Source organism: Lissotriton vulgaris, chromosome 3_1, assembly GCF_964263255.1.
Source record: "Lissotriton vulgaris chromosome 3_1, aLisVul1.2, whole genome shotgun sequence".
In the NCBI taxonomy this organism is placed as follows: domain Eukaryota; kingdom Metazoa; phylum Chordata; class Amphibia; order Caudata; family Salamandridae; genus Lissotriton; species Lissotriton vulgaris.
In genome coordinates, this window is record NC_141689.1 from 167,992,091 (window position 1) to 168,064,179 (window position 72,089).

General features: G+C 44.5%; 1 protein-coding gene across 1 annotated transcript; it reads right to left on the bottom strand.

Moving 5' to 3' along the window:
• Positions 1–25,755: 25,755 nt before the first annotated feature.
• Positions 25,756–27,017, bottom strand: LOC147726161 (3-galactosyl-N-acetylglucosaminide 4-alpha-L-fucosyltransferase FUT3-like). The gene has a single exon (XM_086962892.1). It carries the CDS (start codon positions 27,015–27,017, stop codon positions 25,929–25,931), a length of 1,089 nt encoding a protein of 362 aa, XP_086819018.1. The 3' UTR covers positions 25,756–25,928.
• Between the last annotated feature and the right edge of the window lie 45,072 nt (positions 27,018–72,089).

Consider the following 72,089-nt stretch of genomic DNA (forward strand, 5'->3'; position numbering starts at 1 on the left):
TGATCTCTTGACTGGGTGAGAGTATTCTGCTTAATTCAGAAACTCTGTCCATCACCACCCATTGTTGTTAAATATTTTGTCCACCCTAAGCATGGAAGGGTATACTCAGATGTGAGTCCCTTGCTCATTGCACCATCAGGATTCAAGCAAGCCGGGCCGACGACGGCTGAAATGCCAGAAACCGGTCCCCGGTAGCTTGTTTCCTTCCCAGTGTAAGAATTGGCTTGGTAGTTTGGTTTGCCCTGTTCCCATCATGCACTGGGACAGGAACAGACTAATTTGCATATAGCCAGGTTCTGAGCTGGGATGGTGCAGTGAGCTAAAAAACGGTGTTGGATTTAGCCCTGATCTCTTGACTGGGTGAGAGTATTCTGCTTAATTCAGAAACTCTGTCCATCACCACCCCTTGTTGTTGAATATTTTGTCCACCCTAAGCATGGAAGGGTATACTCAGATGTGAGTCCCTTGCTCATTGCACCATCAGGATTCAAGCAAGCCGGGCCGACGACGGCTGAAATGCCAGAAACCGGTCCCCGGTAGCTTGTTTCCTTCCCAGTGTAAGAATTGGCTTGGTAGTTTGGTTTGCCCTGTTCCCATCATGCACTGGGACAGGAACAGACTAATTTGCATATAGCCAGGTTCTGAGCTGGGATGTTGCAGTGAGCTAAAAAACGGTGTTAGATTTAGCCCTGATCTCTTGACTGGGTGAGAGTATTCTGCTTAATTCAGAAACTCTGTCCATCACCACCCCTTGTTGTTAAATACAATAGCTGTATGCCAGGATAAACGGTCATTGGAATTATGCAATAGGGGACGACAAATTATTCAGCATGGGTGAATAAATGTGGCAAGAAAAGGCAAAATATGGGGCATAGTACAGCACATTTTGTAATAGTATAACTTCATTTTATCTACATGTGTTAGCACTGTCTGAGGAACGATTTCACCTTATTAGCACCAGTTTAGCGCCCAGAAGCAGCAAGAAGAAAAGTTTTGTAACTTTTAACCCATTTGAGCCATAAATTGATTTTTTATGTTAAAATCTGCAAAGTATACAGCACATGATAGATTATGTGGCAAATCATTAATTACGTAGAAAATGCAGCGGCTGCGGAATCGCATGATTCTAGTGGTCATAGATATAAAGGCATGCATCATCTTTTACTGGATTTGAAATATATGCTTCCTTCGAGGACAACTGTCTGTGTCTGGACCTTAACATGTACTGTCAGTACAGAGGCTAATTTTACCACATAACTGATACATCCACCAGTCTGACGTCACCTATGAAATCTTAAACCTCAATCAATACGAGCATTGCACAATTTCATAATTTAAAACAAATTTTCATTATTTTCAGATGCAATATAAGTGCTTTTTTTTATAGGTGTCGGAAACTTGAATTATTGTGTTAGGTACAAAGCTTAAAACATTTATTCATCATCATTTATTGTGTCATTTATTTACAGCGGTTCTTAGCCTTTTTACTTCAGTTGACCCCCTACTCAATCAATCAAGCACAATACTGAATTGTTTCTGGAATCCGGGGACACCCAGTGAGTCATTACTGGAAGGCACCGACCTCCGCCCTAAGCAATTTCTATGATTTGAACGTCAAGACAATACACAAAAATATAAAAGCAAGTATACACCAAACAAATGCTGAAATATTGAAATATTTTGTTTCAATTGCACCTCAGATTATATATTATCATTTTTAGGTCGAGCCTAGGCAGCGCATACTCTCTCTGCAAGACCTATGTCTTCAATTCAGGACTTCCATCTTCTGCCTTCCCATTGGTTGAGTGCGGTGTCGCTCTTTTTCGCTGCCTCCTAAGTGGTTCAGCAGTGATACCTCACTTCCATTTTTCCGTAGAGGGGCACGACCTAACTACAGTGTCTTTCTGCTTCCATTGCTGATGTGTTTTTGGTGAGAACTTTTTTTTTTAATTGTTGCACCATGGCACACCAGCTTTATTCCTTAAATATTCCGCGCAACTCGGCAGAGTCCCTTGAAGTCTGCCTCCTCTGTCGAGGGGGTCGGAGGTCTATTTCTTGAAAGTTGCCTGTTGACTATACTTTAGAGCTGGGGCGCTAAACCCACACGTCTGCTGTGTCCTACACTCTCACTCAACACTGGTCTGGCGGCGTCCACACCCTCCTGGACTCTGGAATAGTCACTATTTCCACAACACAATACAGATGTGCTGTGCAACGTTGGGCTGCAGGCCGCACCGTTCACTGTTTGTTGAACTAATGAAGCGCACCTACACCACTTTAGGTAAAATCGCTTCTCCTCTTAACAACCGCTGAAGGATGAAAGGCAGAGTCTAGCGCAACTTTGGGATTTGGACACAGGCAGGTACATGCATCAAAGCATTTAGCGATCGCAAACTGTGCGGATCGCAAAAATCGGCCGTTTGCGATCGCAAAAATTGCTTTTGGAATGCATGAAACAAGTAGCCCCTCACAATTTAAGAAATCGAAAAATTTGCGATTTCTTAAATTGCGATTGCATTTAAGGAATCGCAATTTGTGATTCCTTAAATGCAATGCAAGAAAGTAAAAATATTTGCGATTTTGCAATTAAGAATCACAATTTACCATCACATGTAAGGTGATGGTAAATTGCGATTTTTTTAAAAAAAGCATCAAAGTGCATTTTTCAAAGTCCCATGTTACGCACACACACATGCCCCTGACACCCCTGCACCCTTGAAATCGCATTCTCCATTTGCGAATCGCTAATTGCGAATCGCAAAATGAGAATGTCTTCCCATTCATTCCTATGGGCCTCTAGGCAATTTGCAAGTCACAATTAAGGAATGTTTAGAAATCGCACATTTTTAATCGATTTCTACATGCATAGGCATTTGCGATTTCTTAATTGCGATTCCTTAAAAATCGCAATTAAGAAATCGCAAATGACTACAATTATACATGTGCCTGAGGGTTTCAAAAATCAGTTGCTACATAAACCCACTTAGTGGCTCTATGTGTAGCAAAGAGACGGCAGCAGCCGTCAACGGGTATCACAATGTGCTTGCTTAATACTTCATTTGGGAAGATCTTTATGAGTCCACCTTTCATCCTTGCAGGCTTGATAAACCAAATCAGAGCTGGTTAATTATTAATCGCTTGGACAGAGTCAGTTCTGTTTTAGAGTGTGCAGGGATAACTGTTCAGATAATCATTATCATTAGGAAAAATTGAGGATCAAGAAATTGTAATGCCCTCTCTGTCGCCTTAAAATGGCTCACTAAACAGAAAACCCCATTTGAGCGCTTTGATGCAAACTGAAGTGACATCAAAGCGTAATTCTTTATGCAGGGAACAATTTTAACAGGGCAAACAAACTCAAGTAGTGTCAATAAAAAGTACTTCTTGTTCCCAATCCAAGCCACTGTTCACCTCCCGCACAGCCCAACCCTCGCCCATATCGGTTCCGCCCGGTTTAAGTAAACATTCTTTTTTACACTCTGCCCCTCATACTTCTTTTGCTCTCTTCTAAGAACCCCTACCACCTCCCCATCACTTCAACCACAATTTTCGATTCCCTCCATCTCCGGCCACCCCAATGCCCTTGTCTTTCGCTTGGATAGCTCGTTCAGTGCACCCTTTTTCAGCCCCACTCTCCGTGTCTCCCTCTCTTTCCCTTTAGTTCCAGTAACCTAAGATCACCTGTTTCAGAATAGAAATAGCAGAAACTAATTTGCACTGCACGCTCTTTATTTAGGCTGCAAATATTATGCAGCATTTACCCGAAATGTCTCACCCCTGATTGGTTTAAAAATTGGGACTGTGTGCTCAAGGAGCGACTCGAGCTGAGGCAACAAAGCAGGAATTTCAGGTACAGAGTGTGACTGCAGTGAGTCATCATCATCAGCACACAACCAGTGGCGTCACTAGGGTTGGTGTCACCTGGTGCGGGTAACCCCGGTGTCACCCCCTCACGACTTACCGCATGGGCTCGAGTCTCGGTAAGGACGCTGAACATCCTGTGATTCTACGCAAATAACTTAGGCCTAGATGTATCAAGCCATTTGTGATTCGCAAAGGCCGGAATTCGCAGAATTCCGGCGTTTGCGAATTGCAAACGGTCATTTTGCATGTTTTGGCATGCATCAAAAAATCGCAAAATAAGGAATCGCAAAAATTAGTCACTACTTCCGGGTTGGGGACGCGAGTATCCTCGAGGGTGATTCTACCCAGAACTAGGACACCACACGTACCCATGTGGTGTACTATGAGGAATTTCTGTTATTCCACGATTTGGACATTGGAATTGATTTGGCATGCATCGAAAAATCGCATAATAAGGAATCGCAGAAATTAGTCACTACTTCCGGGTCGGGGACGCGAGTATCCTCGAGGGTGATTCTACCCAGAACTAGGACACCACACGTACCCATGTGGTGTACTATGAGGAATTTCTGTTATTCCACGATTTGGACATTGGAATTGTTGTTGCTACAGACTAATTGAAAGTTGGCAACCCTGCTGTACAGTGTGATTAGAACTGCTGTAACGGAATTATGACGCCGTTATTTTTCTACTAATTGGGTACCCTGCCGGGTTGGAATTATCACCGGACTAGGGCCCTTACAGATAAGGATTCAGCCATTGAGCCCTGAAGAGTTATGGTGTCTAGATTTGTATAGACCCATAACGAAACACGTGTCGGCTGGCTGTGAATTCCCATTGGTGTGACGATCAAATAAAAGGAGATATACATCACAAGCACCTACGTTGGACTTTTGTTACTGTGAATTATACAGAGTAGCACTCTACTTGCTTGTACCTAATCTGTGTGCGCGGGATTTTGTTTCACGAATCTGATGTAAATTCGGGGCTAGATGCAGTTAACTGTTGTGATTCACACATAACACTATCCAGAAAAATAGCAATCGAGGGGACATTTGAAAGCCAGCATGCTCTCTATGTTTGGCACAGCAGTTATTCTGATCTCAGATGGTCAACAAAGGGATCTGCCAGAGAAGGAGAGGCAGATTGGCAGGGTGGGCGATGCATGCCAGACAGAGCCTTGTGTGGTGGACACATTGTGTGGTGGGCAAGAGTTCAAATAAAGCTGGCATCTGCTGTAATTGCTCCGAAATGCGCCCAGCGCTGATGATCTGATGTCCTTGTATTTTGGCACACAATGATGCTGTCTAATACAAATAATTAAGAAAACTGTTTTCTACATCAATCTTTTTGGAAAAGGCATTATTTAATCCAGACCAACCCCTGTATCGTCGGTCCTTTTGTTATTAAATTAAAAACGGCACCTTAGGATATGTTTTTAATGTTGTGTAATTGTAGAACTCTTAATCAGGTCATGCATTGTTACCTTTTCAATTTACATGTGCTTTTATTTTTGTATTGTTGACGAAGATTTGAAAACTTTTATGCCATGTTTGCCGAAATAAATGTATTTACTACTAAAAAAAAACCACAAATGTGCACTGTTGACCAGCTATGTCCTGCACCAGGAGAGAGCAAGGATTATTAACTCGGTGCAGGGTCTGTGCTGTGTGCGAAAATCCAGTTTTAGCAGAGATGTTCAATCGAAACGGAAACTGATGGATTTTGCGAAATCACAAAAGTGGGTGGTCAGATTTGTAGGCCCTCTTTATGAGAATTACGGTACTCCTGCTTCAGTACCTCCCCTGGTGTTACCAATGCTGAGGAATGGTCGCACACCATTTCTGATAAACTGCACATTTTGGCAACTGGATTATGGAATAACATTTCCGAATTTGTGTTACCACATCTATTTACATAGGAATCCCGAATTCTCAAAAAGTATTAACTGTTGAACATGGCCTCATAAAAGCATTGAGCATTTCTGCATGTCCAATCCACTGTATCACCGCAGTCACAGGCCGAATCTGGATTTATGGGGCTTTTTTTTAAAGGGGCTACCAAGAATGGGTGTTATTGCTTTTTTTTTGCAATTTTTAAATAGAGCGAACTCGACCAAAGGGAAGCAGCAGTTACATTACAGAAGGATAAATTCGTTTTTGTAGGCACAGGGGGATTAAGTGATTTGCCCAGAATCACAGGATGTCGAGACTCGTACCTGGATTCCTAGTTGAGTGGCAGGGTGGTAAACTACTTAAACAGAGGTAAGAATGCCTACTTTTGCATCTGCTGTGAGCTGCTTAGGAAGCAGGAAGGGGGTTTACACATCAGTTGACACGTCTTTAAAGCTTCCTTTTTTATAGCACTGTGACTGTCTTGGGCCGGCCTTGGGGACTGGGAGTCTAATTAAGCATGAGCGAATTTTGCGGATCTCGCGTTCGCGAATTTTGCGGATTTGCGGATTCGCAATCCGCAAAATCTGCGAATTCCCGCGAATTTGCGGATTTTTTTTTTTTTGTGTTCGCCCGTGTTTCTGCCAGTTCGCGAGGGTTTTGTACACTTTCGCAAATTGCGAACTTACCTGTCGGGTCGCAAGTTTCGCGAACTTGTTGTTTCTACGTGTCCAGCCTGTTTGGGACACTCTTCTTCATCACTGCCACTCTCTGTCACCACTGCCACTCTCTGACTACTCATGCCACCCTCTGGCCCACCCATGCCACCCTCTGTTTCATCACCACACCCTCTGGTTGTCCAGTGTACATTATTTTCGGCAAAGCAAAGCACACCTTCCCTGCCTCAAGTGACCTGAATTAATTTGGGGCTGATTAATGTGTCACAGAATATTTTTTTAGCTGGCACCTGCTTCCTTAGTGCGCCCTGATTAGTGATCTTTTGCACTTGCTAAGTGCTTTCATTGTTGCAAAATTAGTTACAACACATGCCCTGCCCCAACTGACAATAATGAATTAGGGGCTGATTAATGGATTTTAACTTCCAGCCTGGCTCCTGCTTGTCTCCCTTAGCTGTAATTCAGGACCTTTGTGGCATATGTGTAACTATTCTGAGGTTCAGAGCAGGGTCACATAATAGTTTCAACTGGCAACTGAACTCTGGAGGGGCCCCTCAGGAAGCACTACAGGAAATGGCTACTAATGATGAGCCTGAACTTTTGAACCTGGTAAGTAGTTACTTTCAGTTTTGCTAAGATCGTATTTCTGCAATTTTGCACTTATTCGCGGGGCGCGAACTCACGCGAACTCACGCGAACAGTGCGAGCAGTGCGAGCAAAATCCGCTGCTCGCGGATTTGCGGATTTTGCGGGAGATTCGCAAATCTCGCGGATTGCGGATTTCCCGAAAATCCGCAAAATCCGCGAGCGGAACGGATTTTCCGCCCATGCCTAAGTCTAATGCGATTGCGAATGTGTGCCACATTTGTAAAGTAAACTTCATAATATAAATATTTCTCACCTCGGCCTCCAGACCCATTACCGGATGAAGGAGAGACGATGGCCGACGCGCGATATCAAACACCGACAAAGACGCCAATTTATTCTAGCTGCGCTGCGCACGCACTCCCTGCCGAGAATGTCTCTCCACAGACGTGTTGCTGGCGCGCAGGCCCGGACTGGCCATAGCGGGCACCGGGCAATCCCCCGATGCGCCACAAAGGTGGGGGCCGGTTTTGAGCCGCTGAAGGCCTATTTTGTTACAGGGCCGTTTTCGGCCCTGCAACAAAATCAGCCGAAAACCGGCCCTAGCAAAGCGCTCGGCGGCACATTCAACCCCCCCCAGTGGGGAGGGGGACCGGCTGAGCACTTTGCCAGGGCCGGTTTTGGTTCCCAGTCCGGCCCTGCTGGCACGTGACCTCTGTGACGCGTCAGAGGAGCACAGCACGCGGGGGCTGTCCCAGGGCTGTCATTGGTAGCGCTAAAGATTGACGGCCCTGGGACCCACAAACTGGGTACGCCGCCGCGTATCGCACTATCATCACATCACCACTTCTATAGTAGGAGGTGCGTGCGTGCGTGGCGACGTGCACTGCACTGGTTGCAATAATTTAATTTGTAAGCAGGTGCGTGCGCTGCGCAACGTGCGCTTGCACTATAATAAAGCAGCAGAGCAGACTTGAGGCTGCACTGCAGTGCAGAGCTGTGTTTGTGTTACACAGAGAGCCAGCAGCGTAACCAGATTGGTGTCACCCCATGATGGGGTGACACCCGGTGCGGTCCGCACCCCCCTAGTGACGCCGCTGCACACAACCACAGTGTCATCATGCTGTGTGCTGTCTCCAAAGGCACCATGTCTATGTCCATCTGCAAGCACAAGGAGATGATGGACAGACCATTGAATCTTTTCAGACACTCACACCCAGCACAGATCTGGGTTAAATCCATCATCATTCTTTAGCTCACTTCGTCACCCCAGTTCAGATCCAGCTATATGCAAATCAGTCTTGACCCTGTGCCTCATGGGAACAATCTAGCCCGAACTGCTAAGCAATGTCTTCCTCGGACCAGAAATAAGCATCCTAGGACCGGTTTCAGGCTAACAGCCCTCATCAGCCAGGCTAGCTTGAATCCAGTGGCAAAGTGAGCAAGGGACCCAAGTCTGGGCATACCCTGCCAACTTAGCGCTAACAAATCAAACACAAGGAGATGATGGACGGAGGGCTGAAACTTTTCAGATACTCACCCCCAGTCACAAATCTGGGTTAAATCCATCATCATTCTTTAGCTCACTTCACCACCCCAGTTCAGATCCAGCTCTATGCAAATCAGTCTTGAACCTGTGCCTCATGGGAACAGTCGAGACTGCCAAGCTAGGTCTTCCCTAGACCGGAAACAAGAATCCTGCGACCGGTTTTGAGGTAACACCCGTTAACAGTCAGTCAATCTTGAGTGCAGTACCAAAATGAGCAAGGGACCCACGTCTGGGCATACCCTGTCAACTTAGGAAAGGGAAATACAAGGAGATGATGGACTTAGCACTGAAACGTTTTCTTACACTAACCCTCAGTCTCAGATCTGGGTTGAATCCATCATCGTTCTTTAGCTCACTTCGCCACCCCAGTTCAGAGCCAGCCATATGCAAATCAGTCTTTACCCTGTGCCTCATGGGAACAGTGCAGCCTGAAACCGCCCCACCCTCAGCGTGCTCTTGTACTTGTCAGTGTTACACATGCCCTGCACAAGCCCTAGTGTGGACTGAGGTTCTTGTGTTTAGGCACATTCAGTTTGTCCTCACTCCTTCTGTGTTGTAAAGCTGGAAATACGATGTTTGCTATTACCCAATTTAATTATTTTGAGTTTATCAACCTCAGAAGGATGACAAGCAAGTTTGGCCTTGGTAGGGAATCAAACACATAAGTGCACTTTATATTTCAATATCATTAGCAAACAGTTGGGTTATTAAGCTGCTTAGACGAGGCCATTCTTTTAAGGTGTTAATGTTAGTTATGTTAGCTAGTTACAGTGCAAATAACTAGAAGGTCAGCTATCGCACTGTGCAAGTCAACGAGCACACATATATTGCTTGGTGCGTGTTGTCTACTTTGTGTAGAGCATTGTTGACCTCGTATCTGAAAACACGACTGAGCCTGACCTAAAACACTTATCATACATTTTATCCACTACTAGCAGCCCGTCCCAACGTTGCCCGGGAGCAATTAGGCTTCAGGGCCCCCGCCCACCCCGACGTTGTCCGTGGGTCCCCCGGAGCCTTCCTCCGTATATTGCAGTATTATACCTCTATGTTTACTTTGTACGCTTTTGTAACCTGCACACGTCACTTTTTCCTCCTGTAATGCAGTATTATACCTCTATGTTTACTTTGTACGCTTTTGTAACATGCACACGTAACTTTTTCCTCCTGTAATGCACCGTTTGGCTCACTTTTGTAATGCTCTGTTTGCTTCCTCTTGCTCATGATGTACGCTTTTGTAACCTGCACACGTAACTTTTTCCTCCTGTAATGGACTGTTTGGCTCACTTTTGTAATGCTCCGTTTGCTTCCTCTTGCTCACGATAGTCATTTTTGCTTCATTTTTCCGCCGCTCACTGCTCCTAAATAAATAAATAAATAACCTACCTCATCCGCCGTTCACCGCTCCTCCCCGCCTGTCTGCTGCTCCTCACCGCCTGTCCGCCGCTCCTCACCACCTATCCGCCGCTCCTCACCGCTCACCCGTCCCGACGTTGTCCGGCAGCAATTAGGCTTCAGGGCCCCCACTCGCCCGACGTTGTCCGTGGGTCCCCCGGAGCTTTCCTCCATATATTGAGTATTATACCTCTATGTTTACTTTGTACGCTTTTGTAACCTGCACACATCACTTTTTCCTCCTGTAATGCAGTATTATACCTCTATGTTTACTTTGTACGCTTTTGTAACATGCACACGTAACTTTTTCCTCCTGTAATGCACCGTTTGGCTCACTTTAGTAATGCTCCATTTGCTTCCTCTTGCTCACGATGTACGCTTTTGTAACCTGCACACGTAACTTTTTCCTCCTGTAATGCACCGTTTGGCTCACTTTTGTAATGCTCCGTTTGCTTCCTTTTGCTCACGAGTGTCATTTTTGCTTCATTTTTACGCCGCTCACGGCTCCTAAATAAATAAATAAATAACCTACCTCATCCGCCGCTCACCGCTCCTCCCCGCCTGTCCGCCGCTCCTCACCGCCTGTCCGCCGCTCCTCACTGCTCCTCCCCGCGCCATGTCCGCCGGTCCTCCTAGCGCTCCAGGACGCCATTCCTCCCGCGCTCCTCACGTCAGCACGCACGTCGCGGCCGGCGCTTCTTCCAAGGGACTACGTTTTTTTTCTGTACATTTTTTAAATAACGTATATTTATTACATTTATATAGCCTATGTCCATCTGCACACCCTCATGATTACAAGGATGTATCTGGTGTGTGGATTGGCGCTGTGGTTCCCGAGTTTACCCACCTCAAAGGTTCAAAGTTCTTCCTTTATAATAGTAGTAAAGATTAATAATAACTAGCGTCCCTAATGAGCAACATTATTACTCTGCTTATTTAATGAGACGGTTCTTGAATTGAGGTAATATGAGTGCAGCAGACAGATGACATCCCCATTCTTTTAATATTGAAAACATTATAAAGACCAGATATTGCTGATTATTTGAGGAATGGTCGACTGAGCATCTTTAAAAAAATTAAATTGCATTTTAACTCGAACAAATAGCAGTAGAATATACAAAGAATTTGTCTGAAGCATGTAATATTCAATTAGAGGACACTACAATATGATCAACAGGTAGCCACAAATACATAATTACACTCTACTCAATACCACATAAATACACCACACATAAAACCACTCTATGCCACATAGCAAAACTCCATATAAATACACTCCACACATGCCACACAATTCCCATCAGCATAAATACACTCAATGCCACACAATTCAGCTCCACACATTTCCATTCCACACACCATAATTTGACAACAAAACACATAATTCAACTCAACAACACAATTACAGAACACACCACATGTATCCAATCCACATCGCTAAATTCCACATCATACAACAAAATTTAACAGCACACCTCATATTTAAACTTCACTACATACCAATCCACAAAATACCAATCCAAATAATTACACCCCAAGACACAGAGTCCCACACTACATAATTCCAATACACTCAATACCACATAATTACTATCCACATAATTCCACTGCACACCACACCGGAAAATTCCACTCCACACCACACTATTCCACGCCACACAATTCCACAACTACAATTTCAATCCAAACAACAGAATTCCACTCCACACGACATACATCCACTCCATAAACAAAAGTAAAAGACATTGGGGCACATGCATCAACCTAATTAGGAAGTGCAAACGGTGCGAATCGGTAAATTCGGCCGTTTGCACTTCCTAAATACGTTTTTGGGATGCATGAAACAATTTTTCAAAATTCGCTTTTTTTTGCATTTCCTAAAAATGCGAATGCATTTAAGGAATCGCATTTGTGCGATTCCTTAAATGCAATGCATCATTTTTTTTAAAAATGCGAATTTTGAAATAGGAAGTGCAAATTAACACGAGGTTGACCCTCGTGTTAATTTGCGAAATTGTTTCAAAAAGCACAAAAATGCATTTTAAAAAGTGTCATGTTACAGACACACATGTCCTTAGGACGTGTGTGTGTGAAACATTCACTTTAAAATACATTTCAGGGGTGCAGGGGGGGGGTCCTTTGGACCCCTCTCTGCACCCTTGCAATGCATCAACAAATTGCGATTTCCTAAAAAAAGAAATGCAAAACGGCATTGATTCCTATCGGTGACATGCATCAAGCGTTTGCGAATTCGCAAATGATGCGAATCGCAATTTTAGCGCAATTGCGACCGCAATAGGCAGTGTAGAAATGCATTAACCAAAGAATTGCGAAAATCGCTAAATTTTCGCAAATAAAGAGAAATCGCAAAAAATAAACAGAGAATCCAATTGCGAATCCTTATTTGCGATTCACAGTTACCGATTCGCAAATAAGGAATCGCAATTGATATGCATAAAAAATCGCTATTTGCGATTTTCTCAAAAATCGCTATTTTGCACTTGCAAATTAAGAAGGGACACTACCAGGTGGTAAAAATGAAAATGTAACCTGAAACACCTGCTAACCAACTGAAAAAGTATAAAACACACCCACACAAGGCCCGAGATCACAAAATGGCTGGTCTTTACCTGATGGCGAGGAGGATGCGGCTGGTAGGTGCTCGACAGAGAAGGAGGCAAATCAATGAACGCATATTCAGAGTGCGCATAACTTTGCTTGGCCAGCAGGACGACGAAATATACGATAAGTATAGGCTGAATGGACAAATGATTATTGATCTAATTAATGAATTGGACCCCATTCTGCAACGCCAGACACATAGGACCCAAGCTATCCCAATGCACGTCCAAATATTATGTTGCCTACACCTACTGGCATCAGGCAGTTTTCAGGGAGTAATTGCAGTTGCCGGAGGGGTCTCACAAAGTGCATTATCAAGAATGTTGAAAGATTCCTTGATGCCATGATCTCCCGGATACATGCACATATCAGTTTTCCAACATCAGCCCATGACCTAGCTAAGACTAAGCAGGAATTTTACCAAATGGCTGGCTTCCCACAAGTAATAGGTTGCATAGATTGTACACATGTAGCAATATGTCCCCCAGCTACACAGGAATATTTGTATCGGAATAGGAAATGCTACCATTCCCTCAACATTCAGGTTGTGTGTAATGCCAAAACCATCATTACAGACATTGTAGCACAATTTCCTGGCAGTGCACATGATTCTTTCATCTTCCGGCAAAGTGGCATGCACACCCGACTTGCAAGGGGAGATTTTGGAGAGGGACATTTGCTAGGTAAATATGTGCTACACAGCATTACAAACTAGTCACAAATGGATATCTGAAACATATAGTTGACATATCTTCTTTTTTCACATGTAGGCGACAGCGCATACGCCTTGCGCAATTACCTCATGACACCTTATCTCAATCCTGCAACAGCCGCCCAAAGAAGATACAATGCTGCGCACATATCAACAAGGAATGTGATCGAGAGAACATTTGGGCTACTAAAGAGCAGATTCAGACGCCTACATAAGACTGGAGGAGCTATGAAGTACATTCCAGAGCAATGCTGCAAAATTGTGGCAGCATGTGGCATGCTGCACAACATAGCGACGAAGGGAGGCCTGGAAATCGACCTTTCTGACAGTGACTCTGAGGATGAAAACCAGCCACTCCTTCACCAACGTGCCCAACAAGGATCTGACGCAGCAGAAGGACGCAGACGCAGAATTGAGATCACACAAAATTACTTTTAAGGTGAGTAATGATGATACGAAGACAGTATGGTGTGCAAAGTAATTATTTATGATAACAATATGTGACCTGGAAACAGAGAAGCACTTAAACAGTGACTTTGGGCACAGTTTTGTTGCCAACAACATTTACTATCACTTAAAAAAAATAATACTTGTCAGTCAGTCATGAGGTCACAATGTGAGAATGGTTCATTCACCATCACAACAGGATTTGTGCATGTAAGCTCAGCGTTTCTTGCCCCGAACTCCGAGACGCCTCTCGGCAGCAGCATCTTCTTGCCCTAGGCTGTGTGTGGATGTAATGGCAACGCGTTTTGACCGTCTAGCCTCATTCACAATTGGCATTGGCGTATTGGTCATGCCTGAGGCACCCTCAGTGACTACATTTGGTGCTGGGATGTTTTCATCACTTGTAGATGCAGTCAGCATCTCGACTGCGTTTGTCACTTGCTGTGATCCTGTAGCAACATCACTGTTACCATTGGTCATCTTGGTCTGCATCGTAGACATTCTACGTGACAACATAGCTGTTGCTGTAGCCAGTGTGTTGTTGGACTCCACTTGCATTTGCAGTTGCTCCATGAGTTGTTGATGCTGTGCATTGTGTGCTTTTTGTCCCTCCAACATTACTCTTGTCATTTCCTGGAGACTAGTGGCAAGCAGAGCTATGTTACCAGACATTTTTGCTATTTCGCCCTTGATTTATCTAGTGTTTTTTGCCTGCAGGCGATGTGACCGAAGCATCTGTCCCTCCAAGCCACCCCATACATCATTCAACTGTTCCACCTGCTGTGGCCTCCGTGCTCTGCATCGTCTCCGTGTCAACCTTGCATTGACTCTACGGTGGAAGGATGTTCTACTTGTTGCAGAAGTACTTTGTGGGTTGGTGACATGAGGTGGTGCTTCAGCCTCATCATCCGTCTGATAGGGGACCAAACTTTGGACGGGTGTCCTACGTGATTGTGGGACTCGTGATTGGATGCTTTGCGCAGGTGGTGTGTTTTCTGCTTCAGAGGCGCTGCTCAGCTGCATGTCCTGGACATCTTTGTCCCCGGCCTCACCATGTTCTGCATCTGTGAGTTTAAACAGTGCACAACTGCATTAATGTATGCTTATTTGGTTATGTGAGTGTTGTAAGATGAATAAACATTTATACTTTGGCACACTTACTACACTTTTGGAATTGGTGTTAATTATATGTGTGTCTGTGACTGTAACTGCTTGAACAAACTACATCTCCCATGATGCACTTGCCATACAATTGAAATTGATGTTAATGTTTCACTGCTTGCGTGTGCGCTATGCAGAGCTAACATTCACACTGCTGTGATAGGGGCAATGTACACATGCATTCCTCTTACCTTTGGACGTGTGTGCTGCTCCGGAGGTATCCAGATTTGTCACACCAACAACTGCTTCTTTCTGGATTGTGCTCTCAATTAAATCCTCCATGGGAGTGTTGCTGGTGTGTGGTGGTGTCCCTCCTCCAGTTAGTAGTGCAGCCTTCAAGCGGTCGGCGATGCACGCCTTGGCCCTACTGCACAAATCGTACCACCTTTTTTTCAGTTTGTCGGTGGTACGATGAGTGACCCCAATTGCATTCACTCTGCTTTGGATCATGAGCCATATTCTTCTTTTCTCCTGCTCAGGCACCTTGAGAGAAGCCTTCCCAAACAGCTTCTCATTGTTGTGCACAACTCCCTTCAATCAGGGCTTCAATTTCTGTTTCAGAAAACTTAAGTTTTCTTTTTCTGCCACTTTGAGAGTCCTCAACAGTTTCTCCAGGCTCCATTTTGTTTGAATAATCACACACACTCCTCTCCTCCTCCCAGTACCAGCTCCCTCCTCTCTCTGTGATCCTGGAGTGAAAATGAGGCTCTCAGAGCACACTTCCTGTATCAAAATGAGGCTTGGAGGGCACATTTCCTGGTTCTGACATCATCAATATGCATCAACGTGCGACCTCGCAATTTGCGATATCGCAAATTGCGATTTCGCAATTTGCGATATTGCAAATTGCGATATCGGAATTAATTTCTGCGATTTTTAGCGATTCCTTAGAAAATCACTATTTTATTGTTGCATCCCGTTTTGCGATTCCTTATTAGCGATTCCTTAAAAATCGCTAATAAGGAATCGCAAAACGTTTTGTTGATGCATGTCACCGTTAGAGCATCTAGGCCCATAGGAATCAATGTAATGCCATTCCTTAATTGCGATTCGCAATTAAGGAATCGCAAATTCCGAAATTTAAGAAATCCTAAAAAATTTTAGGATTTCTTGATGCATAGGATTTTGCAATTCCTAAATAGCGATTCCTTAATTTTCGCTATTTAGGAAATGCAAAATCCTAGATTGATGCATGTGCCCCATTGTCATTTACAACGCCATTAGCTCTAACTTTCACAAATGGAGGACTGATTGCATTGCAAATGCTTGTTCTCTGTCCCCCGGAGGATGGGAGCTCACAGATACAGCTTTTCAAGAACTGTTAACCAATGGTACTTTCCCCTCCTTCACATATGCTACAATGAGTATTGCACTTATTCTTGTTCCGTTCAAAGAGTGTACTTAACCTACGGCTCTGTCACTATGGCCACCTATAGTTTCAGCTATTGGTGAACATACACTTTATTGCAACCTTTAAATTACATGTGCAGCACCATGCAGAAGATAAATAAAACATCAAAAAATGAATGTGTCCTCCTGTAACAAAACTGCTGCCCATGTAAAGAGCTCTGATACCCTATGTCTCAGGGTCTAGTTTGCGCTATATAAAACTCTAAAAAAATAAAATAAAATAAAAAGATGCAAAAGTAGTTTTCTTCTTAGGACTAGAGACTCCAGGAGTAAACAAATGATGTCTTGAAAGCCTTTTATTGTTTAAATTGCCATGAGAACAATCTGCTCATTCACAAATGGAAGCTGACAAACATATTAGAGATATTGCTAAATAGACCACACAATATTCGTCCTAATTGATAACCTGTGATGTATTTAAAAAATAAATATATACAGTGTACAAAATACCCTCATCAATCAATAATATTGAAAGGAAGACTTGGGTTCACTTTTTTTTAAAGTAAAGATCTTACTAGGATCAAATAAAAACTCTCATATATATAAAGACAATAATCACATCCATGAACGCGTGTCATCCCGGCATCGTAAAAGCTATGTGACTCGCGAGCCAATTTTTTCGATGAGAAATTAAACGAAATCTGTGCGAAATTCCCTGTATCCCAGAGGCAGCTTGATAACTCCCCTGACCTTAGTCTGCCCCCTCTTAAGGCAATTTTTGATCTGGAGAGGTTTGTACACTGCACCTTAGAGCAGACCCCGGGGCTGTTACAAGCAGCCAAACCAGGACCGCCACTGGACCTGGCGAGTCTTTCCGGCTCGATCGCTCCCTCAATCATGTCCCTCTCCAACCTTTCCACGGACTCAGCCTCAAACCCAATTTGTCAGGCAAACTACCCAAGTCTCCCCCATTTTAAAGAAGCCTAATGCAGGCCCAGATAATCCCTCAATTGACCGCCCCGTCTTGCTGCTTCCACTCCTTAGCAAATATTTAGAGAACATCATAAACCTGGGAAGGCGTTGCATTTTGATGCATTCCCAGATCTACCACTAATGGTAAATATTGGGAAGTGGCAAAATGCATGGGTGGATGTGTGGGAACACCCACTCTCCACCCACAGAACGCCTCCCTGGGAGAGTAACACAATGCAGCAATTTGTGCCGCGTTGCATTACTCTGGAATTATCAAGCCATGCAGAGTAATGCAATGTGGCCTTGCTTGGCTTGATAAATCCAACTTAGGTTTTGGTCACCATTGTGCTCCCTTGCGTGTTGCAAGGGTGAAGCAAACCTTTTACATATTGAATATTCAAGGGTTGCCAGTTTATGCATTCTTTCCAGCCAGTTATCATAGGTGGGAAGAACCGGAGACTTCCAGAGATGTAGGATGCCCATTTTAGTCACTGAGAAGGCCAAGGCTATCTATCTGCGCTTATAGTTTGGTGTGGGTCGGAAATCTGACATGTCATGCAAACTGCGGTCTGGAGAGCCAATGTTAACCGAATGTCACCTACAAATTGTGCCTCTAGTCCAATTCTGTCCCAGTACCGAATATTCCCATAGAATGTACTCAATCTCGCCTCTCTTCTCCTCACATCAACACAATGCACTGGTTGCTATTCTACCTTAAGAGAGTTGTAAGGCACCCAGTGCCACCTGTGTAGACTTTTGTAGTAAAATATTTTCAGCCGAGCCTCCCTCAGCAGTTTATCATGGACATTCATTAATTCTGAGCAGCTGTCCTTGTCAAATTGGGACTCAAGTCTTCCCTCCCACCTCTGTTTTAGTCTATATGATATGTTTTAGTCTGGGGTTCTTCTGTTCTAGTCTTATGAGATTTTTTAGTCTTGGGTTCTTCTGTATTAGTCTATATGAGATGTTTTAGTCTTCAGTTCTTCTTTTCTAGTCTTATGAGATGTTTTAGTCTTGGGTTCTTCTGTTCTAGTCTTATGAGATGTTTTAGTCTTGGATTCTTCTGTTTTAGTATATATGATATGTTTTAGTCTTGGGTTCTTCTGTTTTAGTCCATGAAAGATGTTTTAGTCTTGGGTTCTTCTGTTCTAGTCTTATGAGATGTTTTAGTGTTGGGTTTTTCTGTTTTAGTATATATGATATGTTTTAGTCTTGGGTTATTCTGTTTTAGTCCATATTAGATGTTTTAGTCTTGGGTTCTTCTGTTCTAGTCTTATGAGATGTTTTAGTCTTGGGTTCTTCTGTTCTAGTCTTATGAGATATTTTAGTCTTGGGTTCTTCTGTTTTAGTCTAAATGAGATGTTTTAGTCTTGGGTTCTTTTGTTCTAGTCTTAGGAGATGTTTTAGTCTTGGGTTCTTCTGTTCTAGTCTTATGAGATGTTTTAGTCTTGGGTTCTTCTGTTTTAGTCTATATGAGATGTTTTAGTTGTGGATTCTGTTCTGTTATGTTAATATAACTTATTAAGGACAACGAATACCCGGAAGTGTATTGGCGCTATGGAAACTACAGTAAGCCCTAGACGTTTTTGCATTAGTTCAAGAAAAGCCATGCCGTCAGACTCTTTCTGACAAGATTCTCTCAAACAAGAAGAGTTGCATAGCTAAGTTGTCACAGAGTCAAGCAGGAATTACAAACGCTCAAATCAGGTACAGCTCACTGGCCCGCATCTCAATGATTCTGCCTTTTTAACTCATATGCTCACCTCACCAGTATGTTTTATGTAGTACGGATGCCTCCTACATACTTCTAGCAGAATTGTGGCTAGCATACACCTATCAACAGAAATTGTCACTTGGTTGATTCATGGTATTATTTGACTTCTAGTACTCACATTTCAACTCGTGAATTTTTTTGAATAAATATAAAACTTGTTTTTTATTCATTTTACCTCATGTGTCGGATTTATAAAACCAACATTCTTGTTCATTAGATGAAATACCTCTTTTATTCAGTGCCCATTCCTCCACTACTTCATTTGGCTACTAATTGCTTTTGAGGAGATCACTGTACATTCTCTAGGTTCGTTTTGTGAGCCTGACCTTCTCTACTACCACAGGGCAAGCCCACACTGCATTATTTCAGGATACCATGCATTAATGACTGATGGCTTATTCCTAGATTGTATTAAACAGAAAGGTGGCGTCTGAGAAGCAGTGCTGTTTTACTGAACCAACTGCTATAAAGGTACAGTAGAATATGAAGTTTCTATCCACCACACTAAGTCCATGGTTTTCTTAATTGACCAGCTGTACTTGAAGAACATCTACTCTGCTCAATCACGTCTGATCTCACTTGGGAAATTCAGACATCCCATAAAATGATTCTAGACTTTCCTGCCGCACAGTGTGGAGATTCAGCAAATTTTTTCAGAATCAACAAGAATACATTTTAGATCTTTCTTCTTGGTAGTCATCCCTAGACGCTCCCTCTTGAATCTAATCTAGACCTGATGAAGACCATCAGGGTTGAAACGTTGACAAGAACCAAGTAGATTAATGAGATTCCAAACCATAAATTGGTTCCATGTCAAACTACAGTTATATTTGATTCTTGTAACATATATGTGGACAATTCTTCCTATGGTTTCTGGCATACCTATTCCAATGCATGCCCTGTCCACAAGTCACACCTTATACCCCTTACAAAATTGCCAATGATGCTATATTATCCTGCTAATGAGTAGAGAGAAACAGCATCACCAAGGAGGTGTTCTGAAAGATATTTGGCTGAAATCAGCAAGCTATTGTGAAAATGGGGTGACCCAATAGTGGTTGTGGACCTGGGTTACTTGTGGTACAAAAAACAATGGTCCTAGACCTTTTTTCTGTGCATGATGCAAATCACAACCTTCATTAAATAATTCACAATTTGTTCCTGAGCCTATATCCTGTTGGCTCACAGTAATTAATACAAATAGTATATTAAAGAGCAACAACCAAAATCTCTTTACAAAACAAGGGTTTTATTCCATCATATTTCACACAACAGTAGATTCTTTACTGCAAATGATAGAGTGAGGGGGGTTGGGGGAGAAGTTGCTCCAAAGGAACGTGCGGGAGGAGAGAAAGTGCTCTAGTGTAGGAAGGGTGAAGAAGCAAATCAGAAAATGCGATAAGAGGGATTGATTGCAATTATTCAAGAGTTTCTCAGTCTTTTTACACCGGGCCACATTTTTATCATTTTAAATCCAAATCCATTCGATTTTGAAAATACACAGATCAATGCTTGTGTGGCACGTTACAGTGGGGGCTCGTGGACCAGGTGGGTGTATATGGGCGTCGACATTTCGACCAGTCTTGGGCCTCAAGGGGTACTTGTGGGCCTCGGCCTGCGGGACTTCCTCAGGTCAGGTAAGGGGCAACCTAGGTACACGATAATTCAAACTGACTTACTTTTAAAAAAAAAAAGAAAGAATGTTAGTCTTTAGATTGTACTGTTGTCTAGGAGTGCTATAATTCACCAGCCCAAAATGGAACAGTCCACATAGATTCCAAGATGCGTGGTCCGCGTCCCTGCTCCTCCGTGATCGTACCTAGTTCGAAGATGTAGGCCACAAATCAGGGTTAACTGATCGACCGATGCACACGTGTGACGAAATAGGCTAGTGCGACAGTGGGTAGGCATCCTCGATTGAATCGGCGGCATATTGGACTACAATTGATATAGTACTTAGTATAGTCTAAGGGTAATTAGACTGGTAAGGCGATCAGAGTGCCTAATGAGCTGAAATCGACGACCATGCTGCGTAATAAGCTGAAATAGTGACCATGTTGAGAGAAAGGGGAAATTAATTTAACGACGCCCGGGGGCATAATCAGCAGCCATATTAGAGTAAAACGGAAATAGTACTGAGCATGAGTCTAAGGGGAATTAGACTAGTGCGGCAATAGAATAGGGTAATGAGCTGAATCGGCGCCCATGTTTAGATGAATCGAAACTGAAACTTACCAAGCCCGGGGGCATAATATCACATCAGCTGTATCATGTTTAGCTTCACAGATCATATATATGTGCCATTATTCATAGCCTTCTGTCTGTCTAATATATGCTCCAGAGGTAAAACCCTGTGTGTTCGAAAATAAGAAAGGCTACACGACACTTTAAATGAGGACCATTGCAAGGTCAGGCAGCCGGGCAACCAAGCCACCAGTCGGAAGCTAGGTCTAGACAACGTGCCCAATTACTACAGTGCCAGGGATCACTATTGGGGGGGGAGAGACTAGCTATGTGGTCAGATGATCCAAGCAAAGAGTCCCCCCTCTTTCTAAGCCAAAAGGTATACATATATACTGTAAAAGGAGGAGAAGAATGAAAAGGCTCTGCCGGGATGTGCCAAAAAAGATGGCAAAATTATTATATTAAAGGAGGGTTCTTCCAACAAATGATACCTTAGAAAATTTATAACTAGAGAACTAGGGGCTTCATTTATGAGGCTGTGCGTCACTTTTACGCCGTCGGTGCGTCACTTTTTGTGACGCACCAGTGGAGTAACAAATGCGGCTTGTTGCGCCATATTTACAAAGTGACGCATCTAGGTAGATGCATCACTTTGTAAACCCCTGCGCCACATTATACCTGCGCCAGGTATAATGTATGCAAGGGGGGCGTATTAACGTAAGGAAGGGTCGTAGAAGTGACGCAGTGAAATCTATGAGATTTCACTGTGTCCCTTTTAGGACGCAGTTGCGCCAAAATCTTGCGCCTGCCTCACAGCAGGCGTAAGACTGACGCAGGTCCTTTCACATAGGGCTTGCCCCATGTGAAAGGACGCATTGCTGGAGTTGCGTCCCTTTTGTGACACACTCCAGCAATGTGTCACTTTTGCGCTTACAGATACGTCAAAAATACTGACGTATCTGTAACTCCTTGCGACATGATGCGTCATACATTAAATATGACGCATCAGGAATGTTGCAAGGAGTGCGCACTGAGAAGTGACGCATCGCTGCTTTCACGCAGCGATGCGTCATTTCCCATAAATGAGGCCCTAGGTATATCCCACAATAATGGGAAATCTAAAATACTGAAGTATCCTGATGTAAAAAATTGCTCACATTATTGCACTCTCCCAAGGAAGGGATTTGTTAAGGCCTGTAATGGTCATTTATAAGGTGCAAATCCAAAATACTTTTCTTTTCCCCTCAATGCGTCAACATTGCCATTGATGGGGTAATGAATTAGTTCCAGAATCAACCATTTGAGATCCTGTACTGAATGATGCTCTTCATGCCAGTGTGTGACCAAGGGAACACCTGCCCGTTTATTCAGAATGGAGGATTTATGCTCACCGAACCTCACTCTAAATTCCCTGCTGGTTTCGCCAACATAGCCCTTTTTACACGGACAAAGAATGAGGTATATCACGTTGGCAGTTCTGCAATTAGTCATTTCCTTGAATAGGAATGTTTTCTTTCCCCACTCAAGTTCTGATGAAACTAGGGCGGAATCACAGGCATGGCTATTGCCACATCTGTGTGCACCGCAAATGGGATTGGACCATACTATGGATCTCTGGCTCAATGTTCTAATCCTTGGAATGACAGATTTGACCAAAGAATCATTCAGGTTTTTATTCCGTAGGAATGCAAAAAGTGGTCTGGGTAAAGCATGAGCTCACTTACCTGAATTCAAAATATGCCTTTCAGAATAGATAATCTGGCGTAGTTTTTGATTAAAGTTGGAGTGTCTGGTGACACATACCAATTTAGTATCATCCTTGTTATTGTTCTTCTGGAAAAGCACCTCTCTGTTGTAGTATCTGGTCTTTTTATAACACTCCCCGATCAGTCTATGGGTATAGCCTCTATTTAGGAGTTTAGTTTTCATTTGTTCTGCGTGAAAGTCAAAGTTATGACTAGTTGTACAATTTCGGCCAAGCAGCAGGAATTGGCTGAACGGTATACTGTCCTTCTGTTAAATAGAAAGTAGGATGGCTGTCACAAAACCCGGCATGGATTGGGAATGGATGTCCATTCCCAAATAGTGTCAAAAAGGCTTGAAGTCAGTATATACATGAAGGGGAGGGTCTGGAAGCTTATTAAAACACTTGAGAGTCCCACAGTTCAGCCCCCTGGTGGTGGACACGAGAACACAGAGAGCAAGTCGTGGCAATTGCCTCTTAGTCCTAAAATACTTGGGTAGTTCCAGGGATATTGTTCTGTACCATGGATTTTCAATATGAGAACAAGGTGTCCCCACGAGAAAACAGTCAAAGACTGTGTGTCACACCTAGTTCCTAGAATCTAGGGTGAGTGTTTCATTTATCTAGACGCGACTTTATAAAGCATGCCAATAATCTGGCGGGAAAGGTAAAGTTACAGTGATTCGTGCTTAATTACTATTAGTGTATGATCAAAAGGAGCAATGTGTACCTACTGTTCTAGTGTACATAAGTCAATATCTTCAGTAAATGTCAAAGGAAAAGGAAAAGTTTACCACACCATTGGTTACTCTGTTACACATTTATTATACATACAAATTTAAAATTCCATCTTTACAAAGTATACAATCAATCAAAGAAACAGTGTTAATACATTTGTATAAAACAATTTTAAAAACAAAGAATCACAGGTCGACGCGGCGTTTCGGTTTCTTGTATTTCTACCTTCTTCATGTGTAACAGAGTAACCAATGGTGTGGTAAACTTTTCCTTTTCCTTTGACATTTACTGAAGATATTGACTTATGTACATGTTTGTTGAAAGCTAGGTATTTTAACCTATTGTGGGTATTACTAGAAAACGGTCATTTTTAATGCTGGTTATACGGTGAGACATTGGCATCTTTAGGGATACTAGTAACTAGAACAGTAGGTACACATTGCTCCTTTTGATCATACACTAATAGTAATTAAGCACGAATCACTGTAACTTTACCTTTCCCGCCAGATTATTGGCATGCTTTATAAAGTCGCGTCTAGATAAATGAAACACTCACTCTAGATTCTAGGAACTAGGTGTGACACACAGTCTTTGACTGTTTTCTCGTGGGGACACCTTGTTCTCATATTGAAGATTCATTATCCCCCCAGTCCCCTATCAGTCTGTGTGGGGTCCTCCTTTTCTTTTTAACTGTACCATGGATTGTCAGTTGCCAGTGGCTTGTTGTCCACGGAGCTGCTCCTCCAAAGGACGAATAAGGTTACTTATACATGAATCCACTTGTTGCAATGTTATACTGACCTTTGTCTTTGCTATAGTACAAAAGCTGCTACTTTGTATTTGATGGACTGGCTTCGTGTGCATCCCTTTTTGGGACCCCACCTTTGTCGTGTCTATAATCCCTCAATCTCTACCATCCCTTTCCAAAATCCTGCATTTCTTCCCCAACTCCCATTTTCTTTCTTGCGATTAAGGCAATGGTGGACTGATCAGCTCATTAACACTGGGTCATGGGCAAATTTTGCCAATCGCAGCATGGTGGAATTTTTCTCCCACGAGGCACCAGAATATGCAAGCTGGCAAATGCGAGCGAGATTTGGCATTCCATAGCATGATTTTCATGCTATGATTGGATTGTGGCAGTCCCTGGCGTTCACAAGCCATCTCAGTCAGAGGGCTGCCTTTTGAGTAGATTTAATGCACTCAAATAGATTTTTGACTCACACGGCAGCAAAATCAACTCAAATGGCCACTCGCTCTTGCGCAAAAATTGTTGCCATTTGCACCGAATTTGAGTGCTGCTCATGCTACAGCCACTACATTTCAGTGCGAGCTGCATATTTTCTGCCCGTTGGTGGAATTTCGCAGAATCCTAGAGATTTTCTGTGACTCTGCAGATTTATGTGCTGCCCACCCCTAGTCAGTACACTCTTTGCCCTCTTCCTTTATGCTTATCATTAGTTTTCTCTACCAATGTTACGGTTGGTTATCTTATCCTGTCTTGACTGTCTGCACTGGCCAATGATCTGCTTTGAATGGGTGTAACCTTACTCACGCTGACCAGTGTTCCTCAGTTGCATATTGCCATGCTCTTCCATTTGCTCTTATTTTATTTCCATTTTTGTTATTGCCTATTTTTCATTTTCTTTTATTTCAGCTAAAATACATAAACAAAGGTTGTTAAAAAAAAAACAAAAAAAACTCCAGCATGGCCAGAACTGCCTGAACTTAGAGCTTCATAAGCAAAACCTTCTCCATTTTGAAGGGCGCCTTACAGGGCACATGATTAACTTCTGTCTAATGTTAAATTGTACAACAGTGCAATCAGAGCGACATATACACCTCTGTCTACAATAAAAGTAAAGGGATAGTACCCCTTCTACCGGTCACTCGTTCCTGCCTTTGTTGACCTACTTTAATACTACATGGTAATCAGGGACGTAGCAAGGGTACCATAGGCCTTGTGCATGCTGGTTTGGTTGTAAGAGACAGCCAGAACTTCAGTTTACTGAACCCTTACTGCCCCATGCCTCGGTGCCACTGCACCTGCTGCACTACCAATAGTTACGCCCAAGATGGCAATGAGCGAGTCAATATGCATAATCCAACTACCTACATTCGGGAGGGTGCAATTAATGTACAATTCCACTCCACTGAAAAGATCCACAGGTTCAGAGCTCAACAACAATGTCGTTTAGAAGGAACTTTTCCACAGTTTCCAGACAAAGTACCTAATCCCCTTTGGACTTTTAGAAAATCCAGTTACATGAACCATCTTTTAATGCTGGGAACAGTCTTCTTTACATAGTGTTTCCGATGCAATGCGCGGCATGCTTTACAGTAATGGGTAATCCAGGACACCTTCCAAACTGGTTGAAGTTGCATCCTCCAATGGAAGTAGCTTAGGTACCGCTCGTCATCCACATCCAGGTCTAGGAGGTAAGCGGCCAGGTCTTGTGCAGTAGGAAAGTCATTGATATGAATGAAGGAATGAGGCGGAAGGAAGAGTTCATAGTTGGCACGAGTAGGACCCAAGACCACAGGCACAGCCATTGAATCGAAGGCATTCCTCCAGACCTTTTCAGTGATGTAGTCTTTATGCTGGGAGTTCTCGAAGGCCAAGTAGAACTTGTATTGGCTGATGATAGTGGTCAAGAGTGTGCTATCTGGAATGGGAATGTGCTCCTTCCCAAAAACATCCACAGGGATGTGTTTCCGAAGCTCTTCATAATATTGTACTCGCTTGTCACTTGGTCTCCAGTTACTGATCACCCAAGACACCAGTTTAAATTTTTTAGGTATGCTGACTTTCCCAGGCTTACTTACATTTTCCGCCCAGCCGTATGGGGAGAAGATGTCGGAGTCCTGGCGGTAAGACAGGGTTAGGTTAAACAAGTTATCCATTAAATGGAGGTTGCTCAGATGAATTGGTGGCTCCAAGTTGAACCATATCCATAACTGGTGCGAGGGTCTTGGCTGTAGAGGAAGCAGTGAGATGTTGGAGCTCACGTCCTTGTGGTGGATGACCACTGCATCCGCATGCTTATACATGCTACGGTTTGCAGTCAGATGACAACCAGCAATGCCATACTGAGTTATGCATCTATCCAAGGAGAATTTGTGACCATTAGGCCAAGTCCAGAGCAAGATGACCAGTTCAGCCTGCTTATTTCCAGCAGGGAGAAGAGATGCATTCTGGAGATTTGCAATGGACTCTGCCTGAAGAACCTGGAGAGCTATTTTTTTCTTTTTTGGCTTCAAATCTGTGAAGAGTGTGAAATAGATGTAGAAACAGAGACTCATTGAAATTAGGATGAATATGTAGTTTGCCTTCATAACATAGTTCAGCATATCGTACCAAGAGCTGTGAAGTAACAAGAGAACACACAATATTAGGGACATCAATACAACTGCACGTTAGGAGACTGTATATTAGTTCATACTGGAGCTATACAACAACTCTACTCTATATATATTTTCATACAACACCATAATTATCAATAGTGCATCATTAAAAAATGGGTGGTAGAGTGGACTCAAAACTGTGTACCTGATGTTTAGGCAATGAGATGGACTTCTCATGTTGGGAAAAGGGTGAACAGCTTAAGTGATGTATTTTCTTGTGGAAGAAGAACGTCTACTTTTTATGAGCATCTCTAAACAACTATGGATGAAATTTCATTTATGTGGCGATATTTGAGAACTTTCTGAATTTCATGAAAATCAGAAAAATTTCCAAATTTCAAATTATGTGTTTGTGTAACTTTTTAAGGGAATATGACCCATGCATAAAAATGTCTGACGAGGTACCAGAGGGAGATCGGTTTGCCCAGATAATATAACATCAAGAGACATAATAATAATAATAATAATAATAATAATAATAATAATAATAATAATAAGGAAGCTTGTAAAGCGCCTGGTTAGGCCCACCGGCGTGTCCCCGCGCTGTAGTAAGTGGGAGATCCTAGAGCCCCCTGCCCAGTTCAAGGCACCCAGGCCCATTAATGAAGGAACAAGTATGTTTTAAGCTCTCTTCTAAACCTGGTCCCAGAAGGTTCCAACCGAAGCTCGAGAGGGAGTTTATTCCAGATCCTGGCCGCCAAGAGCCGGAATGATCTGCCACCCATCCGGGCCTTCTTGACTTTAGGGACCACCATCAGGCCAGTCCCAGTGGATCTAAGGGACCGTTCGGGCCTGTAGACAGTGATGAGATTCTGCAGATACCTTTGACAAATGCCTTGGGTGATGCAGTGGCACGTACAAAGGCCCTTAAACACAATTCTCTTCCCGACAGGAAGCCAGTGAAGAGCGTCCAAGGCCCTTTTGGAGGCAGCCCTTCTTGGTAACCTAAGGACCAGCCGAGCCGCCGCATTTCACATCACCTGATACCAGTTAAGACTCTTGACCATGGCACGCAGATACAGTATATTGCCATAATCTAAACGTGAGGTGACAAGTGCATGCACCAGCTTCTTCCTGGCTTCTATTGGGAGAAGGTCCATAGTTTTGCGTAGACCTTTCAGGACACAAAAACAAGTCCCCACCATGCGTCTGAGGTTCGAATGTAGGATCCAAATCTACCCATACACCCAGGTTCTTAGCCTGGGAGCATGGCATAGGGGCTGGACCTAAGGAGGATGGCCACCATGCCGATGACCACACAGACGCCCCCCTCCCCCACCACGAGCACCTCTGTCTTGCTACAGTTCAAGTCCCTTGCTCATTGCACCATCAGGATTCAAGCAAGCCGGGCCGAAGACGGCTGAAATGCCAGAAACCGGTCCCCGGAAGCTTGTTTCCTTCCCAGTATAAGAATTGGCTTGGTAGTCTGGTCTGCCCTGTTCCCATGATGCACTGGGCCAGGGACAGACTAATTTGCATGTAGCCAGGTTCTAAGCTGGGATGGTGCAGTGAGCTAAAAAACGGTGATGGATCAAGCCCTGATCTTTGGACTGGGTAAGAGTGGTCTGCTTAATTCAGACACTCTGTTCATCACCACCCCCTTTTCTGAACCGTTCAACTTCAGGCAGTTGTTGGCCATCCAGGAGGCAAGCTCCTGCATGCATGCTCTGAAGTTGGATGCAGCCAGATCCGGTGCCCGCGATAGCGAGATAACCAGCTGTGTGTCATCGGCATATGACACAATCCTGATTCCAAAACCCTCCACTATACTCGCCACTGGAGATACATATAGATTAAATAGGGTGGGGCTCAGGGCAGAGCCCTGAGGCACACCCTGATCCAGTTTCACAGCTCTAGAGTAATGGGCGCCCTGTCTGACCTGAAAACTCAGTTCCGTCAGAAATGATTGCATCCATTTTGGCGCCGCGCATGAGACTCCGCCCTTGTTCAGACACTGCAGCAAGGTGTAATGTGCTACAGTGTCAAAGGTGGCGCTCAGGTCCAAAAGGATGAGAACCATTGTCTGCCCCTCATCTACTCCCCGCCTAATGGCCTCCGTGGCCATTAGTAGAGCTGCCCCCCTCTTGCATAGTAGAAAACAAAGTCTTGAAGTCAGCCATCAAAGACTGCGCAACATATGCACCATACACCCCAGACTTAAGAGCCAGGTGAGAGCCAGCATAGGACTTCTTCAGAGCAGAGTCAATCTTTTTATCAACGCCATCCTTGAGGATATTATCATCAGCCATGGAAGGCCGACCAACCAGGTTAGCAACCACAGAATCCACCTGCACCGAATCAGGCAGGGCAACCTCCATATCCTGTAAAGGATACAGTTTAGACATGAATCTGGGCATAGAAATATGGTCCGGGTCCTACCACTCCTTAAGGAGGACATCCATGACAAAGGGGTGGATAGGCATGGAAGAAGACACAGGCTTCCAAAACTGCGGCAGAACAGTGTCCTGGGAGGTACCGGGCACAGAGTCCATAGGGAAACCCATATTCTCCCGAAGATGAGAAAGAAGATCAGGCAGCAGGTCCTTCTAAATATACTTGCCCTGCAGGTCCAACGCACCCAAAGTGGACTCATCAGAGGAAGCAGTCGAAGAAATATCCGAATATAGGGAAGCAGCAGTCTCAGAGCGACCCCCAGCACCTTTCCTGGAAGCCTTGAGACCGGACAATGTCTCCAAAATGAGGCGCTTCAGCCGCTTAGAGCCACCGAGACCAGCACCCCGATCAGCAGGGGCAGAATCACCACTGTTGGAGGAGGACGACCTAACAGGAGAGACATGCTTTCTCTTCCTGTGGTGTTTCCCCATTGCAAACAGCACAACGAGATACAGCAAATCAGCAAAAAGCCACACGGAACGCACAGCAACTCCACAAGCGTCACAGGAGAGAAAGAACACTGAATTCCCACCATAAATAGGAGGAAAACACCCCACAGCTGCAGCCCCGTTGAAAATCGAAGGAGGAAGAAGGAGGGGCAGAAAACCGGCCTCCCAGGAGCGGCCATCGAAGGAAACAACCAAAGTCACCCAGGCCGAAAGAAGACAATGACGTCATCGCCACGAGTCGTCCAGCCAATCAGGAGAGGAAGGCAGGGAACCCGGAGCCCACCCGGGCGCCCGCCCAGGCAAAAATGAGGAGCTGAAGCCGGGAACGGTTTCCTGCCGACGTCCGACATCCCAGCCCCCTGCAACCTTTGAAGAAACGGCCCCCGCAATCCAGGGGTAACCAAAACGGAAGGGAGGACGTCCCGAATCCACTGAGACGAGCGCGTCCAGCCAACCAGAACCGGCAAGGGCAGGACTCGCGGGGCAGCAGCGCGCCCGACACAGCAGCAGCCAGTCCACCGGAGCAAGCCGCCAAACAAGGGACAGCGAATCGGGCAGAAAGCCCCGGGGCGCCCCGCAGAATCCAGCACACCAAACAGCAAAGATCCAGGAATCCAGGAGCACAAAGAAATCCACGGGGACCCGAGAAGCCCCGCTACCCAGGGCCCCCGTCAGGAGGAAAGCACAGGAAGCCCAGCAGCCCGTCTTTCAAAGTCCCACGGAGGTCCACGAGCACCCCCAAGGCCCAGCAAAGGAGGAAACCACAGGACAGTTGTAGCAGGTAAGTGCCCGGCACTCACCCAAGCGTCACCCATCAGTAGTCCAACCGACAGCAAACAAAACAGGATTTGCTTCTGGTGGTGAGGTGTGTTATAGCACCTGACAGGAGGGTGGGTGGAGTCAAAAAGCGTTTCCTGTTTTGTTTCCTGTCGTGTGGAACACCTTATTTGTGATGACTGGGTCGAGGACGAGGGACGTAGAGGTAATGAACGCTTCCTGACAAACTTACCTGCATCTATAGAATGCGTACGTTTGAGCGCATTTATGGCACGCATGCTTGTAATTAACCGATTCCAGCAAACGTGTGTATTAAAATTAACATCAGCAAATTGAATATAGTGCAGTAAACTGCTTTCAACAGTGTGCCATAAACTGCGCTGATTGAACGCATCCTAGTAAATGTATTTACTGAGCGCATTCCTGTCAAATGATTTTATAGGATGCCTCATATAAGCAGTGCCTAATGAATACATTGTGACAGATTACCTTTAATGACGCGGTGTAGTGACAGCGAGACTGCACTTATTGAATGCATCCATTGATGCTGTGTTGATAGAATGCACGCCAGAGCCGTATTTATTAAATGGCTCCACAGAGCTGCATGCATTGAATCTACGCAATTCAGTTGCCATAATCGATTCTACGCCAATAAGCTGAGTTTATTCAATGCATCTTGGTAAATCCAGTTTATTGATTGATTGCATGCTTGAAACTGCGTGATTTTTCATGTAATTGGGTAAATCGCCTAAGTAAGTCATGTTTCACTAATCAGCTGCGTATGTTGCATTTCTTGAATGCCTCCTTTTAAAGTGATTCTATCGCATGCAACAGTGCTAGACGTATATACTGCATTCATCTAAGTGAACTGCACTTACTCAATACTTTGTAGCTAGATGTGCTTTTAAGTTGCCCCAGTAATGCATTCTTATCAAGCGAGTTTATGGAATGCAGCACTTAATGTGGATTTATTACCCGTTTTCAAGTACACTCTGTTTATTGAAAGAACCCTATTCAGCTGCAAGTACTGTGTCCTCTGAATGCACCCAATGTGAGCTGCGTGCAGCAAGTAATTCAGAAGGAACTGCATTCATTGAACACTTGTCCGTAAACTCCAAAGTTTAGATGCAAAATGCGGACTGCATTGTTTAATGCATGAGTGCGCGAGATGTACATTTAGTGAGCGTATCCCGACGAAGTGCATATGTGTAAAGAACATTTATTGCAAGCATACCAGTGAAGTGCCTGGACTGAATGCAACACGGTAAACTGAATTTAAGGACAGCAACCAGGAAAGTGCATGTGTGGAAAAGATCCGAGAAAAGTCCACAAACTAAATGCACCCAGCGAGCTGAAATCATTGAAAGTATCAGAGTAAAGTGCATGTGTTGATAGCATCCTAGTAAAATGCTCGGACTAAATGCACCCGGCAAGCTGAAATCATTGAAGTATCAGAGTAAAGTGCATGTGTTGATAGCATCCTAGTAAAGTGCTCGGATTAAATGCACCCAGCGAGCTGAAATCATTGAAAGTATCAGAGTAAAGTGCATGTGTTGATAGCATCCTAGTAAAGTGCTCGGACTAAATGCACCCAGCGAGCTGAAATTATTGAAAGTATCAGAGTAAAGTGCATGTGTTGATAGCATCCTAGTAAAATGCTCGGACTAAATGCACCCGGCAAGCTGAAATCATTGAAAGTATCAGAATAAAGTGCACATGTTGATAGCATCCTAGTAAAGTGCTCGGACTAAATGCGCCCGGCAAGCTGAAATCATTGAAAGTATCAGAGTAAAGTGCATGTGTTGATAGCATTCTAGTAAAGTGCTCGGACTAAATGCACCCGGCGAGCTGAAATCATTGAAAGTATCAGAGTAAAGTGCATGTGTTGATAGCATTCTAGTAAAGTGCTCGGACTAAATGCACCCGACGAGCTGAAATCATTGAGAGTATCAGAGTAAAGTGCATGTGTTGATAGCATTCTAGTAAAGTGCTCGGACTAAATGCACCCGGCGAGCTGCAATCATTGAAAGTATCAGAGTAAAGTGCATGTGTGGATAGCATCCTAGTAAAGTGCTCGGACTAAATGCACCCTGCGAGGTGAAATTATTGAACGTATCAGAGTAAAGTGCATGTGTTGATAGCATCCTAGTAAAGTGCTCGGACTAAATGCACCCTGCGAGGTGAAATTATTGAATGTATTCGAGTAAAGTACATGTGTTGATAGTGTTTTAGTAAAGTGCATCCAGTGAGCTGATTTTATTGAATGTATCCGAGTAAGGTGTTTTTTTTTAAATTATCGCAGTAAAGTGTATGGGCTGAATGCACCCAGCGAGGTAGAGGCATTGAATGTATCCAAGGAAAGTGCATGTGTTAAAAGCATCCTATTAAAGTGCACGGACTAAATGCACCCTGCTAAACTGATTTTAAAACGCATGGGCTAAAACCTCCCCGAAGAGCTGATTTTAAAGTTCCCGGTGAGCTTAAGCTATTGCCATTGTAAATAACAATGTGCTTTATTCAGGTTTCAAAAACAGAAGATAAAGAAAAGGAATTGTCATTTCCAATGCCAATAGCTGAAACTCGTGTAAATGCGAGACCTTTTGCATTGCAAATGCTTGTTTCACTTGCTGACACCAGTTTTAGCACCTCCGAGAGGAACGCCAGGTTGACTCTGCCCTGCACCCTTTCCTCATCCAGGACCTCCAGACCAGCCGTGACCCCATGAGCATCAGCTCAGCCCTCTGGGTGCTCAGCAAACGCAGCTGACCTGCTACCCTATTAGGTTGCCAAAGCGGACTGCATTGGCCTAGTCTTTTTGCTTCAAAAACCCCACAGATGGTTCATCCAGTTCCTTCGCAAGACTGTCATGATGAACCATCTGTGGGGTTTTTTAAGTCTGACTATACCAATTCTATCAAATATAAATAGAGTTGTCTTTGGTGCCACCCAAGACATTATTGTGCCTTACCTCAAGCTACAGTCTATTTGGATATGCTTTCCGGGAACTGCTTCCATTTCAATGCACGAAGGACTATTTTACATCTGTGTCACATTCAATTCTTCGTCTCTTTTATGCAGTCTACACAGAAAACAGCCCTTTTCTACTACTTTTTCCCTGACATTGGCAAAGTCAATAGGGTAGGCTTTGTTGCGATAAACAGCATTTATGCATGCAATGCATGTAAACAGCATGTTTGTATGTTGGTGTATAATGAAGCAATACTTATTGGCTAGTGTTATATTTAGCCTGTCTCTTTTCTATGTGTGGGTTTTCATTGTCACCCACATGTTGTCACCGCTAGAACCTTTGGTGACACCATGGAGTGTTGGGGGCTTGCCCCGGTCTCCTTGGCACCAGGCAGGCTGAGTGACAAGGAGGTCACTCCTGGGGGGGTTTCATCTTACCATCTTGATGACTTGACCTGCAACTTAACTTTAATAAAGGAACCTAAATTATACCCGGCTCCAGGCTTCTATTTACAACCGCTTTGTTAACACTTGTGTTTTGTAACTCGGAATGGCATGTCCTCAGGATGTTCCAGGTGGTCGCTGAAGTTGTTTGCTGCTTCCTGTTAATACTTAGCAATGTTCTTATCTGAAAGGATCACTCCTTTCTGTTTGCTGGGTCTCACGTGATGCTCTCATTGATGTGCCTCCTAAAGAAGGACTCAGTGCTGCTCCCTTACCTGCCTTTGCATTATCTACAATGGAGATAGACCCTTTCTGAGTATCCAATACATTTCGGAGCAGGTTTTGATTTGGATTATGTAGTTAACCTTTGCATATATTCTAAGCACCACATAAGAAGGAAGAACAGTCCCTGAAGAAAGCATAGTCCCTTTAATTCCCATGTATGCCTGCTACTTTAGCGCCAAGAAACCGCCCAGGTGTACGTTGCGCTTAACAAATATTTTAAACTTAAACTTAAACTTATGTATATACCTCCATGTGTCTGTCAAGCCCAACAATTTCTAAAAGCATCTGTAACCTCCGGCTGTCACTTTGGCCAATGATGTATTAGGTGAAGAATTATCGACAGGTTAGCAACCCCTTCTGCTGTGAGCTCACCTTCAACCTGTTCAGTCAGGCTCTCTAAAGTTTCCACAATGAATGTGACACACATTAAATGCATAAATATTGTTTAGTTTTAGATTACTTTCACATCCACAGATTGTATGATTTTGTAAACAATCTCTACCTGCTATAATCTTACAGCAATTAAACTTTTTCCCCTTATTTATTTTAAATACCCACCCCTACCCTTATACATGCGGCATGCCTCTTCTGTTTGTAGACTACTCTAAATTGCATGTCTCTGTAATTTCTCAGGCTCCCAAGTCCATTGTTGTTCTGCTGACTATGCCATCCTCGACAGAACCCAGCCATATGTAGACCAGCATTGGTCTGCCTTCAATAGGAACAGTCAACCTAGGTTCCCTCCAGATGGAACAATAGGTAACCCAATATTGGATTTGGGTTAAGTTTGCCTTGTAGTGAAGTATAGCTTAATTACAGAGGCACAGTGAGCACCTGACCCACACATGGGCTTTCCTGTCACAGTTCAGGCTGGACTTTTCTAATAGAGCAGGTCCATGTCTGATTTGCATATGGTTGTAATACTTTATTCGATATTTCCATATCATAAAAGTGCAGACATCATAAAATCAATATACAAAAGTATCACATACATAATACAATTTTGTTTTAAAACAATTTATACAATAAAAAGTAATTACAAAAGCCTAAAATGCATTTTCAGTAAGAAAGATCAATCAGGAGGAGATTAGCATTTCTTAATTTGTGGCATCTAGCAGCCTAGTCCTTATGAACCAAGCGCTAGAGAGATACTTTGCAATCCCAGATACAATGAACATAGAGGATGTGTCAGTCAGAAGAATATGTAATGCAATCCTAAAATCTCTAACATCAATCTCTCTGCACACAGGTTTTAACCACCTACTTCGAGGTAGTTTATAAGCCCTGTAAGCAAACAGAAAATGTGGTAGAGACTCCTTCTTGCATGGACAGCCTGGACAGGTAGCATCGTAGTCTCCTACTCCTTTCCACCCAGCTATAAACTTTTTCAAGGGGAGTGTACCATATCTCATTTTCAAATAGAGTGATCTGTCTCTAGGGATTTGAATGTAATCCAGGAGTGGCTCTAACTTCCTGGTTAGTTTATATTCCAGAAATTGATTGGTTAATGATTCCTACTTTGTACTTTTTAGTTTCTCGGCCTCCACCCACTCCCAATAATTGTTTTTGACAATATGTTTATGGGGTGTTGATTGGGAAGCCCAGAATTCTCTCATTCCTAGATTCATCACCAGCTGTTTAAATTTATTAAGCCATTTTATTTTATTGGAGACATTCAAATTGATCAATTCATCCAAAACCAAAGCATATTTAGCCAGTTCTGGTGTCCTTCTTAGGCGCACCCAGAACAGCAAAGGGCGTAGGCGTACTATGTCACCAATTGATCTCTTACCCAAATCATTATAAAGGGGTCGTAGAGGGGTTGAAATGGGGAGTGAAACTAAGTCTCTCACAAACTTGTTTTCAGCTCTTACCAAATCCATTGTGCTTTCTCCTCCCCATAATTCAGAGCCATAGACCCCCGCGGCTATTGCCTTTCCCTCATAGATGGCGAGGGCTGGAGCTATTGGCCTGCTGATCAATAGGCGCTGGTTCCTCAGTATTTCTCCAGAGACCCTTTTAAGATTTAGGAGCATTTTTGCTAAGTGAGAATCCCATTTCATATTGTTACATAATCTGACTATCAGATAATCAAATTCTCCAACCACCTCCAAAGCGGCCCCATTTAGTTTAAGATGAGGTTTCCTAACCTTTTTTGAAGCTAGCACCATCAACTTTGTTTTAAGAGTGTTGATGGTTAGCCCTCGCTCATCACAGAACACACTGAATCGATCAAGCAGTTTCTGTGAACCCGATGGCATTTTTGACATCAGGAGAATGTCGTCAGCAAAGAGGAGGGTCGGTGTTTTCTCCCCTGCCAGGACTGGGGCATCCGCAGAGTTCTCCCTCAAATGGTCTACCACCCCATTAATAAAGAGGGAGAACAATGTCGGAGCCATAACACAGCCCTGGCGGACCCCTATGCTGACTGGCACCCTCTCTGTAAGTTGACCTTGACTACCCCACCGGATTCTGGCATAGGTGTCTTCATGGAGCCTAACAACGATCTGCAAGAGATAACACGGAAACCCCATGGCCAACAAGACCTTCCAGAGTTTAGCACGGGGGATTACATCGAATGTTGTTTTTAAATCGATGAAGGCCAAATATAGGTTACCCTTTGCGATGGTTACAGATTTCCAATACGGTACACAGTCAAAATATCGAATCTTTAATTTCGACTTACACTTATATCGAGTTGCTAATATCGAAGGGACAGAATATTGATGTCCAGATTATCGATGGCCAGAATATCGACCCTAAGGTAAGTAATATCGAAATTATTTATATCGATAGCATATATATCGATGTAAGTAATATCGACATTACTTATATCGATAGCATATATATCGATGTAAGTAATTTCGATTTACTAATATGTGTTAGAAATTTTAGTTAAGTATTTAAATTAATTGTTATAATATGTGTTTAATATGTTTTTATAAATAAAAAATATATAAAAGTAAATTATATGTTTTACTACCAGAGCGGGTTGTGGGTTTTTAGGGGAATAGGGTGGGAAGTAATTTATTTGTAATTAAATAATTATTTTTTAATGAATAATTTATTTTGTAATTAAATATTAATTGGTAATGAATTATTTTAATTGAATAATTGATTAATTAATTGATAATTTATGTATATTTTTAAGTAAATTATATGTTTTACTACTGGAGCGGGTTGTGGGCTTATAGGGGAATAGGGTGGGAAGTAATTTATTTGTAATTAAATAATTATTTTTTAATGATTAATTTATTTTGCAATTAAATATTAATTGGCAATGAATTATTTTAATTGATTAATTGATTAATTAATTGATAATTTATGTATATTTTTAAGTAAATTATATGTTTTACTACTGGAGCGGGTTGTGGGTTCATAGGGGAATAGGGTGGGAAGTAATTTATTTGTAATTAAATAATTATTTTTTAGTGATTAATTTATTTTGCAATTAAATATTAATTGGCAATGAATTATTTTAATTGATTAATAGAATAATTAATTGATAATTTATGTATATTTTTAACTAAATTATATGTTTTACTACTGGAGCGGGTTGTGGGTTTATAGGGGAATAGGGTGGGAAGTAATTTACTTGTAATATTAATTAATTTTGGGTAAAGGAGAATTTTTAGGGTTCAGGGTCAGTTTTGGGTTTTGGGTAAAGGGGTATTTTTAGGGTTCAGGGTCAGTTTTGGTTTTTTGGGTAAAGGGGTATTTTTAGGGTTCAGGGTCAGTTTTCAGTTTTTGGGTAAAGGGGTATTTTTAGGGTTCAGGGTCAGTTTTCAGTTTTTGGGTAAAGGGGTATTTTTAGAGTTCAGGGTCAGTTTTCAGTTTTTGGGTAAAGGGGTATTTTTAGGGTTCAGGGTCAGTTTTCAGTTTTTGGGTAAAGGGGTATTTTTAGTGTTCAGGGTCAGTTTTCAGTTCTTGGGTAAAGGGGTATTTTTTTGGTTCAGGGTCAGTTTTCAGTTTTTGGGTAAAGGGGTATTTTTAGGGTTCAGGGTCAGTTTTGGGCTTTTGGGTAACGGGGTATTTTTAGGGTTCAGGGTCAGTTTTCAGTTCTTGGGTAAAGGGATATTTTTTGTGTTCAGGGTCAGTTTTCCCTACTGTTGCACCCACTGGAGTGGGAATAGTAATTTTAACCCCTACGCTATCCAACACTTTCCCTACTGTTGCACCCTCTGGAGTGGGAATAGTAATTTTTACCCCTACGCTATCCAACACTTTCTCTACTGTTGCACCCTCTGGAGTGGGAATAGTAATTATTGTTAAGTAAGTATAGATTATATATGATTTGTTAATATTATTTTTTTTAATAAATATGTATTATTATTTTTTTTATTATTATTAAATATATTTAAATATGTTTAAGTAATTTATAAGTATTATTTACAGTATTTTTCATGTTATTTTAAACCCAAAAAAACCCGATATATTTGACAAGGATATTTTTAACATCGATATTATTTTTTCGATATTTTGGTACTTACCATGTAGTACATAGGGCGTCGATATTCTTGCAATCGATATAATTACGCCGATATTTGTGTAGGTCGAAATTCTGTCTGTCGAAATTCTGTCATAGATCCTTCCAATACACTGCACAAAACCTGAAAACCTGGTCAATCGTGCCTACATTTTTCCTAAAGCCCGCCTGGAAGTGGGTTAAAATGATTTGCATATGGTTCATTCCTGTCTGAAGTGGCATGGTGGGAACACATGATAGACGGGTTATACTGTATTTGCTGAAATAAAGTCAAGCATTTCACCCATCACTTTTTGGGTTTCCTCAGTGTGTTTTCCTATTAGAAGCACTACTGGCCATCAATCTTGATCCAGCACCAAGTGAAGGTGGGGATAGATGGACAGGTCCTCATCTGCATCTAACAACATAGTGAATGGTAAACAAACACACACAGTACCTGTTTTGAAGCAACTTCTCAGAGCATATGATAAAAAGGTGATAGTGTCATATGTTCAGTGCGGGCCCTTTGTTGTTTTTCCTATGTTAGCATGAGCATGTTACAGGCTGGCCTCTGATTTGCGCACGTTACTTTACAAATGCATTCTGCTTTGTATCACACAGAGCCCGCCGTTGTTTTGCGCATTCTGTTCTTTCCTGGGATTTAGTCTGAACACCGTAGACAAGATCAAACAACAATGCCCCTTGTTATTTTGTTCTGGTCAGGCCCTAGCACCTAGACAAAACATGTACATGCAGCTGTTTGGGAACATTTACTTTTGCCATATAGGTATACACAGATGGGTAGCAACACTCTTGGAGAGAATCTTTCCAGAGCAGAGATCGCGACAGCACCTGAGATGATGAACTTTCATCTTTGCATGGTAAGGTATGGGGTCTGCTGCCAAAACCCAGAGATCTTTTGATATACAATCACTTTGCTTCTGTAGAAGGGGAGGTGGGGCTAGTTTACCCAGTCTTATACAAATATTTCTCCTTTCATGATTTATGGACTGCTTGTTATGCAGACCGTATTTGTGTTGGGCATTTTTTTTTTGCTTTTTGTGGCACGTATACTGGATACAAGAGCATGAGAGTTAAAATTAACATTTTAATCTTTTCTCATGCCCCTCAGGTCCTATTGTGGACTAGTACGACTGTGAGAGTGAAACGGTGTATCCTGTAGCCGTGATTCCTGAGAGGTTTTGGAGTGTTGTGTTCTCGGGTGTCTATTCACTTGTTCCTCTGTGAGTGGGTAGGAGGGCAAGTGAGACACTATAGCTAATCGGTCCTGGGCTTATGGGTACTCAGGTGGTAGAATGGCTCAGTCCCTGCCTACTAAGGTTCTATGATCCCAAGCATAGTTCTGTGACTCCGCAGAATCCCTGCAACAATAGAGTTTCTGTGTCCAATTGTGTTTTGAACCGTGCGTGGACATATCCTGGACTAGACTTCTATGTCCCAATCTGGAAAAGGATGTAATGGCAAGTGAAGTGTAGGGGACATATTGTGCATACATTTTCAGTCCCTAAAGGAATGTCACCTGTCAATGTCCTCCCTAATAATCTCTATGGCAAATGCCTACAGCTATTCACAGATGGAACCGGGTAACTTGAGAAACTGGGGGTACAGGCCCAAAATCTGCAGTGATCAGTGAAAAAAGCCTTGAAAGAAGTAAGCTGATGCAGCAGAAAAATTAGAAATAACTCTATTATCAAGAATTGGCAAAGTCAATAGGTCTTGCCTATGAGGGCTAATGGCTTTGGCAATGTTTTGTAGCCAGGTCGTTCAGCACTCGGGATGCGTTGCATTGCTGGAGTTGCGTCGCAAGTGCGATGCAGCTCCAGCAATGCTCTGGGGGGCCTATTCTTCCAATGCTGCGTCAAGCCTTACGCCTGCTTCAAGCAGGCGCAGGGTTTTTGACGTAGCATTGGCCTGAAAGTGACTGAGTGAAATCTTGTAGATTTCACTCAGCCACTTTTTGGAGGCGTTCCTGCGCAAGAACGTCCCCCCCTGTCCCGGAACGCCTCCTTATGGCGCAGGGCTTTACAACGTGACGCATCTCCCAGATGCGTCACGTTGTAAATACCCCGCACCATGGGGCATCTTTTGCGCCGCCGCTGCATCACAAAAGTGATGCAACTGCAGCGTAAAAGAGGCGCAAGGGGCTTGTAAATCTGCCCCAAAGTATTTAAGGCACCTCGTTACACTCAGAAGTAGTGCGCATGTGCATGTTTGTGCATTGAGCATATTATATTATGTGAAGTAAGTATATCCTGATTTAAACAGCTCTGTGTTGCCTCATAGCGCCGTATATAAATACCCACGTGGGTATGCATCATATGCGGATCTTTAGGAGTAAACGCACATATAATTTCATATAGGCAAATATACCTGCGTTACATGTTGTGTAGTGATGTGCGCGCGGGCTCACCTTGATCTGCATACCTCACAGAGGTGAAAGATAATTTATTAAGCGCCCAACCCGGTTATGTGCAAGCGCGGTCTCTGGTCGCAGCATAGGGAGTACAGGGGCAGTTCAGTGGACTGTGCACCAGTTCAGAATCCCGTAGGGCAGTGGTTCCCAAACTTTTGGCTCCTGAGGACCCCTATTGAGTCAGCACTGGAAGCCGGGGACCCCCAAGCAATCTGTATGATTTAAATTAAAAAACATTAAAACAGTAATTTGAAGAAAAAAAACATAGGTGTGCACACAAAACAAATAGTCGAATTACTAAGGATTTTAGTATTTTATATTGAAAGAATCTACAGAAAACAAAAAACTTTATTGGGAAGCTTGATTCTGCATCTCCGTGACTAACTTTTAAATGGTTGGTTTTATTTCACAGTACGAGGATCCTTCTCCTACCAGGGCCAGACTGGAAACCCAAAGCAGCCCTGGCAAATGTTTTAAGACCAGTCCCCATACGCTGCACACCAAGTGCAGTGAGTGAGTCGAACCACTACAAAGGGGGCTTTGGGAGATTCTCCCCCAAGACAATTTAGGAAACAATAGTGCATCTACAACACATTTATCATTATATATTGATTTGTATTAGCTTTTAAAGAACAGTAAATGATGACCTTACTATGCACCGGGAAACGACAATCTTTGTTGGGGTTCTTCAATGATTCCCTTATTTTCACCCCCCAACAGTGCCGCTCATCTCTCCATAGTCCCTCTGTCACATGTATTTAATTTGTTTTATAGCATCTCTCATACCATTGTAGGATGTCAGAGCACTTTACAACACACACACATATAGGGCAGATTTACAAGCCCCTTGCGCAACCGGTGAATCACAAAAAGTGACGCTCAGCTGGCGCATTTTAGTCCCCCATATTTACAAGGTCAGGAAAAGCCACCCTGCGTGATTTTTTCTGTTCTTGTAAATATGGCCCCTTTGCACGCTGCACTTTGCGTGAAAGGTGCTTTCCGTGGGTTTTGCTGTGAGTGTTCCCATGCAACACCATGAAACCAGACACATTTCCAGATTTACGAGAAATCGTAAATTTGGAAATGTGTCTGAATGCTACACCTCCTCAAGGGAGGCGTAGGGAGGCGCAACAAGAAGAAATGTATTCATTTCTCCTGGTTGTTTAGGAAGGTGGAATCCCCTCTAGTGATTGTTTATGTGCAGAAAGAGAATCCTACTTGCACATAAACAATCTCCCCACAACGCAGGCATCCTTGCACCACGGTGCAAGGGTGCCTGGGCCGGCGCATGTCAGCAGTTTGTGCACCAGCGCAGGGAGAGCACTGAAATGCAATATACTGTGGTAAATATGTTGCATCCCTGTGCCTTGAAAGTGACTGAGTGCGGCACAGCCAAATGGCTTGAAGCACTCACTGAGTCACTTTCCCTGTAAATCTACGCCATAGAGACAATGAATCATACATGTAAACCAGTGTATAGAAAATGTTACATAAGGCAAAGGCGACTACAAGTTGTAGGATTCACATGTCATGTATACTGGTAGGCATAATACAGTGTTTAGCATTGACTTTAACAATGAAACTTTATTTCCATTCAAATAAACCTTTTTAGCAGCATCAGGATAATGAAAGACTTGGAAAAAACATAAGTTACTATCTTGTACCATGCAGTTTGCAAACATCTTTTTGATACCAGTTTATACGTCACTGTGCGAGATCACGATTGTCACTTATAAACTGCACAGTAACTAAAGAATTTCTGTGACAAAAGCAGTAACGCACTGACCCATGCAGATAAAACACAGTTGGTTTTTAAAAATGCAGGTACACTTTCTTTGCAAGAGGCATATTAACCCTCTGTGCTACATTAAATAAGTCAAGCGGCCACGGGACAAAACTCATCTCTCTCCAGCAGGAACATTAATCACTGGTGTTATCTTGACACTTTAATTGTTACTCGAAAACCTCTAGTTTTACTTGGAACTTTGCAGTGCTTTTAAAACTGCTGCCTGAGGACCCCCTGGGAATGTGTCATGGACCCCTAGGGGTCCGCTGACTCTAGTTTGGGAAACACTGCCGTAGGGCATCGGCCTTACCATCAATGTCAATCTCTGTTACGATCTCCCAACAGTGGAAAAAGAGAATCTGAAAATGGCGACCAAAGGTGGAAGCTTTGGGAGGAAGCACATCAACGTCACAGGAGGACACCAAATGGTGGTATGTTGATGCCCACTAAGAAAAAGAAAGAAAAAAACAGGACAAGTACACCAATTCCAGACCCAACCTCTAGATTGCGGAATAATGCACATCATGTGAATCCAGAAAAGATTCACTCAGCAAAACTGCCTTGTTGTCTGAGGCATTCCTTGCTTCCCAGAGGACTGCCCGACTGCTTGAGGCTTGCCTTGCTGCTTGAACCCAGGATTACGATAATGGATCCAAGGGCTTGTGACTGGCCTCTTGTGTGGGCTAGGAGGACATAACAAGCTCCAGAGACCTTGAACCCTGTACCTGGCCTCTGCTGAAGTGAGTCCTAATCCCCAATAGGTGCCCCTCCAGTCATAGACCATTGCAAGTAGTGTTCAAGGTACTGCTCTGCCTAATACTAAAAGTTGGGACCTAGACACATTTTCACCATAATGTGGCAGAAGAACCAACAGAAGACTGGGATCTATCAGCAAACCGATTCGCCCACGCTGGATATCCAGCCAACTGGACTTCATTTTACCTCCTGCTACTTTCTTCTCCACAGCAGCAAATCCGGTTTAGCAGAACCTTCAAGTGATGGTTTTGGCCCAATGTAGTCCTCTTTGGCTACTGCTTGCATCTTCATCCCACTAGAGGTTTTCGAAGTTGTCAGAGCTGCAGTTAACAATCTTCACCAGGCTAGACGGTGACCGGCTACCCGTTGATGACAACTACTTCTCGGACACAGCCTGCTGCTGTGCCAGACTGAACTCTACCTTCTCCTCAATCAATCAATCAATCAATCATCGCATTTATATAGCGCACTACTTACCCAGAGGGTCTCAAGGCGCTGGGGGACGGGGATCTGCTACTGCTCGAACAACCAGGTCTTGAGTTGCTTCCTGAAGGCGAGGTGGCCCTGGGTAAGGCGGAGGTGGGTGGGGAGGGAGTTCCATGTCTTGGCGGTGAGGTAGGAGAAGGACCGTCCCCCTGTGGTGGCTCTAGGGATGCGGGGACGGCGGCGAGGGCGTGGCTGGTCGATCGAAGCTGGCGTTTGGGAGCGTAGAAGTTGAGGCGGCTGTTGAGGTATCCTGGGCCTTGGCTGTGTAGGGCTTTGTGTGCGTGGGTGAGGAGACGGAAGGTGATTCTCTTGTTGACCGGGAGCCAGTGCAGATCTCTCAGGTGTCTGGAGATGTGGCTGCGACGGGGGATGTCCAGGATGAGTCGTGCTGAGGCGTTCTGGATCCGCTGGAGTCTCTTCTGGAGTTTGGCGGTGGTTCCGGCGTAGAGGGTGTTGCCGTAGTCCAGACGGCTGGTGACGAGGGCCTGGGTGACAGTCTTCCTGGTCTCGGTGGGGATCCACCGGAAGATCTTACGTAGCATGCGCAGGATGTTGAAGCACGACGAGGAGATGGCGTTGACTTGTCTGGTCATGGAGAGGGAGGAGTCCAGGATGAAGCCCAGGTTGCGTGCGTGGTCTGTTGGTTTGGGTGCGCTGCCTAGGGCGGGGGGCCACCAGGAGTCGTCCCAAGTGGCGGGTGAGGATCCCAGGATGAGGACTTCCGTCTTATCTGAGTTCAGTTTCAGGCGGCTGTTCTTCATCCATTCGGCTACCTCTTTCATCCCTTCGTGAAGGTTGGCTCTGGCGGTGGCGGGGTCGTTGGTAAGGGAGAGGATCAGCTGGGTGTCGTCGGCGTAGGAGATGATGTTGAGGTTGTGCTGGCGTGCGATGTCTGCGAGGGGGCTCATGTAGATGTTGAAGAGGGTTGGACTGAGCGAGGAGCCTTGAGGGACGCCGCAGATGACTTTGGTGGCTTCAGATCTGAACGGAGGGAGGCGGACTCTCTGTGTCCTTCCGGCCAGGAAGGAGATGATCCACTCCAGTGCCTTCTCCTGGACTCCGACGTTGCTGAGGCGTTGTACTAGGGTACGATGGCAGACAGTGTCGAAGGCCGCGGAGAGGTCGAGGAGGATGAGGGCCGCTGTTTCTCCGTTGTCGAGCAGCGCTCGGATGTCATCGGTGACTGTGATCAGGGCGGTCTCGGTGCTGTGGTTGGCCCGGAAGCCAGACTGCGAGGGGTCGAGGGATCCGTTTGTCTCGAGGAAGGCGGCCAGCTGCTTGTTGACGGTCTTCTCGATGACTTTTGCAGGAAACGGGAGCAGCGAGATGGGGCGGTAGTTTTTGAGGTCGGTGGGGTCAGCCGATGGCTTCTTGAGTAGAGCGCTGAGTTCGGCGTGCTTCCAGCTCTCCGGAAAGGTAGCGGTGTCGAAGGAGGTGTTGATGATGTCCCGCAGGTGGGGTGCGATGACAGCGTCGGCCTTGGTTGAAGACGTGGTGAGGGCAGGGGTCGGTCGGAGATCCGGAGTGGATGGAGTTCATCGTGCGGACGGTGTCTTCGGTGCTGATCGGAGTCCAGGCGCGGAGGGTGGTGGTGGGGGGCGGTGGTTCGGTCGGGGTGTTCGTCGGTTGAGTACTGAAGCTGTTGTGTATGTCCGCGATCTTGTTGTGGAAGTAGGAGGCGAGGGAGTTGCAGAGGTCTTGCGAAGGGGTGATGTTGTTGTTTCCGGCGTTGGGGTTGGAGAGCTCTTTGACGATGTTGAAGAGTTCTTTGCTGTTGTGTGCGTTGTTGTCCAGTCGTTCCTTGAATGCCGTTTTCTTGGTGGCGCGGATGAGTTAGTGGTGTTTTCGGGTGGCGAGCTTGAGGGCAGTAATGTTGTCCGGTGTTGGGTCTCTGCGCCAGGTTCTCTCGAGGGCTCGGCAGTTCTTCTTGGAGCTCTTGAGTTCGTCGGTGAACCATGGGGCTTTCTTGCTACCGGGTCTGCTGGGCGGGGTCCTCAGGGGGGCGAGCTCGTCTGCGCAGTCGCTGATCCACTTCGTGAGGTTGGTGGCCGCCTGGCTAGGGTTTGTTGTGCTGGTGGGAGGGTTCATGCTCAGGGAGGACGCGAGCTGGTCGGCTGTGATCTTGTTCCAGCTCCTGCGTGCAGCCTGTTGCTGGTGGTGGTGGATCGTGGTCCTTGCGAAGCTGAAGTGGACGCAGCTGTGGTCCGTCCAGTGGAGTCCGGTGGTGTGGCTGAAGGCGATGTCCTTGCTGGATGAGAAGACGGGGTCGAGTGTGTGTCCGGCGTAGTGGGTGGGGGTGGTCACCAGCTGCTTGAGTCCCAGGTTGGCGAGGTTGTCCAGCAGGGTGGTGGTGTTGCGGTCGTTGTTGTTCTCCAGGTGGAAGTTGAGGTCCCCGAGGAGGATGTAGTCAGCGGAGCAGAGGGCGTGCGGGCTGATGAAGTCGGCGATGTCTTCGCTGAATTGTGTGCGTTGTCCCGGGGGTCTGTAGATGAGGGTGCCTCTGAGGGTGGTCTTGGGGTTGATGTGGACCTGAAAGTGCAGGTGCTCGGCGATTGCGAGGGTGTCGTCGGTGTTGGTCGTGATGCGGATGGTGTTCCTGTGGACGATGGCGATGCCTCCTCCGGTGTGGTTGATGCGGTCCCTTCGGATGATCTTGTAGCCGTCTGGGATGGCGATGGCTATGTCGGGCGCTGAAGAGGCGTTCATCCAGGTTTCCGTGAGGAAGGCGACGTCTGGTGATGTTGTGTAGAGCAGGTTCCAGAGCTCGACGGCGTGTCTGTGGACGGAGCGGGTGTTGAGCAGGATGCACTTCAGGTGGTTGCTGCTGTTGCTCGTCGAGGTCTTGAGCACTGCTGGAGTGGTGCAGGTCCGGATGCAGGTGAACTTGCAGGCTTTTCTTTGAAATTTCTTATAAGTCTGTAAGCTGAGGCCCGGCCAAATCCACCACATGTATCTGACTAACACTATCGGGTTCAACTTTAACTTCTGAATATGTCCCTGTCTTGCGCAACCATATACCCGCAGTTGGTGCTCTGATCTTTTAGTTACTATTTTACACAAAAAGTTTCATAACTCCAATTCTACTGGATTTAATTTGTTTTTGTTTCATTTTATTTTGTAAAAAAATCTACTAGTTTTCTAAATTGGTTTGGAATCTTTCTTGTGCTGTGTTTTTTCCTTATTACTGTGTGCTGCAAAAATACTTTATGCACGTATCGAGAGAGAGAGAGAGGACTAGAAAGCTAGTCCGTGTCCCCGTGGGTTTATATGTATTATCAAAGAAGACTAGCCTTATATGACTATTAAATTTGGACTCTGACTAGTTTTGTCAGGGGGCACCTGGTTGGTGAGTTTATGAAGCCCTCACCCACCAACCTAGTTGGTGACATGCTTCATCATCGGGGGGTCTCAGGGACACAAAGACTTCACTACCAGCTCCCCTGAACTTCATTGCTGGGAGTTTAGCGATTCAGGGGAAATGTAATAAACATTATAAAGTGCAAAAAAAACAGTTTTTTAGTTTATAAAAAAATGCAATCTATTGTAAACATCACATAACATTTTTTTATATATATAGTTAAAAGTAACTCCATAACCAATTGTGCAAAAATAGCTATATATATATATATATATATATACACACACATACAATTTTAGAAAAACGATAATTGAACAAAGAATAACAATAAACTGCCATAAGTCCAGTCATGTTCCTATCAATGCACATGATTTCATTGGTACCCAGCAATTTCATTGTTGAATAAATACCTCCGCGTCCTACTAAACACCGGCCATATATCCTTCACCTGCACGCCCCCTCCTTCCTTTGCCTGGGGAGGCCGGTCAGCGTTTACTGCCTTTTCTCTCCATGACCTATCATTAAACGATTTAAAACTCACACCCGCTTCTTTTACAGGAAATATTCCCTTGGCAGGCCGTCCATCCGATGAAGATCCCTGCAGACAGGGGAGTAGCGGAGCTGCTTCTGTAGCCCTGCGCTTGCGATGAAATGTAGCGCCAAGTAAGCTCAATTTAGCGCTGCAAAATCTCGCGATGGTTTTCGATTGCCTGCACGTATTTTGTGCGACAGACACACAATTGCAGCTTTGAATAACGCTGTTGATTTTGCTTTTTGTGCATTTATATGTTTTTTTTCTCCTTATGTGGGAAGGCGAGGTGGCTGCAGTTCTACAGGGTGCGCTCTGGGATGAACCTCTGTAAAATATTAGGCGCAGTTTTACAATTACTGGCGCACCCCTGCAAATTAGCAGGGATGCGCCAGTAATTGTGCGCCGCAGCTCCGACACTCATGATGTGCCGCATGTACAATGTGGCGCACCATGGGGCAAAAACGGCACAGATGCGTCACTCATCTGTGCCGTAAAGGCATTGCATTGCTGGAGTTGCGTCGCAAGTGCGACGCAGCTCCAGCAATGCTCTGGGGGGCCTATTCTTCCAATGCTGCGTCAAGCCTTACGCCTGCTTCAAGCAGGCGCAGGGTTTTCACGTAGCATTGGCCTAAAAGTGACTGAGTGAAATCTTGTAGATTTCACTCAGCCACTTTTAGGAGGTGTTCCAGCCCCCCCTGCGCCGGAACGCCTCCTTATGGTGCAGGGCTTTACAACGTGATGCATCTCCCAGATGCGTCACGTTGTAAATACCCCGCACCATGGCGCATCTTTTGCGCCGCCGCTGCATCACAAAAGTGATGCAACTCAATCAATCAATCAATCAGTGGCACTTATAAAGCGCGCTACATACCCGTAGGGTCTCAAGGCGCTGGGGGGGGGGAGGGGAGCCGCTACTGCTCGAACAGCCAGGTCTTCAGCTTCTTCCTGAAGGAGAGGTGGTCTTGGGTCAGGCGCAGGTCGGTCGGGAGGGAGTTCCAGGTCTTGGCGGCCAGGTAGGAGAAGGACCTTCCTCCTGTAGTCGCTCTTCGGATGCGGGGGACGGCGGCGAGGGCGGCAGCGTAAAAGAGGCGCAAGGGGCTTGTAAATCTGCCCCAAAGTATGTAAGGCACCTCGTTACACTCAGAAGTAGTGCACATTTGCATGTTTGGCATTGAGCATATTATGTCAAGTAAGTATATCCAGATTTAAATAGCGCTGTGTTGCCTCATAGCGCCTTATATAAATACCAACGTGGGTATGCATCATATGTAAATGTAAATGTATTTGAGCTTATATAGCGCACAGCTACCCACAGTGGGTTTCCCGGCGCTTGCTTAGGGAACCCGTCCTGGTATTCCCCTGTGAGATAACCCCGGCAGGGTATCCACAAGGTGAAAGCCAGGCATCCCACCGCGAGGGGCCGTTGTGGAGATCAAGCAAGCTATTGCCCAGAGTCGCAGAGTGTGAACCCGTGAGTCGAGAAGGCACCGGAGCGAGAATTATCGAGTCCGTGGAATTTTTAGCCCAAGACCCGCCGAGGCGGGGAATTGAACCCTGGTCCAGGGCCGATCTCAGCTTCCGGGTCTGCCGCCTCTAACCCCTGAGCCACACTTCTCCACGGATCTTCTCCATATGCGGATCTTTAGGAGTAAACGTACATATAATTTCATATAGGCACATATACCTGCATTACATGTTGTGTAGTGATGTGCGCGCGGGCTCACCTTGATCTGCATACCTCACTGAGGTGAAAGATAATATATTAAGCGCCGAACCCGGTTATGTGCTAGCGCGGTCTCTGGTCGCAGCATAGGGAGTGCAGGGGCAGTTCAGTGGACCGTGCACCAGTTCAGAATCCCGTAGGGCAGTGGTTCCCAAACTTTTGGCTCCTGAGGACCCATATTGAGTCAGCACTGGAAGCCGGGGACCCACAAGCAATCTGTATGATTTAAATTTAAAAACATGAAAACAGTAATTTGAAAAAAACACAGGTGTGCACACAAAACAAATAGTCGAATTCCTAAGGATTTTAGTATTTTATATTGAAAGAATCTACAGAAAACAAAAAACTTTATTGGGAAGCTTGATTCTGCATCTCCGTGACTAACTTTTAAATGGTTGTTTTTATTTCACAGTACGAGGCTCCTTCTCCTGCCAGGGCCAGACTGGAAACCCAAAGCAGCCCTGGCAAATGTTTTCAGACCAGACCCCATACACTGCACACCAAGTGCAGTGAGTGAGTCGAACCACTACAAAGGGGACTTTGGGAGATTCTCCCACAAGACAATTTAGGAAACAATATTGCATTCTACAACACATTTATCATTATATATTGATTTGTATTAGCTTTTAAAGAACAGTAAATGATGACTTTACTATGCACCGGGAAACGACAATCTTTGTTGGGGTTCTACAATGATTCCCTTATTTTCACAACCCAACAGTGCCGCTCATCTCTCCATAGTTCCTCTGTCACATGTATTTAATTTGTTTTATAGAATCTCTCATACCATTGTAGGATGTCAGAGCACTTTACAACACACACACATATAGGGCAGATTTACAAGCCCCTTGCGCATCTGGTGCATCACAAAAAGTGACGCTCGGAGGGCGCATTTTAGTCCCCCATATTTACAAGGTCAGGAAAAGCCACCCTGCGTGATTTTTTCTGTTCTTGTAAATATGGCCCCTTTGCACGCTGCACTTTGCGTGAAAGGTGCTTTCCGTGGGTTTTGCTGTGAGTGTTCCCATGCAACACCATGAAACCAGACACATTTCCAGATTTACGAGAAATTGTAAATCTGGAAATGTGTCTGAATGCTACACCTCCTCAAGGGAGGCGTAGGGAGGCGCAACAAGAAGAAATGTATTCATTTCTCCTGGTTGTTCAGGAAGGTGGAATCCCCTCTAGTGATTGTTTATGTGCAGAAAGAGAATCCTACTTACACATAAACAATCTCCCCACAACGCAGGCATCCTTGCACGGGTGCAAGGATGCAAGGGTGCCTGTGCCGGCGCATGTCAGCAGTTTGTGCACCAGCGCAGGGAGAGCACTGAAATGCAATATACTGTGGTAAATATGTTGCATCCCTGTGCCTTGAAAGTGACTGAGTGCGGCACAGCCAAATGGCTTGCAGCACTCACTGAGTCACTTTCCCTGTAAATCTACGCCATAGAGACAATGAATCATACATGTAAACCAGTGTATAGAAAATGTTACATAAGGCAAAGGCGACTACAAGTTGTAGGATTCACATGTCATGTATACTGGTAGGCATAATACAGTGTTTAGCATTGACATTAACAATGAAACTTTATTTCCATTCACATAAACCTTTTTAGCAGCATCAGGATAATGAAAGACTTGGAAAAAACATAAGTTACTATCTTGTACCATGCAGTTTGCAAACATCTTTTTGATACCAGTTTATACGTCACTGTGCTAGATCACGATTGTCACTTATAAACTGCACAGTAACTAAAGAATTTCTGTGACAAAAGCAGTAACCCACTGACCCATGCAGATAAAACACAGTTGGTTTTTAAAAATGCAGGTACACTTTCTTTGCAAGAGGCATATTAACCCTCTGTGCTACATTAAATAAGTCAAGCGGCCACGGGACAAAACTCATCTCTCTCCAGCAGGAACATTAATCACTGGTGTTATCTTGACACTTTAATTGTTACTCGAAAACCTCTAGTTTTACTTGGAACTTTGCAGTGCTTTTAAAACTGCTGCCTGAGGACCCCCTGGGAATGTGTCACGGACCCCTAGGGGTCCGCGGACTACAGTTTGGGAAACACTGCCGTAGGGCATCGGCCTTACCATCAATGTCAATCTCTGTTATGATCTCCCAACAGCGGAAAAAAAGAAACTGAAAATGGCCAAAGGTGGAAGCTTTGGGAGGAAGCACATCAACATCACAGGAGGACACCAAATGGTGGTATGTTGATGCCCACTAAGAAAAAGAAAGAAAAAAAAAGACAAGTACAACAATTCCAGACCCAACCACAAGATTGCGGAATAATGCACAGCATGTGAATCCAGAAAAGATTCACTCAGCAAAACTGCCTTGTTGTCTGAGGCATTCCTTGCTTCCCAGAGGACTGCCCGACTGCTTGAGGCTTGCCTTGCTGCTTGAACCCAGGATTACGATAATGGATCCAAGGGTTTGTGACTGGCCTCTTGTGTGGGCTAGGGGGACATAACAAGCTCCAGAGACCTTGAACCTTGTACCTGGCCTCTGCTGAAGTGAGTCCTAACCCCAAATAGGTGCCCCTCCAGTCATAGACTGATGATGAAGCATGCCACCAACTAGGTTGGTGGGTGAGGGCTTCATGTACACACCAATCAGGTGCCCCCTGACAAAACTAGTCGGAGTCCATATTTAATAGTCATATAAAGCTAGTCTTCTTTGATAATACATATTAACCCACGGGACACAGACTAGCTTTCATGAACACACCAACCAGGTGCTTCATGAACACACCAACCAGGTGCCCCCTGACAAAACTAGTCAGAGTCCATATTCAATAGTCATATAAAGCTAGTCTTCTTTGATAATACGCATAAATACTTTACACATTTCCTCTAGGTTAAGCCAGACTTCTTTTTGTCCCAGGCTGCAAGAGGGTTAAGCACAAGTTTAGTGACTTTTATGGTTCACCCTGAAAATGATTGTGGTTGCTGCTTGAGTAGGGTGTTTAGCCTCCTCCAATCAATAACCGGATTCCTTACCCTGGTCTTGGTGCTTCAGACGCCAGGGCCAGATAGTCTTGGATGTTCTTTAGTGCTACCCCCAAACCCAACTGGGAGACTGGCAGGCCTAGCCTCCATCCCTGGTCACAGACAGAAGTCTTGCAGAGCTTCTTCTCCTTTCACAGCTCAGCTGGCTGCTTGACAGTTGACAATTCTGGGGTCTCGAGCTCCCCTTCTGAAAGCTCTTTTCCAGACAACAAATGTGATTTAGGGTCTGAGTTTTTAAAGTTTGTGTTGGGGTTGGGGGTTGGCTTCCTTTTGAAGAGCCCTCTATTATGCCCTGCCCTTTTTTACATTGCAGTTTGTCATAGGAGGAGCGCCTCCAAATCTGATAGGCCCACAACAAGTCATGGGAGTGATTAGAAGTTCACACCAAGCTGTCAGCCACAGTGATATGTGCATCAAAATGTTACCCCAGGGCCCCCACCGCTGCATTTTATGATTCTCTTATCAGCTCCACCACCCTTTGAAGTGTACTCAAGAGCTCCCCCTGCTCATAGGAACACAGCAATCCACAAATATGTCTGGGGGATTCCTCTGGCTCCTAAAGCTCCTTCAGTTAGCCGAGTCTCACAAAATTGAATTCGGAATCTTTAATGTATTGTTCCAATCACAGGAACACATATACCTAAGAACATACATACAAGATATATGCGCTATACAGCACTATATTGTAACTTGATGTGGGTCAAGGGTGAGTTTAGCACACAGCAGTGGAAGTTTACTTTACATGAGTGAGTGTTAGACCTGGCTTTTCCAGCGGGTTTATCCCCAGAAGTTTCGCTTTTGGGCCTCCTTTTTTGTCCCCTATAATGAATACCTGCTAGTTTTAGAAATGTGGATCCATGCCAAATTTGACATTTTGAAAGGAAAGCGAATAAAATTTAATTTTAACTGTTTTTAATTATTCCTTTATCAAATTGTACTGTGATAATTACTTGTACTTTTATGCATTTACGAAATACGAATAAAGTTATTTGATTGATTGATTGACCCTGCTGCGTTGGTCTTATGACCCTGGGCACTTTACTACTGCTGATCAGTGCTAAAGTGCATATTTTCTCTGTGTAAATCTTGAATATGGATTGGTGTTTTCATGATTGGCTTGTTTTACTTACTGTTAAGTCCCAAGTATACTGCACTGCGTGTGCCCAGACCTGCATGTCAAATGCCGCTAGTGGGCCTGCAGCACTGATTGTGCCACCCACACAATCAGCCTTTCAAAGGTGTTCCAGACTTTCCACTGCAGTGTCTCTGCACATTTGCTACAGCCATGTCGACCTCTCAAGTGCACCGACTTCCCAGGCCATAACCTTCCCTTTTATTGCATGTGAATCACCCCTAAGGTAGGCCAATGGTACCCCTGTGGACAGGGTGCAGTGTTTGTGAAAAGTATGATATGTACTGATGTGTGTGACATGTCCTGATAAGGAGTATAACTTTCCATTAGGAAAAGGTAGAAAGATGGAGTTTAGTATGTCTGAACTCAGAATATATAAATGCATATTTTAGGAAAGAAGATTTTTATATTGTGTGTTTGAAAATACCACTTTTAGAAAGTAGGTATTTTCTTGCTTAGCCATCCTGTGTGTCTCTGCTGGGTTGTGGATTGACTGTCTGGTTTTGGAGTGACAGGGGCTGGGGATGTGCATTCACTGTAGACAGCCACTGGGGGTGTTGAGTAGTGTCCTGCCTTTCCTGCTTGAGTCAGGACGGGGTTGAATAGACCTGAGCGGCATTTGGAGTACTGGGAGATTTCCTTGCATCTGAATGGGCCTGGTCGGCTTTACACAATGCTGTCTCCACCTCCTGCCGGGAAGCTGGACCAGGGAGGACAGAAATGGTTTTGACTGAGCACAGAGTCTCTCTGCCACAAGAGAACAAAGAGAAATTGAGTATAAATATTGAGTCCCAGACCCCAGAACTTTAGAATACTTCGGGACTCAAGAGGAACCTCTGCCAAGGAGAAGAGCTGGGAAGCCTGAAGGAGAAGTACTGCCCCTTTGCTGTGAGCTGTATGGGGTTGGCCTGCAGTGGCTGTTTGTTCCAAGAAGAGGACAAAGACTTAGCTGTGTAACCTGCTTGAAGAGGATCTCCAAGGGCTTGAAGTAGAGCTTACCTCCTGTTCTGAAGTCTCAGGGACACAAAGACTTCACTACCAGCTCCCCTGAACTTCATTGCTGGGAGTTCTGACCTGTCCCTGTGTTGGGCCTCTGGAGGTTGTTCCTGCTGCTGGGATCTGAGAAAAGAATAGCCACTAAAGAAGTGTGATGCATCCGTACTCTGTGTTGAAAATGTCACATCTATAGTTTGCTATGGGCAGAACCGTTTTTACATTTTAAAAGTCCTAGCTGGGTAACTGTATGATGGATTTTTGCTATTTTGGTCTTGTTTGGTTTAGATACAGATTACTTTTTTTCTAAACTGATGTGGTGTCCATATGTAGCATTTTCACTGCATTACTGAATATGTGCACAGATACTTTACACACTGGTTCTGAGATAAGCCTGTCTTCTCTGCCAACCTACCAAGGGAGTGAGCAGGGCTTATTTTAGAAGTGTTTCCCCCTTACCCCGACTAGGAAGGAGGGTCCCTACTTGGACAACCGTGCAAACCATTGCTAATAAGAGACCCTCATTTCTAACAGCGACCCTGTCGGCCTCACTCCAGTGACAGGTAGAAAGGCCTGTTCACTTCTGAGCACCTCATGGTATGCTGCCACCACATGCTGATTAACTCCTGGCAAAGGCGGTATCCTTTCACCACTATGAAGGTGGTGCTTCTAGGTGCCCCTTCCGGTCCCATAAGAACTTAATCCATGAAACCGGCCTAAGTCATGGCACACACACATGATCCTCGTCGTCCCAATGCAACACAAATCCGCAGCAGGGATCCAGATACCGTTGCGACTGGGGTACTCAGGGCGGGGTGGTCGTTGGTCACCATGCGAGGGACTTTTCCAACAATGTAGTTATCTGTCTACTTAAATTTGAATCATGTTTTTATTCTGAACCTCCTTTTTTTTCTTTACACATTTTAAATCTCTTTAAAAAAAATGATATAATGTAATCACTTTTTTGTAACAAACTGTTTCCCGGAAATATGCAATGCAATGCTTTTACCACTAATGCTTCGAACAAACATGATTTCTGTTAGGATAATGATATAATCATTTTTCATAGAGGATATGAGGACAACAAACAGTGACTTGAGCTCTGTAGGAGGAGCCAGCTCTACGGAAGCACGGTCGAATTCCAAATAAAATCTCTTATTGTGTTGTGGAACACACTGATTAGGTCTGGGAAGGCTGAGCGCCCCCATGAGGGCGTGTGTGATGCTGACACAGGGCCCAAGGCTCGGGCGTGGATCTGCTTGTCAATCACTCCACTGTGCGCACTCCCTGGGATGATGAGGTCACAGTGACCCAACCTATGCACTGGGACGCAGCGTGGCGCCCCACTCTTGGGTCTTGGGTGTGGTGCTCAGGCACTTGTGTCATAGCGCCTAGCAGCCGGTCTGTACGTACAGTGTCCCCCGCTGCTGCATCGACTTTCCTCCAGCCAAATCCGCCCTTGTTTATGAGAGACACTGGACACGGGTTCTGTGTGACGGTGATGTCATCTGGCCCCCAGCACTGCACCTCCCCCCCTTTCCCACTTTCCTGAAACTTCTAGCGAACCATCACAAATCTGATTTTGCAGAGTGACGATGCGCTGCTGGGCCCCTCTCTGTGGTGGTCCTACAGCCCTGCTGCACAAACAGGTACACTTTAGTCACAATGCCTCAGCAAAAATAATGTTAGAATTCAAAGTGCTTACTGCAGTGTTACTTTGAAGTGGTGTAATAATGAATGCTCTGATATCTCAGGTTATGCGGGTAAGTCACCTGCTGAAACCACAGTTGTGTGTGATCTTTCAACTGGACAGCACCGGTCAACTGGTTTCAAGTGACGCAAACATGTTATGCCTCATTCTGAGGCGCCACACTGCTACTCTTTCTGCAGCATCTCTGCCTCCCAGCCAGCAGTGGGGGAGCTGCAGTGCCAGACCAGAGACGCTGTGTTTGTCGGTCTCAGAATCTCATATCTAGTGACATCGATCTATGTCAGAGCAGCATCCGTGCAATTCACCGGCATCCATCCACCTGTGCATGCACCTGCGCGCGGACATGCACTATAATCCATCCGCAGAATCCCAAACACATAACACATGCACAAAGTTACCATTAATCACCCATACATCCATAAACTGACCATCACCCATCATTGAACAAACACATGCCAACAGTCTCCTTTCACCTACTCACCCTTCTATCTATCCACCCAAATCCAGCATTCAACCAAACATACATTATTGTAACTACCCTTCATGGACTGACACATAAGTTCACTGAGAAGCAAATCTGATGATCGCATCCATCAACCATCCTCAACAGAACATTCTTGTATGCTCCACTGCAGCAAAGGACAAGAAAGAAAACCTCCAGGAGAAGGGATTTGGAAGTCAAAGAGAGACAAGTGAGCACTGAGCAAGGCCTCAGGTTGCGCCAACTCGAACCAACAATACCAAAGACATGTTACTTTCACTGCTTAGACATGTCTATGATGGACAGATGTCCTCAAAGTCTAGACAGAATATTTCCAAAAATGTTTTGTTGATTCCTGCCTGTTTGCCCCAGGTATCTTCACGACCCACCCAAGTTTCTTCATACCCCCCAGACCCAGAAACCTGCAGCCGGGTCCGAGGCTCAGGGAACTTCAGAGTGTGGGGTACAGTTGGTGACTTATCCGGGTGGAACCTGGGGTGATCTCAAGATTGGAAAAAAGCAAGTCTTGACCAGGAACAAGATAAACAGGTCATGACCACGGAAAGGCTATTCCAGATTCAGGAGGCATATGCGGTAAGCGAGGCCAGGCCCATGCACAGAGTGACAGCGATGATGTATAGGCGTGGTCTGCCTCTAGGCCCTGCCATAACCCTAGGGGCATATAAATATATATATTTTTTAAACCACACAGCGCGGCAAGCCAACTTGCTGTGATGCGCTGCCTGATAGGGAAAAGGCAGAAATGACATTTTACTGCATATTCCTGTTTTTTTCCTGTGCTGGCGCGCAATATGCTGCCTAGTGCCAACGCAAGCATCCTCATACCGTGGTGCAAGGGTGCCTGAGCTGTAACAGAAAAACAATCCTGCACAAAACAATACTGGGAGGCACTTTCCTCGGATGTATGTCGTTACAACGCATACTTTTACTCCGCATACCATTACAACGCGGTATTTACAACGCATACCGCTACAACGCATAGCGCTTTGGGGTGCTGGATAGTGGTAAGTATAATTTACTATTCCAACTCCAGTCCCCGTGGACCCTAGGGAAGGTGTTGGATAGTAAATTAAACTTACCTCTTATCCTAGAGCGCCCCCCAGCGCAATGCGTTGTAACGGTATGCGTTGTAATGCCTGCGTTGTAGTGGTAGTGCGGAGTAAAAATTGCGTTGTAACAGGTGCATACCACTTTCCTCTTTCTAAGTGTGCAGTAAAATGCGGTACTCATACAAAGAGGAAGTAGTGAGGAAAAATAAAGATATTTCTCCTCTTTACGCCTCCCCTGGAAAGGTGTGGCATGTTGACGCATTCTCAGGTCCTCCAGTAATGATAAATCTGGAAATTAGTCAATATCCATGAGGGGATGCGCGGGAACACCCATCCCCTACCCATGGATTGCCTCCCTGGGGCAAAGTAAAGGAACTCAGCGATTTGCGCTGCGTAAGGTTACTCTAGATTTATCAAGCCTGGTGAGGCCACACAAGGTGTTCTTGCGTGACTTGGTAAATCTAATTAGGAGTTGTGTCACTTTTGCACCCCATTGCGTGGTGCAAGGGCAACACAAGTCTTTGATGAATTTGGTCGCCGGAGTGGGATTTCCTGATCTACCTACCACGGGCACCTCCACATCACCTGGTGCTGCCAGGTAGCCTGAGGGGATAGTTACTTTGTAATTAAAGACTTGGCATACTTGGGACCATGGGTTGGTAAATGCTGGGCTAGGACGGGGTTTTTCAAACACAGACCATGTTCAGTAAATTGTGCAACACGACTGGGTACACCATGTGGTAGCCATGCCAACGCAATCTTCTTATTTGATTCGGGACAAAAATAGAAATTCTTTCGATAGGTGCCTCCACTGCAGGGTTCTGTATGATTACAATGGTCCTGTACCAAGGCACATGGCCTGAATTCCTAGTCTATTGAGGAGTTGCCACAGTACAGCCACTTAGGGGTTTATTTACAAGCCTCTTGTGCTGCTGCATCACTTTTTTTTATTTACGCAGCTATGGCCGCACATTGCTCCATACCTAAAAAATGATGCATTGGGTCCAATGCATCTGTATGTAGAATCCTTACTCATATTATATCTGCACCAGGTATCATGTATGCAGGGCAGGCGTTCCCAGGGCCGGCTTTAATTCTGGTGGTGCCCTGTGCAACATATGTTGGTGCCCCTACCCCATGACTGAATGTATGACGATACAATGCAAACATTTACAACGCATGCCTTTACAGTGCAGTTTTTACATCGCAACATCCATTACAGCGCAAGATTTTACATTGCATGCCATCATAACGCATTTTTATAAACTACATTTACAACGCATTCAATTACAACGCATATTACTTTTATGGCAACAGTAGGGTTGGATAGTGTAGGAGTAAAAATTACTAATCCCACTCCAGAGAGTGCAACAGTAGGGAAAGCATTGGATAGCGTAGGGGTAAAAATGACTATTCCCACTCCAGAGAGTGCAACAGTAGGGTGAGTGTTGGATAGGTGAGGGATAACAATTACTATTCCTCATTACTTACCTTATTTGCCTTGTAATGGCATGCGTTGGTGTGACATGCGTTGTAATGACATGCGTTGTAGTGACATGCGTTGTAGTGACATGCGATGTAATGACTGCGTTGTAATGGTATGCAATGTAAAGGATGTTGCGTTGTAATGACTTTGTTGTAAAGGTACTGCGATATAATGACTGCGCTGTGAAGGTTGTTTCCCCCATGATGACCTTGCTACAGATTCCCTTGCTACCACCATTTGACAATGCCCCCCAAGTCTCCATAACCACTGCCTCTTAGATTCACTTCGTTTTATAGCGCCACTTATACCAGTTTAAGGTGTCAGAACATTTTAGATCACACATACATTGCATGGAGACAATCATACGTGTGTAAATCAGTAGAAAGGACATGTTACATAAGACAGAGGGCTTCAAGGTGTACGAGTCACATGTCATCCATAGTGGTAAGCAGTATTGTTTAAGAGTCTTTGGTCTGAAAAAGCACAAATTCAGAGTTTAAAACCTAACACCAATGTTAGGGGTTTTCTTTAATAATAAGAACTGATCTCTACCCAATGGAACCCTTTTTGCAATATTAGGATAAGCAAAGACTGGGCAAATAAACACATAGCTCTAATATATTCATTGTAGTTTGCATGCAGCTCTTTGAGGACAGTTAATAGCTCACTGCTCTATATGTGGATTTTAACTGCAAGTAACAAAAGGATCTCTCTGACAAAAGTGATGACCCGTTGACCTATTCATAGTGTATGCACTTTGTGATCTGAATGGGACACGTTCTTTGCAGCAGTCATATTAACCTTCTGCGCTATGATGAGTCAAAACTTCCTCTACAAGACAAAGCTTCAGTCTCTCTACAAAGAGCATTAATCCCCGGAGTTATCATGACATTTTTAGTGATGCTTGAAAATTGCTGGGTCAAGGAACGTGGCTTCTGGTGCTTTTAGAACAATAAACATGGCGCCAAACCAAAATCGGCGCCTGGGTGCAGTGGCACTGACCTAAAGCCAACCCTGGGCGTTCTCACGCAAAAAGCCACATAGATGTGGTGCAGTGAAATTTACAACATTTCATTGCATCAGTCCACAACTTGATTGTGTCAAAATCTCTAGGCCTGTTCGGACAAAGTGTAAGGAATAACACAGGGCTTTTACAATGGGACTCGCCCATGTGTTCTGACACATTGCAGGAGTTGCGTCAGTTTTTATGACCAACTCCAGAAATGTGTCACTTATGCGCCAACAGATGTGTCAGAATTTTTTATGTATATCTGTTAATCTTTGTGCCATGAAGCCCGGTATTGTAAATGCTTGCTGTTTCCCGCTTCTTACTTGGCATGTGGCGTAGAAGGACCACCTTTTTGATAAGGACTAAGGCCTAGATGTATCAACATTAAATTTTGCGATTTCTTAATATCGATTTTTAACGAATCGCTATTAAAAAAAAAATCGCAAAATGTGATGTATGTAGGAAATCGCTATTTTTTAGCGATTTCCTAATATTCCTTATTTGCGAAATCGCAATTTGCGAATTTGCAAATAAGGAATCATTTCCCATTCATTCCTATGGGCTAGGAGGCCCATAGGAATGATTGCGAAATAATTCTTAAATTGCGATTCGCAATTTGCGAATCGCAATTTGAGAATTATTTCAAGGGTGCAGGGGTGTCTCATGGACACCCTGCTGCACCCCTAAAACTTACATGTGTGTGCATATGGCGCACATACATGCCCTATGGGCATGTATGTGTGTCATATGCCACCTTCAAAATTGCCAAATTGTGAATTTTGAAAGGATTTCGCAAATTAACACCAACCTCAAGTTGGTGTTAATTTGCGATTTCTTAACCTGAATTCGCAATTTTAAAAAGCTTCATACATGGCATTTAAGGAATCGCAAAATTGCGATTCCTTAAATGCTTAAGTAAAATAAGGAATCACAATTTTTTGCGATTCCTTATTTTGCTAATTTTACATACATGCCAAAAGATGTAAAATGTCCATTTGCGATTCGTTAAAGCCGGAATTCTGCGAATTTCGGCCTTAACGAATCGCAAAAGGCTTGATACATCTAGGCCTTAATTGGAGCATCCCCCCGCTATTAACCCTTTTCTCATTTTATTCCCCCTTCTTTTTATAACTCTTGACAAATCTCATGTTTAATAACTTTTTACCCGGCTGTATTTATGGATTTTATCATCGTGCTTGTATGTATTTTATCTGCACTTTTATGGTCTATGACCGAAATAAAGTTATCAAATGAATGTAAATAAAGCACATTCATAGTGTTGCAAGGACATTTGACTCAGGCACAAGAAAACTGACGCATCAATGTGATGCATCCGTTTCTTGTAAATTAGGCCCTTCTTCTGCAAAGGAGCAGTCTTGATGGCAGATTATTTTAAAGTAAAGCAGTGCAGCAACTAAAGTTCATCGACTGCGTTGCTCTTTGCTGTGCTGCACTGGGGTAGAGAGCATCAGAGAGTTGTGGATACTAAGATTGGCGCTGCTGCGTCTGTCCTCTTCAGCGCTGGCACATGAACAGGATGCCTAGCGCCATGAACGCAGCTTTGCAGATGCAAAGGTATGTTGGTAATCTCTAGCTTAGTTCTGGTTCTATAATTGGGCCCTTCCAGTACGAAATACAATGCTTAGACTACCTTTCAAACTTTTCACACCCTGGAAGGGTGGTGTACAGTCAGCACATCTGTGAAAAGTTCGGAGAAATGAAAACATTTCTACTATTCAGTGCTTGCCACTTTTGCAAAAAACATTAATGGGAACGCCCGTGTACCACCCTAGGTAACAGACATCAGCACAGAGCATTATTTGTGTTACTTTTAGGGCAACTTTCCCAGCATACAAATCGTTTTGCACCAGGCAGCAAATACTTTATATAGACAGTGCACCGGTTTGTTTCACTTTGCACCAGTGCAAAGTCTTGTAAATCTGCCCCTTGAAGGCAGCAAGATTGAACCCAAAACTTATTATTGTCATTTGCCTCAAAAGAACTTCACACTCTGTGTGTTGCCCACTTTCCTGATCCTTGGTAAAGAGACACGCCGTAGGAACAAGGTGGAATATTTTAAGAACGCTCCTCGACACAGATTTAACCCGCAGCCCCTATTAAAACAAGTGTTCCCTTTTATTCCGCAGTCAGATCCAGAGAGCATCTGTTTTCTATGCACCCCTCCCATAGATTAGGTCTGCGGGAAACGCACTGTTACCGAGGCCCTAAAAGGCAGGTGCCTTGACGCATTTTTTGACCAGACTAAACGCTTCCTGTAGAGAAAAGAGGAGCGTATTTTAAATGATCCTATGGTGTTCACAAGCCCCTTCACTAGGACCGCGCCTGAATCTGTGCTAAATACACCTGTGTTGACCCTGAAGTCGGTTGCAGGTGTCTCAGTACCACGAGGACAGACAGGAGGTTTTCACCACGTGTGTCCTCATTTCCAATTCCGGGAAGCCAATTCTGTTCAGGCGCGCAGCCAGGTATGTCCGAAACCCGATTCGTCCGGCCAAGTGCCTGAATTCGCGGTGGACCAGGAGCTCACCATAGCTTCCATCCCCTCTGACCCACAGTGCTGCGGACTCAGCATATCTGCCATTGGTGAGTGCCAAACCCCCCCCACCCCCGGCCCCCCCATCAGTGACCCATGTGCTTTTAAGGCACGAATCATCCCCAGCTCTGTATGTTTTCTCTGCAGCCTGTGGGTCACTTGTAACCCAACCCTCAAAGCAATTATAAAATCCCAATAAAATATTTTGAACTCAAAAAGCAGCAGAGAGCAGCCCTGTAGAACCCCCTGTAGAAAGGCCCCTTTGGCTAAATGTGAAGGTCCCACCCCTCCGTCCCTCCAACCCCCACCCCCACACACATACACACATATCCGATACGGCGCAGCATGCTACTCACGAAGGCAAGCGCTACAGTGCACCACATAGAGGTCGTAGGCGCTATATAAATGTTACACCACAGGATAAAGAAGCCTCTGACATGGCACAATTCTAGTAACAACGTAAGGCAATACACGATAGGCACAGCTGACCCTGTAGCACGCGGGTGCCATTCACCCATCCCTCCTTTATGCGCACAATGCCTGTCCAGTCTCGAGACCCACCCATGCGTAAGCCCAGGAAAAGAGACTACATCTCCCAGCATCCTCAGTGCCATTGCTGGAACCCAAGGCCGGGCTGAATTTCGCGCTCATGAAATGGGGCTTTTTGCAGCTAGTGTACCATTTCGAATGATTACAATAAAATGATAAGATAGTTTTACCGGCGTCTCAATGTACACATCCTTCCCACTCAAAGGCTCTTCTAATGTAAAACTCTTACCTCTGTGTTTACATGCCTCTGGGCCTTTCCTTATGTCTGACGCGTTTGTGGGGCCGCAGTGGGGTTCCGTTCATCTGTCCACATTACAGTTGCTCCGCCGGTTCTCACGGGATAGTGTTACTGCGGCCGCCTCGACACTTTCTTCACAGGGCGCGAGAGGAGCGTGCATTAATATGGTGCGCTGCTGCGAGGGCCCGCGCGCCCCATTTATTGTCCTCAGAGAGGCCAGGTTTTTATTGCCTCCCAAGCTGCCACATTCCAGTGATGGCTGAGCTCGGGGCCCGCCCACAGATGCAGAGCACAGGCTTCAGGAATGACCGTCTCCCAAATATCACTCACTTGGAAAGTGGCGGGTCACGGTGTATATATTCCACCCAGCAAACAAGCAAAACCTTACAGACCACAAGGTGGGTCGGGGGGTGTCAACGGGGTCACAGGTGGATCTCCCGAGAAAAAAATCTGAAGTCATGGTTGGTTGGGCACAGCCAGGTCTTGGACAACCATACCCATTACCATTGTTGTGCTAAGGCCACACGTGTACCACGGGTGGGCACTATCTTGCCTTGGCTAGCCAACATATGCCACAAATCACTGTCAAAGCGCTACGACTCCTCGCCAGGGATGTATGACGTTACAACGCATACTTTTACAACGCCTACCTTTACAACGCAATTTTTACACTGCAACATCCATTACAGCGCATACCATTACAACGCATGCCATTACAACGAATTCTCTGATACTACATTTACAACGCATACCATTACAACGCATAACATTACATTGCATGTAAGGTAAGTGTTGGATAGTGTAGGGGTTAAAATTACTATTCTAACTCCAGGGGGTGCAACAGTGGGGTAAGTGTTGGATAGTGTAGGGGTAAAAATTACTATTCTAACTCCAGGGGGTGCAACAGTAGGGTAAGTGTTGGATAGTGTAGGTGTAAAAATAACTATTCTAACTCCAGGGGGGCGCAACAGTAGGGAAAGTGTTGGATAGTGTAAGGGTACTATGCGTTGTAATGGTATGCGTTGTAATGACTGCGTTGTAATGGCATGCGTTGTAGTGGTGTGCGTTGTAGTGTCATGCGTTGTAATGGTTGCGTTGTAAATGCATGCGTTGTAATGGATGTTGCGTTATAAAAGTTTTGTTGTAATGGTAGTGCGGTGTAAAAGTTGCGTTGTAAAGGTTGTTTCCCTCATGTCATGTATGCTGACAATATATCAAAACAGGATCACCTTTATCCTATGGCTAATATTATATCAAAAATGGCTGCCACGGAGTCCCAGGCTTACTAAGATTTTGCATCTGCGCAACATCACTTTATTGGCGTAACCCCTACACAAAAACAATTTTGGGATTTACAAAGCCACACAACTTCTGGATTGTGTGGCTTCAGGAAAAGAAAGGTTAACTCAGCGCATAGTGCTACCTTGTCTTACCTTGCATTAGGTAGGTGTTACATAGGTGGTGCATGGGGGCTCCTGTGCATCAACCATATATTTTGACGCAAACCCATATTTACAAATATCTTTATTTCTCCCTGTTACTTCCACTTTGCATGTGTGCTGCACACATACATTGAGAATTACACTGCACAAGGTTAGCTTTTGTGCAGGAAGGCATGCCTTCCTTCACTAAAGCTATCCTGACTACATCGCACACACCCTTGTGATATGACACAAAGGTGCCCGCATTGGTGCGAGGCAGTCCAAAGTGAGCTGGATGTAGAAGAGATCAGATCTGTGCCATATCTATGAAAATATGGTGCAGTTGTGGTCTCTCCCTTTCATGCAATGCACTTCACTTGCTGTGAGAAATGTTAGTAACTATACCCCCCGAATCTTGCAATAATAAGCACCATTATTTCAGCATTATATCCTGCATGGGCACATTATATCCCAGGCCACTGAAATTATGTGGTTGGGCGACCGATGTGATTTTCGCATACTTATAGATTTGCCACATTTGCCGCATAACCCTGATCTGCTGCATATTTTGCAGATTTGAACAACAAAAGCATTTTTCTGTTCAAACAGGTCAAAAGTTACTTAATAAAATCAGCGCCATGTGTTGCTGCGCAGTTGAAGGCCTTATCCAAAGGTTGACTGGTCACCTTTCTGTTGCTTATTGCTATATTTGGGTGTTACATTGGTACTAATGAGGTGCACCCAATGCTCAGACAGTGTAAAAGGTCGCATAATTTGCCTTTTCTTGCCACATAATTTACTCACCCCTGCCGCACAATTTGACCCTCTCCTGCGCATAATTCCAGGGGCCCTTATTACACCATAGCCCACAGCATCAGCATGACTACCCCGCACTGCTTTCACAAACCTTCCCACTGTAACACTATGACACAACCATTCTCTGCAATTAGATGTTGTTTCTCACAAAATTAGTTTTGCATGACATATCGGATTTAATCCAAGCATTGTTTTTTTACATTTCAAGTCCAATTTTTGATGTGATCAAGAAAATGGAGTAGTATACACCAATGGCTGAAAGAGTGCGCCTCCCATCAAGAAACACCTAGGGAAATATCGGCGCTTGAAATCCCAAAGCCTCGAGGCGCCACCTTGGTTGCACGTTCACCACGGGGGCTTAGGAGGCGCATCAGCTCTCCTCGTTGGCACACAATGGTGTGGGCAGTTCCCTTAGGGTACAGTTGGTGGCCTTCAGCAGCTGACAGGGGTCCGTGGCTTATTGCCAGAGATATGAGCAACCTTGCCAAGCACACGACGCGTCAGTGCATGCACGCATGTATAAAAGCGTATAACCTGAGCAGCATTCCTTTATTTTTGTTAAGACAATATTAATCTGCTGTGACATCCCTCAAAACACCTACACTACAAGGGTGACATTTTTCGAAAGCACAGCACCCTAGATTAGTTGATACGAGCCATTGTGTGCGAGGATAACCATGTCCATGGTGCAGTGAGGTAATCCATTTATAAAACAATCAATTTATAAAACAGTTGTGCGTTGAGTTGAATCATTATACGGTACTGTAATTACATTTACATGGCGTTACTACCGTATTGTCTTTCTTCTGATTTTGCTCCTTTGTGCCTCACCACTTTAGATTTGTGTGCGCGTGAGCGTGCGTGCATGCCTGAGGTTGCTGGTAGCAGGCCTTCTAATACAGGTCAATGAGGTGAAAAATTTGGCTGTTGAGATGGAAATTTCCCCCACGATTTCCAATATATGGGTTTATTGTTTATTAGTATAAATTTACTGTGCCAAATAGTGGAAGTGATTTTTAGGGTTTGTAGGAAGAGCAGAGTCAAGAATCTTACAGCAGTGCTTAAGGATCAGTGTAGACACCGTTTGTGGTTTACGCGTTAAAGACCAGTATTCTTGAAAAGAAAAAAAGGGGTAAGAAAAGAGTTTTCAAGGTCAACCCATAGTGGAGAATCCAATAAGAATTCCGAAAACCATTGAGAAACTTGACGTGAAAAAAAAACGCCTTATAACATTTTAAAAAGTCAGGGAAGTTTACACCCCCATCTGATTTAGGATGTGACAACTTTGATAATGACATTCGAGATTTTTTGTTATTCCACAAAAAGGATGCAAGTAAAGAATGACTCTTTATTACGTTGGGTACATCAACGGGATACACTTCTTTCATTTCTACATGTATGTCATCTTTATCACCTCCCTTCCTCTTTTCAGAGGAAATTTCAGACTCTACAAACCGCAGTATGCCCTGCATACACTCACTTTCAATCTTCTCCTCCTGCTTCTTCTCCTTCAGACATTGAGTGGGATAAATTACTCCATACATATCCCAAAGAGTCTAATATTTACTTTCATTTGACATCCTCTTCTAAAGATAGAGTCAAAACAAATGTAGAATTATCCCGGGAGCATGAAGATATGGTATGGCCCATCTCCCTTTGGAATAAGATTTGGACAAAAATTAGGTAATCGTCTAGGGCAACACTACACAAACTCTTTTCTTCATATACAATAGACTTTTATTATCTCCTATGTCCTTACATACCATGCTTTCTGAACACCCATAAACTTGCAGGTCGTGTCTCTTTGAACATTTACTCTTTACATGTCCATTTATGCTTAATTTTTGGATGCAAATTTGGACTCAGATCAATTAAAATTTCTGTACCATAACTGCTTTTTCATTTGCTGATATTTTTTTGAGAACTCTGTCTGATGATTGGGACTTATGTTTATCTCAGCTGCTATTTTGCATTTACTGCTAGCATATCACGAGCAATTGGAAGTACTTATCTAAACTATCCTTTTGAAAGTGGTGGTATGTTGTTTGCCATAATCACAGATTGGATACCACTTTTGTATACTTTATATCTCTTGCTTCGAAACGTTTGCACTTATGGTCTCCTATAACACGATTCCTAGATGATAGTGCAAAGCATTCTTTTGCTCCTACACCCTATCAACAAGAAGGTCTTCAGCCTCTTTGACTTTCCCTTAATTGGTATTAATATTGTTTTGGTATGTTTATTTTTATCACTAAAACAATTGTGTATATATATATATATTATACTATGTCTATCTGCAAACGAGCCAGCCTTCTTTATTTCCTGATGTATATTATCTCCTATTTAATGAATAACTTCTTCAAATTTATACAGTTCCATATGTAATTTTTCTTGTTTTCTCGTATTATGTTTCGATGTTTTAAGACTTCTTTAATAAACTCAATTTTTTTTACTGGAGAATAGAAATTTCCCACTCATGGTTCTGCAGTGCTTGCACCCCTGCCTTGTGGTCCTCTCACGGTACAAAAGGGGGTGGTGATGGACGGAGCATCTGAATCAATCAAACACTCACACCCAGTCAAAAGATCTGGGTTTAATCCATCACCGTTCTTTAGCCCACTCTGCCACCCCAGTTCAGACTTGGCTATATGCAAATCAGTCTGACCCTGTGCCTCATGGGAACAGTCCAGCCCGAACTGCCAAGCCATGTCTTCCCTGGACCGGAAACAAGCTTCCGAGGACCGGTTTCTGGCATTCCAGCCGTCTTCAGCCTGGCTTGCTTGAATCCAGTGGCAAAGTGAGCAAGGGACTCACGTCTGAGCATACCCTGCCACACTTATGGCGGCCAAACACCAATGAGGCACAGGGTCAGACTGTACAGTATAGCCATGTCTGAACTGGGGTGGCAGAGTGGGCTAAAGAACGGTGATGGATTAAACCCAGATCTTTTGACTGGGTGTGAGTGTTTGATTGATTTAGATGCTCCGCCCATCACCACCCCATTGTGTACCGTTGTGGTCCTCTCACAGCATGTCTCTATAGTTTTTGATATTTCACCTCTGTAGGGAAAGTGCCCCTGTTAAAATTCGGGGTCTCTAGTTGGCACAGGTAGGTACTTGTGATAAATAGAGACCCTTGCTTCTAGTCAGGATAAGGGGGATACACTCTTTAGATAACCCCTGCTCATCCCCTTGGTAGCTTGGCACAAGTAGACAGGCTTATCAAAGGCAATGTGTAAAGTATTTGTACCAACACTCACAGTAACACAGTGAAAACACCACAAATGGACTCCACACCAGTTTAGAAAAATAGCAGTCTTTAATCTAAACTAAACAAGACCAAATCGACAAAAATCCAACATACACAGTTTAAGGATATGATTTCAAAAGAGTTCTTAAGGTTGTGTTAAAATAATCCACAGCTGCGTCACGTTTTAGCCAAAAGTACCTTTAGATGCGACAAAAGTTCCAAGGGAAAGCTGCAGCGTTGAAAAATAAGCGATACGTCACTCCTGAGACCCTGGGGAGGCGATGCAACAACTCCGCTTAACGCAGCGGGCGTGTTGCGATGACTCCGGTCTGTATGGGGAGGGATGTGATACCTTGTATGGATTCCGGTGCGCAGGTTTCGTGGGAAGCGTCTCGCAAAGGTATGATGTGACGATCTTCGGAACTGCGACAATCTCAGGTGCGGCGGCGAGGCGCAGCCTCGATCTTCTCCTCTTATGGCCCCTCGATGTGATGGCTCTGCAATGACTCTCGCAGCAACGTGATGCGGTCCTCAAGCAAGAGGTGTGACGATCTCACCCAGTGACTATAGGCTGTGCGACGATACTCGCAGCAATTGTACTCTTCCCGCACAGAAGCGATGCGTTCCGCAAGCAAAGGATGCGTTAGTTCTTGCAGCGGCAACAGCGATGATCTCAATCTTTGCGGCGGCTGCAATTTCCTCGCACTGACGGGGATGCACTCCGCAAGCAAGCGATGCGTGAAATTTAGCAGATTGCCTTGAGTTTCTTCTTATCCAGCTTTCCAACAACAGGTACAACTTCCAGATGCATCACAACTGACCCAAACACTCTAGGAAGGACAGAACTCTCTCAGTAGAGTTCAGAGGGGAAGCTGAGAGTGAAGTGCTTTTGTTCCTGGGACTTCTTAACAGGGAGCCAGCTATACTCAGGCCCTTGGAGATCTCTTCAAGCAAGGGGACACAGCACAAAGCAAAGTCCTTCCCCTCTCCTTAGCAGCAAAGCAACTGCAGGTCAGCCCACAAGTACACAGCAGGACAGTCCTTCACCTTCAGTCTTCCAGCTTTCTCCTTGGCAGAGGTTCCTTCTTGATTCCAGGATGATCTAATCTTCTGTAGTTTGGGGTTCTATACTTGTACCCCTAAAAGTCTTTGTTCCCGTGCAGGAGTGCTCTGAGCCCGGTCTGAACCAGTTCTGGGTATTCCTTAAGTACTCTGTTTTCCTGGCTTCTCCTTTCCTTTCAGAGAGAAGGGCAGGGTCGTCAGCCGCCCAGCAGGAGGTGGAGTCAGCATTATGGAAGGCAGGCACAGCCCTATTCAGGCCCAGGTGCTCCCCCCTCCCACCACTCTAGATGCAGATGGAGCTATTCAGCCCAGGGATGGCCCACTCAGCCTCTGGGAGCCACACAGCCCATGTCTCTCACAAACCAGAGAGTCAATTCACAAACAGGCCAAGGCACACAGAAAGGTCAGACAAGCGAACAGACACTTTCTAAAAGTGCTGTTCTCAAACACAGAATTGAAAAACCACCTTTCCTAAAAGATGTGTTATTACATTCTGAGTTCAGGGATACCAAACTTTTATCTCCTATCTTGCTCCTATGGAAAGATATGCAGGTAACCACTGTACACAGCATTCCCCACTATAGCCTATGGGCAAGATAGCCTTACAATAGTGAAAAACAAAAATGGCTGTAATTCACTACCAGAGCATGTCACCTGCACTAGTACATGCTCTACCTTTCACATACACTGCACCCTGCCCAGGGTGGTACCTTGGGCCTTCCATAGGGGTGTCTAATGTGTACAGAAACGGAAGGGTTAGGACTGGTCAGTGGGGACACTGGCCAGGTTGACATGGCAGTCCACAAACTGCACACAGGCATTGCGGTGGCAGGCCTGAGACACCATTTTAGGGCTACTCATGGGGTTGCACAATCAGTGTTGCAAGCCCACTAGTAGTATTTGAACCACCAGCCCTGGCACACTCAGTGCACTTTACTAGGGACGTCTTGATGATACAAATATGCCAATCATGGATAACCAAATATAATAACAATTTACTCAGGGAGCACTTGCACTTTGACACTGATCAGCAGTGGCAAAGTGCCCAAACCATCTAAACCAGCAATAACTAAATTCAGCACAGCATCAAAAATACAGGAGGTAGAGGCAAAAAGTCAGGGGAAACCACGCCAAAGATGCCAGGTCTAACATGTGTCCCCTCCAGCTGAAAGTGGGGCAAACTGCCTCACCTCTTGGGAGTTTTCTTCACTAAGGAGGAAGAATCTGGACAGACCATCAACATTGGTGTTTTCTGTACCATGGCGGTGCTCCACCGTAAAGTCCATTCCCTGTAGGGAGATGGACCACCTCAACAGTTTTGGGTACTCACCCCTCATCTGCATTAACCATCTGAGGGGCCTGTG

Coding starts and splice junctions, on each gene's coding strand:
- LOC147726161 (XM_086962892.1), bottom strand. CDS start 27,017: ATGCTGAACTATGTTATGAAGGCAAACTACATATTCATCCTAATTTCA.